This window comes from Erpetoichthys calabaricus, chromosome 12, assembly GCF_900747795.2.
Source record: "Erpetoichthys calabaricus chromosome 12, fErpCal1.3, whole genome shotgun sequence".
NCBI lineage: Eukaryota > Metazoa > Chordata > Cladistia > Polypteriformes > Polypteridae > Erpetoichthys > Erpetoichthys calabaricus.
In genome coordinates this window covers 73,055,843-73,120,132 of record NC_041405.2, presented here as the reverse complement: position 1 = coordinate 73,120,132, position 64,290 = coordinate 73,055,843, and the positions used below count along the sequence as shown (strand labels likewise).

Here is a 64,290-nt window from a genome sequence, read left to right as displayed (position 1 = left end):
ACATGAAAAGAAAAAATGGTAAAATAATAATGAATAAGTAACAAAGAAAACAAAAAAACAAATCCATGAAATCTTATAAAGTATAGACATATAATTGTTAGAAAACTAGCATCTTTATATACAATAAGAAATAAGCATATTCAATATTGCTACTTGTAGTGGATATGGAAGAGCAACCTGATTTTAAATTCAATTTTTGACAGTTTGCTAAGTCAAATGATTCTGTGCTGTATCAAAATTTGCCAATGGAATGGGGTTCCTGACATACCCCCCGCATACAAAAAAATGCGTAACAGTACACTACTCTCCTTTGGTTCATATGTGAAAGGGAGCAATCGTGTTACCAATTGTGTATGCCAGCAGTTATCCAAACCAGTTTAAATTTATGTGCAGTAGCATGGCTTATGCACATACTCAACGACTGAAGCTAACAGTTTCCACAGGAAAGACCTGAGAGAGAAATGGAATTCAGTTGTCTGCATGCTGTCTAAAGGAGTAGAGCAGTTGAGTATAAATCAGGTTTGAACAAGGTGGCTCAGTTGGGGGCTTTAAAGAAAGCACTTATTTGGAAGCACTTTAAAGGATCTTCTCCACTGCGAAGGTCAATTGGCATGACTATGATGACAGCAGCAAGCCTTGGGAAAGATTCTGTCTTGGATCAGCTCATAGAACTGGGGAAAATGTAATACATAGTGTTGACACTGATCCTAGGTGAGTCAAGTGAGGTATGACTGTGATTCCTTAGTGTGAATGTGCAGGCAAAGGAAGAGCAGATTGAGCACATGAAGCTGCAGAAGATCAGGAGCAGCACTGGAGAACAGCAGTCTCTGAATAACCAACAGTCCTTTCAAGGCTTTTCCTACCATCAGTGTTGTCAAAAGTGCACAATCCATTCCTTCGTTTCTTGTCCACTCCCAGGTTGTTAAAGTTTAAAAAAGTTAGTGCATACTTGACGACACTTTTTTAACATAGTTATTCTAATAATTAAGTAATATTTTACAAATGAAACAAACTGCATGCAATTATAGCCTGAACAGTAATCTTGTGAGGTCCAGTTAAATTTATTTTCATCTTCACTATTAAAAGACAGCATCAGTCAGGCTGAAATAAATACATACTGTGTGATTATGAACAAAACTGAATGTGACTGAAGTTCATATTATGTATAATCAGTGCATTATGTTATTTTTCTTACGTAATTTGTATGTCTGCACATTACAAGTAATGTAACAAGCTGCTCAGCCATTCAGCCTTTTTCATATTCTACTCACAGCAGCCTGTCCCCATAGCACCGAATACAACACAGCATTTACCCCTGGATGGGATTGCCAGTCAGTCACAGGGTGCGTGTAGGAGATGTGGTGACTGTTAGTAATTAGTATTTTCAAAACAAGAACCGCCTGGCATTACAGTCAGCTGAATTTGCTGACACACTCAGAAAGACGTCCCCATTGTGTGCTCTGTGTGTCAGTTCAGTGACAGGTCATGAGTTGAGCTCAGATTTTCAATGTTATTCTGCAGACAGATGAGCTCCTGAGTCGGACAGACTGCTGACAGGACAGGATCTTCAGTCCTATTGTTCTCTCAGTTCATTTTGAACAATACGAATGCCATGTCAATGGAGTCAGAATCATTGAACAATAACACTTAAAGGAAAAGAAAGTGTGAAAGATTCTAAATACTTAACAGGAAAAAAAATTGAAGATTTTTTTATTAAATCACTCAGGTAAGCAAATGCAATTCACATTTATGTGTCCCCATTACTTGAGGCACCTATGTTGGAGAAGTCTGGTGACTTTGAAATGTTTTAGTTAGCATCATACTTGATGCAGTCAGACTACAAGAATTTTACAAATACCTTTGTAAATGCTATGAAGCTGAACAGAAAACCAGATTTCATATATCATTTAAATGAAAAGAAACAAAAGAAAACAAAATTATGTTGTAGAATTGGAACTTGTAGATACCTCGGTTAATTAAAAATCTGAAAGTCATTTATAAATGGCATACATTGAGTTCCCACATTAAGAAATAAGAACTTCAATTTAAAAATGATTTATGTTAGAATGTTGAATTCGCTTCTGATTGAACCCTCTAGTCCATGATGGTTTGGAAAGGCATTATACATAAAAGGAGATAAATAAAATTAGCATTGACCATCTAATATCCCAAACATCCAACACAACAGAAGATCAATGAGCCAATAATAACAGACAGCACACCCAGCTTGACCGGTTCAGGCTAAGGTTTCAGATGGTAACAATTACCTGAAGATTTCCTCCCAGAAAAGTCAAGAGAAATTAGGTCAGTAGGATGGAGAGACCCATTTATCTGTCTTCCAAATTTAGCCTGACCTACATCTAGGACAGCACATAACCCCATTACTCAAGACTAAGGCTGCCAGGGCAGCTCATCTTATGTAGACTTCTTTATAAACCACTGAAGAGTTAAATCAGTGCCGGTGTGCTATTAGTGAGCTATAAAAAATACTTTAATCTTTCTTAGAGGAAAAAGACATAATCCGAGTTCAATACCAAGACTCCTTTGAATCTTCCATACTCATTTATTAACGTTAAAGGCTTTAGAAGATTGACACCCAATTAGGCGATTCCCCTTGAGTTGGATATGAATCCAACGTTAAACTATATTAGAATTCAAAAATGCATGTTCTGTACATTTCCAAACAGAGAGTATAAACAAAATGAGGAGTAGGCCTAAAGAGTTATATTATCCCAAATGTCACACTATGCATGAGCTAATTTCTTTTAAAAACATTAGCCTCTACTAGAGATACTAGAGGTTCTATCACATGATGTCTATTTATGTGGCCTATATTAATAAGATTAGCTTTATTTACTCATATGATATATTCACCTTTGGTCTATTGATGAAACTGAATCCACAGGTGATTTGAGGTGAACACAGAATAAATTAAACAATAAAGTCCAGATTACAACTTAAGTGAGGAATGTACACAGAGTGTCAGCATGGTGGTACAGAGCTTACAGGAATTATCTGCAAAAAAATTATATTTTTTATATGTTACTTACCCTAAGTAGTTTGTTGTGATGGCTGAGACAAACTGTCATTCCCATGAAGAATAATAATAATGTTTCAGCCTATGGTGACCTGTGCTGCAGAACAGCAAAAACATGTAAAACATCCATAAAAAATCTCCTGTTACTCGTGTTTCATAACCCACATGTGAAGTCATCCAGTTGTATGCTCACAATGTGTAAAGCACATGCATTTTTTGCTAAAATATTGTTAAATAAATACCTGTGGAAAATGAAAGCAGTCCACAAACAGGATGCCCATTCACACGGGGTTGTGTTTTTGAATTGACAATTGAATTCTGGGCCAGTGAATGAGGGGTGGAGGTGTGTCTTCAATTTAAAGGCAAAACCCTGCATGAAGAGGCCACCTCTTTGTTCATTTTCTGGAATTATTTTACTCAACAATATTTTAGTAAAAAATGCATGCGTTTTGCACATTGTGAGCCTACAACTGGATGACTTGACATGTGAGTTAAACAACACGAGTAACAAGAGATTTTTTCCATGAACATTTATGATATTGTTTGCTGTTGTTCAGCACTAGACATCAAAGACTCCCATTTTACTTGAAACATGATCTCTTTTTTCCAGAAAAACATGAGATTATTTTTTTTGGCCATCACTATATAATATGTGGGATAAGTAACATATTAAAAAAATATTTTTTGATGGAGTATTCCTTTAATGTTGCTGCATTACAGCTGCAGGAGATTGGGATTACTCTCCTTGTTTCTGCTTGGGTTTTTTTCTGTGAATTCTGTATTTTACAGCCAAATCCTAAATACATGCAGGCACATTTAATTGGCAACAGTAAATTAGGCTGGTGTGAGTGAATCTGCACAGAAATGCATTGTCAACCCATTTAAGACTGGTTCCAGACTATTGCCCAGTGCTGTCAGGAAAGACTCTGGGCCCCTGTGAACCAGAAAATAATTAAGATGGCTTAACAGTGAATTATATATGTTCTTTTGATGCTATTCTAAGAAACAGTCCCAAAGGTATTTCTCGACAATCTCAACATTCGACACTTCGACATTTGGTTTTAACCCTGTCCAATGAAAATGTCACGTGTATGCCAGTATATGCCAGTGCCCAATGACCATCTAAAGTAGCTGGTGATTGTAGTGCCACCTTGATGCCCAAAGTCTGAACAGGTTAGAAAATAAAGTCATATATGAAAGACTGCTGAAAAGCTGCATAAAAAAAGTCACCAAATAACAATTGGCAAAATGATTTTATTTAAGTGTTGACATATTTTATGAATCACTGTAATTTTAAAAACTCTTTAGTAGTGTAAGCCGTCCTAATTCAGAGGTATTCGTAAGAAATATAATGATTTTCTTCATGAGACAGAAGTACATAATAAACAAGAATAGTTGCATCTAATATGTGAAATATTAAAATACTGTACAGATAGAGGTCCATCGAGGGCTAGCTCCCTAGATAAGGATCAAAATTCAAAAATACCATCATATTCATAATTGCTGACCTTGAAATTGTCTAAAACGATACGTCTTATGTTTATGTTTGAAATCTGTCGGTTTTAACCTTCTATGAGTGGCTTGTAGAGGGCTAGGACCACTAGTAAAGAATCAAATAAAAACAAATCATGTTTGTGATCATCAACCTCAAAATAGCATAAAATTACACTACACATGCTTATCTTAACAATCCCCATTTTTTCAAAGTTTTGTGAAAAGAATTAACTTTGACCAGTCATATCCTATTAGAGCTCGGGTGCCCAACTCCAGTCCTAGAGGGCCACAATGAGCACAGGTTTTCATTCTACCCATTTTCTTAATTAGTGGTCAGTTTTTCCTGCTAATTAACTTAATTTAATTGATTTGCTATTTAAGAGTACACTTTAAATCAGGTGTGAGCATTGTCGGTCCTGGTGGGCTGCAGTGGCTGCAGGATTTTGTTCCAACACAATTGAGAAGTCATTCATCTCTGACTAGCTGTCCCCTGCAACTCCGCCCATGTAGTAGTGAAAAAGGACAAACTTTAAAAATAAAAAAATTTCAAATAATTTGTATTGGGAAGAATTCATATTGATAGCTTTCATATATGAGGGCCTCTTGATAAACAGTATTTTTGCTTTTGCTATCAGGGGCGAGGACATATAAGTTTCTTGGTGAACTAACCCGGGAGAAAGCGAGGTAAAGCTGGCCATGCGAGAAGCATGGTGAGCTAAGATCAACCCCTGCCAACTTGAATGTCTCTCCTGGGCCTTGTTAATTGATTTTGCAAAGTAAAGCTTCACCAGGAACTGAAGTCACTTGAATTGAAAGGGCATGTCCATCATGACTAGAGGAAAGCGAGGGATTAAAACCTCTCATCAATGCTACATCAGATCGACTCGAATGGAGACTAGCGTGTTAGTGAAGAAGGCCCCAAACCCACAGCCTCTCTCTCGGATTCGCGCAAATCAATCGGTACTGCAAGTGAACTATGATACTGAGTGAGATGAGAGAAGTCACAAAATCAACTGATAATGTTCAGGCAAATTATAGAAAAAACATGATCTAAATCCGTTAAGCAGTTCTCTCATGAAACATGGACAGACATACATACTGTACAGACAGACGTTGGATTTTATATATATATATACAGATGAAACACTTATTGCTCAAGTGGCATTTTTCTGCTTCATTTCAGATTTCCAGATTATTAAGATTTTGAACCCTTAATTGCTTATTTTAGTCTTAAACAACTACATTTGCTGTTTTTAATTGGTCCTTATTAACATTAAGATGTAAATGACAAAGGAACCAGCAGTTCTCTGTCTAGCTTTTTACTATTTCACCTTTGTGTATTTATTGTACACTAAAGTACTCAGAAGGAAACTGAAGAGAAAGTGAAGGATTGAGAATTAATTATTCATCTGTTTTAGAGTTCAAATCATTTGGATGATATCATTAGGAAGGAAAAATAATCTACAATATAAGAATGACCTAACATTGCTGAGCTAAAACAATAACAAGTAATGATATTAACTAGGATCTGTTATTGACAAGCATTGTTTTCTAATAAGGCAACTGGGTTGGAAGAAAAACTGCAGGCATCCAGGACTGACGTTGATTACCCCTTACTTTAGAGCACAGGCGTCGAACTCCGGTCCTTGAGGGCCGCAGTGGCGGCATGTTTTCATTCTAACCATCTTCTTCATTAGTGAGCCGTTTTTACTACTAATTAACTTCTTTTGCTTTAGTTTTAATTAACTTGACTCAGGCCCCTTAATCGTCTCTTTTTCCTTAATTAGTAGCCAAACAATAATGAGACATCAAACAAGCCACCATATGACAGAAAAAACAGAAAAATCAATAGATTTGGAAATGTCTGCTGTGGCAGAATGAGAGCAGCAACAAGCCATTGAATTAAATAACGGGCTTAATTAACAGCAAGAATCAGCTTCTCATTAAGAGACTGGTTGGAGTGAAATTGGTTGGAGTTTGAAATCCCAGTTTAGCTGGTCATCTGTTGGCTCGTTTCACGTCTCATTTCTGTTTGGCTGCCATTTAATGAAGAAACAAATCAATTCAGAGGACTGAATCCTTAAAAACAGGGCTAATGAAATGAAGGGAAAAGGAGTTAATTAGCAGTGAAAACTACTCACTGATTAGGGAAAGGGTTAGAATGAAAACCTGTAGCCACTGTGGCCCTCCTGGCCTGGAGTTCGACACCCCTGCTTTAGAGGGTGAACCATTTGGGTCAGTTGATGTGGCATGCACAACTTTAAGTCCTTCTGGTCATTTTTTCCAAGAAGACATCTTTTGGTTTACTCTTCATCATAAAAGTATAATTTTTTTGTAATAAATGTGGTCCAAACTGGTCTAAAATTAGGGTTTTTGGGTCTAGAAAGCCAAAAATAATGTAACCACAAAACACTCAACATCTTCAATAACTAGAAATTAAGACAAGTCAAACTGTATATTTATATATGATATACAAGGGTTTTGGTCATACAGGTGAGTCAGGAGGCACTGGACAAAAAAAAAACTGAAATGATTCATTCAAGCCCTTTTGTAGCAACAATTTTATTCAAGATATTTGATGAAAGAACATTACATTTTCAAACATGATTAATCCAACAGAGGGTTGTAAGTCTCAACCCAATCTCAGCCAATCACACAGCCAACTTACACGGAAGCAGTTTTGAGGGGGCAGTTCACCTAACTATAAGTCTTAGGCATGTGAGACAACACTTGAGACTCTGAAGAAAAGCCCACTCACACACGGGGGAGAATGTGCAAACACTGTACAGTTTAAGAACTGAATCAAAAATCCTTATAGCATCTTTTTCCCTTTGAACTGCTTTTTAATCACTGAAACCAGCTGACATTGCTTAACATTAGCCCTGCACTTTAAATATAGAGACAGTATCACAAAGTTGAATTTACTTATTTATTTTTTAGATCACATTTTAGAAATTCTGTCTGCTTTTTCTCCCAGAAGATACTAGAGGAACATGACATATCATTATTTAGTATCCACAGTAGGAGGCCCTTCCATCCTAAATTCCAAAGTGAAAATGCCAACAGTATGTCCAAGACTTTGGCATAACTTCACTCTGGTATGCATGTCCTGGTGCTGTCTTTACAGGAGTTTGGTTTGGGACATGCTTTTTCAAGACAAGACTTTTTCACCAAACCTTCATCATCGAATGGCTAGAGCTGCTGTTTTAAACTTATTTTCATATTGGAGTCACAGGCTATGCATACTTCAGTTAACTAATATTTTCTGTCCTGAAACAGACGTTCAGCCACAATACTGGTGCTTCAGTTTGCAAGCCAATTCAGTACATTTTTGCTTTTTGTCATTTATTTATTTTTTTAGAACTTGCTGTATTCCTCTTGGGCGGCACGGTGGCGCAGTGGTAGCGCTGCTGCCTCGCAGTTAGGAGACCCGGGTTTGCTTCCCGGGTCCTCCCTGCGTGGAGTTTGCATGTTCTCCCCGTGTCTGCGTGGGTTTCCTTCAGGCGCTCCGGTTTCCTCCCACAGTCCAAAGACATGCAGGTTAGGTGGATTGGCGATTCCAAATTGGCCCTAGTGTGTGCCTGGTGTGTGGGTGTGTTTGTGTGTGTCCTGCGGTGGGTTGGCACCCTGCCCGGGATTGGTTCCTGCCTTGTGCCCTGTGTTGGCTGGGATTGGCTCAGCAGACCCCGTGACCCTGTGTACGGATTCAGCGGGTTGGAAAATGGATGGATGGATGGTTTTATTCCTCTTCTTAGGCAGTGCATTTAGCAGCTACTCTTGACTGGTTTGCATTTGCTATGTGGGAGCTATATGCATCCCCAACCTCAATCCCATCTATTTGCATATTTTACTCAGCCTGATGTAATATACCATTTATGTATATGCATTCAGTACACATACTGTATATTCAGAGGTTTTTATTACTTCTTAACTTGAGTTAGACTGTTAGGGCTCAGAAGTTGAATTGATAATTAAGGTATTGACAACAAAAGCTCAGGAAAGAAGTCAGTTTTCCTGGCCCATTACACAGACCAAGATACAATACTTGCCCAATCCCAAATTAGTGCATTGCAGGTAAGGCCGGCACCACCATTAAGGCAAATTAGGCATTTGCCTAGGACGCAGATCATAATGGGAGGGGGAGACCCAGTCACACAAGGTTAGCTACCGAACAATCAGTTGGCACACTAATAAGCTTGGCCTAGGGAGCAAAAAAACTTACCACCGGCACTGATTGCAGGCAAGTGTGTGATACATATCACAATGGTTTAACTCAAGGAGACTATTGGTGATGCTATTTGTGCCATCCACAGAGTGGTCAGTCAGGGCCAAAAATTACACATCAGAGTAGCAGTAACACCAAACACCACAATAAGGCAGTAAGAAATGATTGGCTTTCTTCAAGGTGATTATTTATAGGCATATTTTATTATTTTCCTTAGTCACTTCTACGTTCCTCACATAAGATGTCTCTCTTCTCTCTCTTGTCTAACGGCATTTTTAAATTATATTGTGATTGATGGAAAAATCAAAGACGTTCTTTTGAGTGTATGGTCAATTTGATGTATAATTTCAAGTACTTGTGCTAAGGCAATCCTGGTGCATGTTTGCTTTAAGATGACAAGTTATTAAATTGAGCTTAGAGAAACATGAATTACAAAAACATATAAACAGTTATGTGTTCTGTATATACAGTATAATATATATATATATATATATATATATATATATATATATATATATATATATAATATATTATACATATATATATATCCACTCTATATACAGTGCATCCGGAAAGTATTCACAGCGCATCACTTTTTCCACATTTTGTTATGTTACAGCCTTATTCCAAAATGGATTAAATTAATTTTTTTCCTCAGAATTCTACACACAACACCCCATAATGACAACGTGAAAAAAGTTTACTTGAGATTTTTGCCAATTTATTAAAAATAAAAAATTGAGAAAGCACATATACATAAGTATTCACAGCCTTTGCCGTGAAGCTCGAAATTGAGTTGAGGTGCATCCTGTTTCCCCTGATCATCCTTGAGATGTTTCTGCAGCTTAATTGGAGTCCACCTGTGGTAAATTCAGTTGATTGGACATGATTTGGAAAGGCACACACCTGTCTATATAAGGTCCCACAGTTGACAGTTCATGTCACAGCACAAATCAAGCATGAAGTCAAAGGAATTGTTTGTAGACCTCCGAGACAGGATTGTCTCAAGGCACAAATCTGGGGAAGGTTACAGAAAAATTTCTGCTGCTTTGAAGGTCCCAATGAGCACAGTGGCCTCCATCATCCGTAAATGGAAGAAGTTCGAAACCACCAAGACTCTTCCTAGAGCTGGCCAGCCATCTAAACTGAGCGATTGGGGGAGAAGGGCCTTAGTCAGGGAGGTGACCAAGAACCCGATGGTCACTCTGTCAGAGCTCCAGAGGTCCTCTGTGGAGAGAGGAGAACCTCCCAGAAGGACAACCATCTCTGCAGCAATCCACCAATCAGGCCTGTATGGTAGAGTGGCCAGACGGAAGCCACTCCTTAGTAAAAGGCACATGGCAGCCCGCCTGGAGTTTGCCAAAAGGCACCTGAACGACTCTCAGACCATGAGACGGAAAATTCTCTGGTCTGATGATACAAAGATTGAACTCGTTGGTGTGAATGCCAGGCATCACGATTGGAGGAAACCTGGCACCATCCCTACAGTGAAGCATGGTGGTGGCAGCATCATGCTAAGGGGATGTTTTTCAGTGGCAGGAACTGGGAGACTAGTCAGGATAAAGGGAATGATGACTACAGCAATGTACAGAGACATCCTGGATGAAAACCTGCTCCAGAGCGCTCTTGACCTCAGACTGGGGCGACGGTTCATCTTTCAGCAGGACAATGACCCTAAGCACACAGCCAAGATATCAAAGGAGTGGCTTCAGGACAACTCTGTGAATGTCCTTGAGTGGCCCAGCCAGAGCCCAGACTTGAATCTGATTGAACATCTCTGGAGAGATCTTAAAATGGCGGTGCACCGACGCTTCCCATCCAACCTGATGGAGCTTGAGAGGTGCTGCAAAGAGGAATGGGCGAAACTGGCCAAGGATAGGTGTGCCAAGCTTGTGGCATCATATTCAAAAAGACTTGAGGCTGTAATTGCTGCCAAAGGTGCATCGACAAAGTATTGAGCAAAGGCTGTGAATACTTATGTACATGGGATTTCTCAGTTGTTTTTTTTTAATAAATTTGCAAAAACCTCAAGTAAACTTTTTTCACATTGTCATTATGGTGTGTTGTGTGTAGAATTCTGAGGAAAAAAATTAATTTAATCCATTTTGGAATAAGGCTGTAACATAACAAAATGTGGAAAAAGTGATGCGCTGTGAATGCTTTCCGGATGCACTGTATATAAAATCCTAAGCCTAAAAGTGCAACAATTTTGTTCAACGATTTTATGTGACGTTTTTATGTCACGCTTTAAATCGGGCTTATTTTAAAACCTACATATACAGTATATGTTTGGTATCATTCTTTTCAGAATTTATTGAACTTTGTGATGTTGTTAGATTTTCAGATTCTTATTCCATTTTTAAATTCTAAACTAAATAATATCAAGAACTCACGTGCCGTGAGACAAGACTTTGTACCAAGAGACTTAGCCGGAAATAAAAGACAAAGAGTAGGACAGCTGCTGTACAGGCATTTAAATGTTCGAAGCACTACACAAGATGCAGATCACGTGGCATGGCAGCAGAAGCAACCCAGCTGCTGATCGAGCAAGGAGGAGGTAAAAAAAGCTGTATTTGTTTTCCATTGTATTAGAGGGGGCTTTGGAGGAGCGACTGTATCTCCTTGGGGTGCGTTCAACCCCCCTCTTCGCAATGCGAGTGGCAGAGACACGAAATGGCTGGCGCGTAGTGCAGGCCAGGGGAGTTGGTGAGCAAAGTGAGCAGGGGGTGAACCCCCTAGTATATATATATATATATATATATGTGTGTGTGTGTGTGTGTGTGTGTGTAAGTATGTGTGTGTACTCTATGTATAAACTGCATATATAAAAATGCTAGATGATAAATGCAACATATAAAATGGCAAAAACTGTTATTTGGTATTCTGTTCCAAATGGCACTAAAACGTTTACTCTTTGTGTAACTAAACTAAAGAGTTTGTTTTCCTATTAGCCTCTAGAAACACAGCACTTTTTGCAACAGCATGGTTTATTTGTTGTTAGTATGTAAGCTAAGAGGTTTGCTAAGAGGTTTCATCACAGTAAGAAGAGCAGAGTTCACATCCATGTTCTCTCCATGTTTGTGTGGGTTTCTTCCGGGTTCTCCATTTTCCACCCACAGTCAAAAAACATTCAGAGTAGGTGGATTGGCGATTTTAAACTGGCACTAGTGTGTGTGTATGTGTGTGCATGTGTCTTCACCCTGTGATGGACTGACATCCAGTCCAATGATTGTTCCTGACTTGCACTGATAGCAATAGCAACCCTGGATAAAGTGGGTTCACAAAATGGATGGATGGACATTTCTACAGCAATCATGACTGAAAATTGGACTTGTCTTCTCAGCAAATCATTGCATAATAGACAGTGAATTAGGAAATAGAAGCAGATTAAACTAGAATTTTAAATATTGTTTCCCTAACATTCTTCTTATCTAGTTATTTTGGAAAACGTTAAATTATTTCAATACTTAAATTTATGCTACACCTTATTTCTCAGGTTAATAACTTATATAGACATTTCACTTCTTTACTTGTAGCTCCATGGCACAGTATGTTCATCAGTTCAGAGTGTTTAATCATGAAGTACATTCAAAACAGACCAGATTTGACACATCAGAAGCCCTGTGATTGTGACAATCACCAAAGTTCTAAGTTGACGTCCAGCCATCTTGTTTATGGTTGCTATGGTCATTGCTGGTCATGTGAGGCAGAGATCACGTGATGCAGTTTGCCACCGAATTTGAATTATATAAGATGGCAGGACACAGTAGCATGTTATCCCCCCAATTGGATCTCTTTAAAAAAAAGAAGAAAGTAAAAGTACAATCTTCTTTAATATGAGTTAGGGACAAAAGAACAGTTAGTGTATGGACTTTTTTTGCTACATCTTTTCTGGTTTTGAATTTGGTTTTATACTTTTGTTTTGACAGTTTTCCTTTGTTCTTTTGGTTTTCAGCTTGTAGTATTTCACCTCAATGGTGCTCACAACACCCTAAACAAATCAAAGTTCTGATTCATGGAGTCAGCATGATCTGTGTAAGCAAACATACCTGCTGAAGGACTGGCATATGATCCAGGATTGGATTTTGCCTTAGTTTGTGTCCATTATTCTCATAATGGAATAAATGAGCAGCTTGTTTGAAAAATGGGATTGATTTGATGGATGGAAAATAAAACATTCAATTCTAACACATGGGTTACGCAATTTTCTTTGTGATGGCCTACCTATTCTAATACTGATGTGTTCTCAGCTGTCAACATTTTTGCATTATAAATTACATGCATGCTTTTAATCTTTTTCATTTTTATTTACATATCAATAGACTATTGACTACAATCATTTGAGAATGTTAACAAAATTACGCTTAAGTTAGATTTATTTATTTCCACAAATGTGAGCTTTCTCATAATGATTCTGCTTCACTACACTGAATGTTTATGCATAAGTCTTGTGTCTTTAAATGTCTGTGCAGGTATAGTACTTTCCTTATTTACATGCTTGTTATTTCTGTTAGTCTCACACTTTGACAAGCATCGAGCCCCTGCATTCACTTCTGCTTTAGACAGACACGGCTCTTTGAGGAAGTTTTTCAGGTGTAGTTTTGTTACACCTCTTGGTCTTTATTCATAAGGTTTCAAGAAACAAGTGAAGCACCTCAGTGAGAAAGTAGCACACCTTGCACTTTATGAAATCCGACTAAAGGTCTTTGAAGCCATGTAGTTTTAGCTTAATGTCATACTGCTGGCTTATGAGACTAGCTAAAAAAAATAGCAATTGAAACCCAAATTATTTTATATTTTTTATTTATGTTTTTTTTATTCATCCAGCAATACTTCCACAAGCTTTTTTCTCACTTTAATTAGGTAATATGATTTTTTTAACTTTAATTATTTTTTGTTTCACAGCTTTAACAGATAGTAAATTTGGAATAACTTTCCTTTTTGGTTCTCATTAAGGTGTCAGAATAGGGCAAGTTCAAACAGCACAAATTCATTATGATATGCTAAAAAGTGCTGCTAATCAGTTAGTCATTCTATTATCCTTTCAATTTTTGTCCAGATTTGTTGAAGCACGGCCATTGCTCAGATGCCTTTAGGTCAAATCCACTTTAAATAAGAAATGATATATAATAACAAATGTACTTGAGAACATTTTCATTTAATATACAAAAAGGTTGTGTACTTAACAAAATATATTGCTTCAAGAGAAATAACAAAAGGTGCTTTTACAATATTACAAAAAAAATAAAAATAATAATAAAGATTGGTTTATCATAGATGGTAGTACTTCCAGCTAAAACATAGCACAGAACTACAACTTTGGGATGAATGGACTTGTAAAGTGGCATCAAGTGACCGACCAACCTCAGAAACATGTAAACAAACAAAAAAAATATGGTTATTCATTTAAAACCTTTTAAATCAAACTTAATGGCCATAATATTATTAAGCCAAATTTGTATATAATACTTCTATTGAGTTACTGAAGTGGAGCTACTGTGAAATGATGTTTTTCTTTTCTCCTTTTAGTAAAATTTTTTATCCATACAGACTGTGTACTTAAAGCTAAGGGATGATGAGGTCATTAACTTGGCTAACATCACGCGTAACAGACAGGAAAAAAAAATGTTTAATCTTGCAGAGGTTAAATGAATGTCCTTTCATAGAAAAAGTATCCAAAATAGAATAGCAGCAAATGAAATTATACATTCATGTCTCTTAACAAATACTCTTGCTTTGGTAGCACATATTTTACATTGCACTGAGGTAAACACAGAGCCAAGCTTCAGTCTGCATGGAGGAGGGTGCTGGCATGCAATGCGGTGTACAAACGTGAAGCAACGGTGTTATCACTGGATCAGTGTTTGACCAGGAAACTCTCTACCTCATGACCCATTTATTTAACAATTACCTCTTTTAAAGTATAATAATCAATTGAAGGTACACAGTAACAGTAATTTCATCTTTTGAGAGGTCCATCTTAAACAATAGTCTAGCCTTCTTGTACATGCCTTTATTTTTGAACCATTATGTATGCTTTACTGAAGTGCACAGACACACTATTACTATACAATGTACTGCAGATGCCCACAATGAGCAACACTTGTTCAGAGAAGTTTGACTTCTTTAATTTTATTATTATTTATTGCTTTAAACATACAAATAAGGTTTGTGCAGAAAACATCTAGAGATATAAATGCAATCCTCATGCGGGCACGTAAAGATGTAAGCCTGTCTGTACATCATCCATAAACCATGAATGTGTTCTAGCCATATTCATATCTGTAAGGAATATGTCCCATCAAAGTATTTAAATGTTAATAAACCAAAACACTACTCTGCTATATCCACCCAATGTTCAATAGGTATAACGGCACCAACTAACTGATCCTCTTTTCCACTGCCCAACAACACCTACCACAGTTCTGCGTTGAAACATTTTGTTACAACTCAAGGCTTGAAATTCCTCAGTGATTTCATGCAATAGAGTACCTCTTTTTAAGTATGATAGATGGTGACTGGAATAAAAATGTGTCTCATTTCTGTTGTTTTGAATGGTCTCTAATCATACCATGCAGCCCTTGTGGCCACCCTCACCAACAATGAATTCAATTAAGTTGGATAGAAAACATTGTGTTGAAGTCCTTCCCCATAAATATAGCAGGATTTTCTAATCATGACTAATAATAATAATAGTTCTTCGCATTTATATAGTGCTTTTCTCACTTCTTAAAGTGCTTTTACATAGTGAGTGGGGGAGCTGCTTCAACCACCACTAATGTGTAGCATTCACCTGGATTATGCAACGGCAGTCATTTTGGTGCCAGTACACTTTCCACACATTAGCTATTAGGTGGTGAAGAGGTGAGGTAGTCAACTAATTAGAGACAGGGATTATGGGGCCAGAATGACCAGGTCATGGTGGGCAATTTAGCCAGGACTTTGGGATACACCCTACTTTTTACGATGGATGCCCAGGGATCTGTTATGGCCACAGACAGTCAGGACCTCGGTTTTATGTTTATGTTTTTACAGCACATTGTAACCATCACTGCACTGGAGCATTGGTATCCACATTCAGACTACAGGGTAATCACCAACTTCTGGCCTCACCAAAACCTCTTCCAGCAGCAACTTAAGCTTTTTCCTAGATGGTCTCCAATCCAAGTACTGGCTGGGCCTGAACATGCTTAGTGTCTGGTGGGTGACTTCTTCTGAAATGCATGTGGTATGGCATGAAGGAAAAGTATAGTAAAAAAGCTTATGGAATTAAAAATATTATATTAGGTAAAGGAGGCTTGAAAATGTGTCTTGAGGGGTAGCTAAGCATGATAGGGGAGTGTATTGTGTGCAAGTCCAATGTAGTTTGCATTCTTTGACTTCACTTTTAGGGCAAAAACAACAAAAGATTAACCCTCTCTCCCGAATTAGCATGAAACCCTAACCCTAACCCTAACCCTTATATTTATTTACTGGGAATTTAGATGACAGCACATGGTAATCTGGGCACGCTACCTACTAGGGTGCTAAAAATTTAATATGTGAGTAATACATACAAACACTATGGATATGCATTGTCAATGCATTCTCTTTGATTTTTTTATTTGAGATTATTTTGCTTAAAAACATCTATTGGTTTATGTGATTTTTACTTAAATGTTGTTTACAAGATCTTATGAAAAGGTGTATACAGTCTTGACATAATTTGACTAGATATCAAGTTTTACATTAGCAAAGGCTAAAATTTTCATGTTTCTTCCGATTGTACAGCTAAACCATAAACTATGCAGAATCTTACAGTCACCCCAGTTTTCAGATTAGCAACCTCTGTATTTACCTCATTTAAAGTGACCCAGCCTTGAAAAGATCCAACTTACAGACTTACAAAGAAAAGGGATTCCTGGTAGGGTTAAGACGATAATCCAGTGCTTAACAAAGATGAGCACATTTTGTAGTGCCCGAGTCATTTGCTGTGTCTATTTTTTTTAGCTGGAAGCACCCTTAGGCATTTTTCAGGAAGCAGAGCTGTGTGATAACGTATAAACATACCTAATGGTTGTTATTACTGAAGGAAGCCCAGTTGGTGACAGCCAATAAGAGCAAAGCACAAATGTCACCTTCTTTTGCATATGAGGTGCTGAGCTGTTTTTATAAGAGTCACTGCATTCATATGAAGTTCACTTCAAAGATTATCTTAGCCCACTATTGTGGGAGGAGGGCGATAACCTAAAAGACACATTATTTATACTGTACTTTAAATTTTTTGTTTTGAACTTCGTTCAACTACAAGGGAAGTCAATGTAGTGTAAAAACACAGTCCTGGTGTTTCAATTATACACATAGAAAAGCTGTTCAGGCCTTGTGTCATCGAAGGCGATTGCGTGACATGAACATTAACACTCGACGAATACCAAGGAGTCGATCCTTCAGTGCTGTTAAAGCCAAGAAAGGCAGCTGAGCTCGGCCTTCCAGAGGCAGGACGGCAAGCAACCACCAGCACCAGGATGGACCATTGGGACTCATCTGAAAAGAAAAGAGAGAAGATTTGAATAAGCACATGTGCACCTTGGCTCATCTACAGGAGCAAAAATATCTAAGATTAGCTCCTACACTTTACATGTGCAGTTCTGAAAGACAGATGAGGAAAGAGAATACTCTATGTGTACCTTATGACAAACTGAAAAATGGGAGTAGAAAATGGACAAAATGAGGATGGGCAGGAGGAACTAAAATTCTCACACAGAGAGGGGAATTGGGTGTACATTAGAGTGCAGTTTGGAAAGCAAAACATATTTAGGTAAAGCCTGCTGGGCTTTGGCCACCTGCACTGAAGCCCAAGCTGTTACATATGATGCAACCAGACAGTTAAATCTGCATATGACAGATTTGGGGTAAAATAAGTCAAGTTACATACAACAGTCCAAGAAGGTCATCTTAATCTGTTGATGTACAATATATACATGTACAATATGTACATTAGTTAGGGTAAGGGGGTAAACACACTGAAGTGGACTTTGGTAAAAAGCAGGACGGTTCAAAATCTAGAAGGAAATAATAAGCAATGGTAAAACACAATGGAATATACAGCCACTTTTCTACTGAAATGTAAATAAACAAAATGAATCCTTATGTGACCCCTAAATAATACCTGGGAAAGATCTTTAAACAAAATTTTGGGTAACCTCTGAGTGTCCAACCACAATGGTCAATTAATTCTGAAAGACTAAAAAAAGAAAAAAGGGTTCATACCTGAGGTTCTGGCTCCTTCTCAGGCATGGGCCCAAAGTGGCTTACTATTCTCTCTTTCTGTTCTGACTTCAGGGAATTAATCCACATAATAGCTTGATCATAAACTGTGTCATGAAGCGTCAGCAGCATGGCCAGTTCTTCACCCTCCACCTAATAAACAAATAACACTCACTGTAGGTTTTAATTGGTAATGTTGACTCTGTTGGTTGAAGACCAGTAAAAAGAAAATACTTGCTAAACCCCCCATATCTTGCATAAATCCACTATGAAAAACACTCTATACTTTATAGTTTATAAGTAGTGTGTGATCCAAAGACTGTGGTTCAGATCTTACCTACTTACCTACTGACTGTGTCATTCTATGTAACTCAACAAAAGTTCCCACTTTTGAGCAAAATCATAGATCTGTGGGCTACAGCATGAAAATTTCAGCTTTAAGTTCAACCTAAAGCCTCTGGATTCTGACTTTACCAAATGGTACTTTTACAAACAAATCCAGAACTAAAAGCTATTTTAATTAATACAATCTGAACCACCAGGGAATGAAAATACTCTCAGGGAGATCATACAGAGGAACAGTTCATTACAGAAAGCAAAATTAACTTTCACGTTGTTCAGACAAGAACAAGCAAAACCTTACTCACACAGTGTATTTGCATGATATACTGACATGACCTGGGGAATGATGTCTACCTGTGTGTGCCTAGCTTGATCTTTTAGGTGGACTCTGCTTTTTTAGCTTAGATCTTTGAAGTGCATCTGGAAATTGCAGAGATTCTGAAGCAAGCAGCTTTCCCTAGAAGAGAAGGAGAAGCTGCTTCTCATCTGCTGCTTCCCAATCAATATTTAGGTCAGTGAAAAACAGTTTTGTACCTATTTTTGGAAAAATAAATAATGAACAGTGATCATCTTTGGATATCTACTGTTTTGTTGTTGAGTTGCTGTTTTTTAATTTCACATTAATTACATTTTTTACTTCCATGTAAATGGAAGTTTGGTGATGGGGTCAAATATATGCTATCAAGTTAAGTTCAGATTCTTATTCTGTGATGTTCAAAACATTAAGAAAAGTTTATTTTAGCATGGTGTCTGTATGTGTGTGTGTTTGTGGAAAATTGAAATCAACTTTCTCGTCTTAAAATTACAATTTTCTTAGGAAAATTATAGATTTTTTTGTGTTGTATAGGGATGAGTACATCACGGCAAAGATACAACACAGTTTCTGTGACATCCGCCCTGAACACAGAGGCCTATGTACAACAATAACTTCTGAAACAATTGACCTATCTTCTTCCCTCACATTGTTTTGTATTTGTCTTGTTACAGGCCCTGGGCCTACTGTTTTTGGTCCAATTTCATCCAGTACTTCTTCAAAAACTATCTGGCCTATGTCCAACGACAACTGCCAAAGAATGTGTTCAATTTCGAAATGTTTGAATTTTGCTCCACATGGGATCAGATCTACTGACTGCAAAATTTTTGCACAAGTAGTTTTTGAGATACACAATTTATTTAAATGGACTTGTAGTGTATGCACACATGGAGGCAATGCATGCAGGCACACACTCAAAGAAATTCATAAGTGAAGATAATTAACAGCTTGTTTGAAATGAACACACACAAAAAACACACACACTACAACATGGACAGAGGAATTAAGCCATCCCTATACCAATCTGTCTGTGCAGCTTGTTTTCTTTGTATGACCTAAAGTTTTAGTATAAAATTAAATATTGTTTAAGTTGTTCACTTCATTCCATTTGCTGTTCATTTTACTCTACATTTATTTGTGCGCATAGTACGTTAATGTACTTGATTGTATATTATTGTAAAGTACAATCATTTGCATTGCATAATCTTCTGTTGAGCAATTTGCTACAGTGGACCATCCCACACTGATTTTTATGTTATTTAACATGTGCTTGTAATTCAAGTATATTGTGCAAATAAATATATAAATAAACAGAAGAATTACATTACATTACCATTGTTCAATTTCTATTTTCTTTTCCTTTAGACAAAAATGCCTATGATATTAGTGATCAGGAATATTTTCTGCTTAACAGGCCCAGGGTGGGTGGAAGGTAAAGTTGTTACTGTATAGACAAATTGTAACAGGTCGTAATGTCCTACACATTAATCAGAGTCTCAACACAGTATGAGGAGGGCTGGGAGCTTGAGTTAACTAATTAAGGTTTTGGTTTCATTAATAAAAGCATTTCCTTTATTATTCTCTTCACTGCCTGAAAAATAGAAGTCCGTTTGCCAAACCCGTTAATTCAGACCTGGAGAGCTGCCAATGAATTCAGGTGTGTGAGGTGCTCTTTCAAAAATTATGTAACCAGCTAGCAGTATATCAAGCTGTTTTGTCAGTAAATTACCTTTAATCAACGACATAAAGAAGATTAAAAAAATATGTCTTGGATATTTTTGGAATAATAATAATAATAATAATTCATTACATTTATATAGCGGTCAAGTATACATGCATTATTCAGAACGACTGTGTAAAAAACCCTTAGTTAGGGGAGCAGACAAGGATCCCTAAAGTTCCTGCAGGCGATCACATTGCACAGCTTTTGAGGAAGCAAATCCTTCTGTCTATGCTGGCAGTGGCTGTGATGGAAATTGAGCAGCAAAAGGTGTAGGCCCATTAGAACATACAGCCATCCACTTTCCAATCTGCTGGTTATGGAAGTTCAGTGTCTAATCTGGCAGTATCGGGCACAGCAACCAGCTTTGAACAGGATGACAGTCTACTGCATGGTGTACACATATATATCTTGCCTATTTAGAGGTGCCAGTCAATGTCCAACCAATTATATCCTAACACAGGGTCACAGGGGTCTGCTGGAGTCAATCCCAGCCAGCACAGGACGCAAGGCAGGAACAAATTCCGGACAGGGCTCCAGCCCACTGCAGGACACACACACCCACACACCAAGCACACACTAGGGACAATTTAGGATCGCCAATGCACCTAACCTGCATGTCTTTGGACTGTAGGAGGAAACCCAGAGCATCCGGAAGAAAACCACGCAGACATGGGGAGAACATACAAACTCCATGCAGGGAGGACCCGAGAAGCAAACCCAGGTCTCCTTACTGCGAGGCAGCAGCGCTACCACTGAGCTACCGTGCCGCCCTTAGAGGTGCCAATTAAATTAAATCACACTTTTTTGAGAAGCGGGGAACTGGGCTACATGAAGAACCTTCCACATTGACATAAGGAGAATGTTCAGGCTCCACTCAAGTACCATAAAGACCAGGTTATAAAGCTGGAACTCTGGGAATCTGCCCATATTAAAACATTAATTTCACAACAGACAATGTGCTAATCTGATCCTGCCAATGCTGTATTTAGATTTGTAATACAGGTGCCAATTCCTCATCAGCATGTTTTTAATTCAGTTTAATTAACATAGTTTTTATGATGAAGAGGTAAAGTAGACACAGCAACGCCATCACCATTTTTAAATTTGTCTCCAAAGCAATGGTTGCTTCATGAGATTCAAATTTCCATACGCACCTTCCTGTCCTCTAGGTATTCAATATCAGCTGTATTGTAGCCATCTCTCTGGCTGTGCTCAATTACTTTAAAACGCCTCTTTCCAATGGTGTCAACCACAGAGCGCCCATCAGCAAAAAACTCCACATTCCGTATTTCCAAGATACAGCCATAATCTGCAAATCTAAGGAAAAGAAAAACCAAAATGACTGAGCGAGTGTGAAATTTTAAAGAGAGAATGCAAAGCATCATGCAGGGCAGACACATTTATTCTTAAACTTGTGCATGACAAAAATATTTATATACAGTACACTTGTTGACCAAGTCAAACTGATACAGTAACAAAGGGTAGTCAAAAAGAGATTCTGCAAAGTAGTACAGCCTTTGTAGACTGGATTCACATTCTGACTTAACCTTCAAATTATTCAATAGGGCACAACGGTTAACACGGCTTCCTCATCCTTCCATAGTCCCATACTGTATATGAAGTGTTGAGTGAAACAGGTATGTTTATTTTTGTATATAGTTCAGCCAAACCAACTTTCAAATTTGTGACATGCTGCATATTTTCCACATGGCAAGTGACCAAAAATACACGATCATGCGCAATATTGTGCTTTCTCTATAGGAAGCTCTCTACATGCAAAACCACCCCATAAACATTGATTGTTACTGAATCGTTTTTTCTCATTCTTGACTCTTGCAGATGAGGTTCAGGATATGCACAACTCAATAAACTCATTGTTTCTTTGTTTTCGATGCATCTTTAGGGTTGCAATTGCCAAGCTCGTCATCATAATTTGTAAAGTACGCATCATTGTACATATAAGTACAACCACAACACATCGCTGATAGCTCAACCAAATGTCTTCAACGTGACAGGAAATGAGCCTGGTGGTGTTTTTGTTTTTCATATAAATCTTGATTTAAATACTATAGACAGACGCAAGCAAAATTAATGAATGAAAACACTTCCAGGAAGGAAGTAAATGCCTTTCTTTTATCAATGGCACCAGTTTCAATGGAAGCAAAATGCTTTTTATTTTGCAATTTTTTTTTCCAAAGCAAAACACTCAGTTTTGCTGCAAATTCAAATCAGCCCAAATCATTTCACTCAACACCAGCCCCATTCTTGCATGGCTGGATCTAGCCGCTACAATGCTGAACTTCATTAAGCAGGTTTGAAGACAGATACCCAGGGTATCAATTTTTCACATGTATGAGGGTTAATCATAAAATTCCGTGCTTAGACCTGAAAGGGTTTTCTGTGGTGCTGATTTTCTAAGGAACCAAAGATGAAGTCCTGCGCACTGAAATATGTTAATTATAAATTTCAATATTTTTGTTTTATGCTGTATGTTTCAGAAAGGGGCGGAGTGGTGGCTCTGAGGCTAAGGATCTGCACTGGTATCCCGAAGGTTGCCGGTTCGAATCCCCGTCACTGCCAAGAGATCCTACTCTGCTGGGCCCTTGAGCAAGGCCCTTAACCTGTAATTGCTCCAGGGTGCTGTACAATGGCTGACCCTGCACTCTGACCCCAAGGGGTATGCAAAAACTACCAAATTCCTAATACAAGAAATTGTATAAGGCAAAATAAAGAACAAAAAAAAAAGTCAATGCTGAAAAACACAAAATCAAGTGTTATGCTGTCACTGATTTTCTAACTCTACACGTCAGTATGAATTTGGAGATTCACTTTCACCTCGTCAACATGTACCATCATCAGTCTCTTTCATGTGCCACACTCAAGAGGTGGAGTTCGGAATCCCAACGGGGCAGGATGCCTCTCAAAGATGAACCAAGCTCTGGCTGGCATTCAACATCAGCAACAGAACAAAGTATTACCAATATGGAGTGAATTGTAATAGAAAATCAAGGGGTGATAGTGTGTGAGACAGCAGACATTTTAGGGATTAATTGAAGATCAGCTGAATCCATTCTTCATGAAATATTAAATATGAGTAAGGTCTCTGCATTGGGTACACAGGATTTTGACTGAGCTTCACTGTTTCCAGTGTTCCAATGAAAATCTAAAGCTGATAAACCAAGACTAGAGATGAAACCTGGAGAAATCACAAACAGCAATCAAAGCTGATGGCAGCACAGCAATTCTCAAACACCAATGAAATTCAAGGTTTAAGCCAGTGCCGATGAGATCATCTTCACAACTTATTATAATGTTGAAGGTGTTGACCATACTGATTACATGCTTCAAAATGCCCCCATAACTTGGCAATATTAAGCTATTTGTTTAGCAGTTTGTATCAGTTAATCAGGGAAAAGCAACAAGGAAAGCAGTCGACCATCCTCCTGTTGCTTCACAATAATGCCCCCACTCACAAAGCACAGGCTGCTACGGTGTGCAGTGGAATTATGGATTTGCGGAGATGCCACACCCACCCTGTTCTACAGGCCTGGACCAGTGTGACTAAAACGTGTTCCCCAATCTGAAGGACTGTTATCCTACTTCTGAAGGATGAAAATGACAAGTCAGTTACAGTAAAGTAATTTATAAAAGAAAAGGAAAACAATTGATATTTATTAATATCCACAGAATTATGTTGAAAAATATAACATGTTTAATTTTAATGGTATTTCTCATAATAGGTAGTAAGCTCTGACTTTTTATAAATCCCAGTATCCCTCACAATCAGAGCACCAGTTTTTTTTTCTGAGTCACATAGTGAGCTGGATGCAGAAACTGAACTGGTTGCTCAAAGCTTTAACCACTAGACCATACTCTATTAAAGATTTTAAAATCAATGGCGCCATACGTATACATCACTCCATTCGGTTGTATTGCTGGAACTTACAATTTCTCCTAGTCTGCCAAATCCAATGTTAGCTTCTGCTTTATATGATTTCTTCATTGCGAACTTGTTTTTGCATTCACTAGTGCTGACGTGTGGCTTGTTGTTACATTACAAGTTAAGTCAACTCAGCACCTTGGGGAGATTTCACACTTGCGTTTGAGCCAGTCGTTTCCAGTCTTGAGCAGCATTCACATGCTGGTGAAAATTTAGGTTAACTCAGTGCCTCTGGTATCTCTCACACTTGTGAAAAAAGTATCCCTGGCCTGGCCCTGAAGAAACTAAATTGCAAGTATAAAAAAGGTCTTGGAGATGTGTGAGAGAGGTACATTTCAGTGTTCTGAGCAATAATTCAGAGGATGATACTGTGGATCAGGATTTGTGAACAATTCTTAACAAGTCCCAAATGGTAAAAACATTGAGCTAGTATGTGAGTGGTGAATGACTAGGGACTTGTGAGAAGATACTGCCAGGAGCAGTTTTAGTTCAGGGAGAGACAATCCCACCCAAGAGTTCCACTTTTTATATACCCGTAAACAGATGCTTCCCTTAATCCGATTAGCTCTGGTCTACTGTGGCAAACAGCTGCGACAACAGCACAGAAATGCCTACCCTTCTGTTAGTTTGTGCAGTTTTCCAGAAGGATCTAGCAAACAAAACGTCACTAAGAAATATGGGCAATCGCCAGTCTTTGTTGGTAAATGAGACCTTTGGGAGCTCTATACTTCCATCATTGAATTAATTAAGGACAAACTTAACAAATGGAAAAACACATTTCTTACCCCTTGACTGGGTCGCTGAGGCACATCCCAAACTGTTTTGTGCCAGTCTCCATACACCTCCGAATCATCAGTCGATAACAGGGTTCAAAAATGTGCAGTGGGCAGGGTACTGTGGGGAAGGCCATAGTGCAAACAAAAATAGGCACGTTCTTGTTCAGACTGAGAAGAGAAATGAAGCAAACAAAGAGAAAAGATACTAGGTCAAAGCAGGGAAGAATACGGAGGCTGCTGCCACACTCTCCACTTTGTCAGTTCTCAGAACTGAGTGCCCCAGTTGCTGTCAATGGTGAAAGTATGGTTGGATATTTGCAAACTTCTTTACAGTCAACAAAGGGGGACCTGTTGGACAATTACCGTTTCGACTAAACAATACTTGTGTTACGTCTAAATCCTGTATAAATGTCCTCTCAGATGGTCACTTGAATGATCTGCATACTTTGCAGACATCTGGATGATTAAAGTGTTAGGATTTGTCTGATTACTTGAATGCTTAAAAAACCATAAGCAATTGTTTTAGAAGGAAATCCAAATATGGGCACTTACATTCCAGATGGTAACCTTCTTTTGGCACTCCTGATTTTTATCCAGGTCAGCATTATCATACTTGCTTTTAGTAATGTCCCCACAATACATTTTGTAATAAATGAATAAATGTATCATGGAGACATTTCTTTTTTCTGAAAGATCTCTGAACTTTTGAGAGTGATTTAACTCAGGGTCCAACATTAGGGATCCTAACTTTCCTAAATTTAGCTTTTTATATATTTTGTATATTGAGTATTTATGCCCCAAGAAAATTTAACAACTGGACACTAGGAAGAGGTGAATGCGCGTACACCTATATCATCACTGGATTTGTGCCTTTAAATCAATACATACATAAAGGTTGATATAATCTTCTGTTTATAATGGAGGAGTATAAACTGTGATACACCTCACTAAAGGAATCAAGTATGAAAAATCCAGAAAAATAAAGTATTTTACATAGCAATAATCCAATGAGACTTTCATTTACGTAATGCTTGATACTTCAAGCACTAGCTAAAGTTATTTATAAACCAGAACATGGATTACGCAATCAACTACATTTCATGGTGAACAATATAATGATGCATTTTACTAAAAAAGAAAAAAAACTAATGGAAAAGTTCCTTTCATTGTCAGAACAATTATATAAGGCTCCAGATAGAAATAGTGTTTATGTTATATAGCACATTTCAGTGAATTACAAAATTATAAAACATCTGTCTTGTCTTATATAGCACATATACAGTTGGGATTATCTCTCTTCAAATCAGTTAACCAAATCTTAGTTTAAATACGTCCAATGTAAATGTTAAATTCACATAAAAACACTACCAGAAGACTACTTACAAAGCAATTAATCATTTTTTATTTTATATAGTGCCTTTCATATATGAGATCTGTCACAATATTTTATACTAGTGGCATGGCCAGGGTTGTTTCCTGTTTCGTGTCTGGTGCTACCAGGTCACATTGTGGCTAAAAGACCCTGAATTGGATTAAATGGGTTAGATAATGAATAGAAGCTTAGATGAATGGACACTTTTTAAAAAGCAGAGAGTCAATCAGTATTTAATACATTGTTTATGGCATAAACCTAATACAAAATAATTTTATAAACATAAAATATGGTGGACAGCAGGTTGGCACAGTCTGTAGCGATACTGCCTCATTAATCCAACGTGGCTGTGAAACTGAGCGGGACCTGTGATGGACTAGTGCTCTGTCCAGGGTTGTCTCCTGCCTTGCCCCCCAGTGCTCTTCTGAAAGCCATATTTTGTATTAGGCAGGTTTAAGAATATTAAGTTATGTTAATCTATGGATGCCCTAAGTGGATAAGCAGGTTGGAAAAACATGGATGTTTATAAGCTCTACAGTGCAATTAATTAACAGTACAACATGTTATGACCTACTTTAAAAAAGTAGTCTTTCTTTGTATTGTGAATTTTACAAGACGTCCCGTGCAAACAGTCCATTAGAACTTTTCTCCCAATGATTCAATCAATGAAGTGTTATATAGCAAACTTCCTAACCAACATGTTCGTTTTTGCAAAACAACAATACTACCCTACAAAGGATAAATACCATTCCATCAAAATATGCAGAAAGGAATTCAAACAGGAGGTGCATTAAAGCAAACAGAAGCAGTGCCGGATTAACCAATAGGCACATGTAGCATATGCTACGGGCCCCACAATTTCGGGGGCCCCCAAATGGTGGACCCAATATTTAATGAAAAAGTGTAGCATTGAAAAACTGGTCTTTAAAAATATTATCTTTACGTTTTTAAACTGTAAATTTCTTACACAACAAAACTTTAGGGGCCCAACACAAAAAATTCACATAAATATTATAAAACTCTTATTATAATCGAGAGTAAAATAATTATTTAGTCCGGTTTGAACTGTTCAGAATCTAAACTTCAGATGATGCAGACCAAAAGGGCCCCCAAATTTGAAATGTGCTACGAGCCCCCAAAGCTCTTAATCCGGCCCTGAACAGAAGTGTACAACAAGTGAGAAAGGCAAATATAAATAGTGGTAATATTGAATGCAACTGAAATGTTACGACATATGTCAGTGTTTAGGAGGTCTAGAATGTGTCAATAACAAAATAGCCAACAGTTACAACCAATTGGTGTCACTTGCATCTGAGAATGTTTATCAAAAGATAGCAATTTAAAATGTAAAATTTACAAAAACATGAGACAAAAAAATTAAGAGAACACTTCAAATCTAGAATGTCTTGCCGATTTTCATAAAAATGTAAAACGTGTATTAGGTACAGGAACAAGGGCCACAAGAACAGGACTCTTAGGTTGTGGGTTCAAATCTTGCTACTGACAATGTGTGACCCTGAGCAAGTCACTTGACCTGCCTTTGCTCCAATTGGAAAAACAAACAAAAGAGTCATTATTTATTAAAAGCTTAAATAACTAGAACACCTAGTTAAAAAAGAATGAAAATTGAAATGAAGATGAAGATACTCCCCATGCTCTTCCTTTCATTTCACGTGTGTCTTTGTTCTCAGGGTTTTTCAGGCGGGCAGTGATGTGTAGTGGTTAAGGCATTGAACTTCAAACTGTGAGGTTGCAGCTTAAGACTCCACTACTGACACTGTTTGACCATGAGCAAGTCACTTCAACAAAGCTTTTGTTCCAATTGGAAAAAAGAAAAGAAAAGAAAAGTAACTAATTGTACCATAAATTTTATAAGTGTCCATGGATAAAAGCATCAGCCAAATAAGTAAAAAACAATGTGGCTGTAGTGCATTTTCTCTCATTGTGTACTTATGATAAAATTTTAACTGTGAAACTGGGCTCAGGATGAAAGGAACTGCATAAGGTGTGAGCTGGGGGGGCTGATCGCACCCCTACAGGTTAAAAAAAAAAAAAAGACGCTGAAAGACTACCTTCACATTGCTCCCTTGCTGCTGGGCTTACTTGCGGCTGATCTATCGTGTGATCCGCGCGGTACTTCACAGACTTAAAAGTCCAAACAGCACCTCTCAGATTCGGATTGTTTGTTTGCTTTTCTCTCTCTCAGACCTTTCCTGCTCCTGGCGCACACTTCTTTGAAGAGGAAGATATGTTTGCATTCTTTAATTGTGAGACAGATTTGTCATCTCCGTCTTGTCAAGGAGCACGTTTAAACTTTTGAAAAAGAGACATGTTTGTTTGCAGTATTTGAATAAAGTTCCTATCTCTACCATCTTCTGTGTTTCTGTGAAAATCTGTGACCCAAGTGTGACAAGTGGTACCAGGAGTGGGAATGAGTGACTGACAGTGTTGTTGTTCTTACAATATTCAACAAAAAAACTATAAAAGTGCTCTTACTTGGACAGCTCTGCCATCTCCTCCTCATAAACCTTTCGTCGCTCCACCAGTTCTTCCGGTAGATATTTAGCAATGAGGTCCTCCATTAAAAAGGTTTTGCTATACTTCCTCTGTGCCAGGTACTGCAGGAAACATACAAATTAGATTTGAAAATTCCTTTCTCTGTTGCTTTAAAGTTTCATTACAATGCCCATATTACAGATTAGTAAATATATTTTACTCTAATGATATCAGCTATTCCAACCCTTTTTCCTGCCCACTTACAGAGATCAAAAAGGGAGTGGAGAAGACTTACTGTGAAGTAATCACTCAATAATACTGACATTGCCAAAAGGCTAGTAACAGTTTAGCGCCTTTAATCAGCCGAGGCTTTGCCAGAAATGAAAAAAAAAAACTTCTTTCCTCATTAAGTTATTTATTTATTTTTTTAATAAGCAATCATTTTCCTGTCGTAGGTGGGTCTGGATTCTTGGATTCTACCAAAAGAGAATAGGACAGCCTATTTAATCTGAGTACATTGCACATTTCTTCAGTAGGACAGCAACGCTTCTTGCTGTTATTCACTTCAGCAATGTTCTCCCTGGGGTGAGTCTGCTCAGCTTCTCTGCAGCTACCTCTCTATGGTTCTTTTATCAAGACAATGTCACACTCTTCTTTTCCCATGCAGTTTTTTTCAATGACATTTACCTTACTCTGTTCTATTATGTTTGTTCCCTAGTGTCTCTTGGGCTTTTTTCCTCTGTGTATCTCTCTACTTATTGATGGTGTCTGCTTGATATTCTGAAACATTAAATCAACGAAGCTGTAGCACATAAAATGTATGTGTTGATTTTCTGCCTGCTGCCGGAGTCTTTTGAAAGGTGCAATTTTGTGTGTTCAGCCCAATATGCCCCCTGAAACCAATAATTCTCATTCTTTCAACACAAACAAATTTTACACTAGGACCTGCTATTCAGTTTATTTTTTACTGATTGTGGACTTTGTTAAAAATCAAGAACAAAATTGAGGTCCAAAAATTACTTATAATTTAATAATAATAATAATAATTCAATACAATAATAGAGTGCTTTCAAGATACTCAAAGCACTTTACGCAGTGAGTTGGGAGACATTTCAACCACCACTAAAGTACAACATTCACCTGGATGATGCGACGGCAGCCATTTTGTGCCTTGCATGCTCACCACACAGTCAGAGACAGGGGATGATTAGGGGGCCAGAATGACCAGGCCGTAGTGGACAATTTAGCCAGGACATTGTGATACGCCCTTCTCTTTACGAAGGATGATCACAGATCTTTATTGACATTCAGGGCCTCAATTTTACAGCACAGTGTCCCCGTCACTGCACTGGGGCATTGAGATCCATGTTCAGACAACAGGGGGGGGTGCCACCTGCTGGCCTCACCAACACCTCTTCCAGAAGCAACCCAACCTTTTTCCTGGTTGGTCTCCCATCCAAGTACTGGCTAGGATGACCTGTTCAGAAGTGTATGTGGTATGGCTGCTGGCACGCCTTTGTCATCTCCTCTACTCCTCTTCCAAATATACTTCATCTCTAGCACTCTATGCTACTTTCCCTATTCTTCATAACCCCTCTGGCCGTAACTCACACTACCATCTTTCCTTCATAGCCACACAATCTGTTGATTTCCCTACCTTGCTGTTCTGTAGTTCAAACAATCTTTTCACTGGCTATTTAGTCAAGCCATGTTTATTGTTATGTGTACATAGTATTGTTATATCTCTTTTCTGTTTCTCTTTATGTCTCTTTTTCTGAATTTCTGCATGCTTGTACTTGACCTCCACACTTTCCTTTCGACAACAAGTCCCTATCTTTAAACACTTTAAAAATGTTGTATAAAACTTACTAATGGACCTTTTATAGGCCATACGGTCAATTTTAACCCACAATTTCTTATTCTGCTATACAATGTTTTTTAAAATTACACATTGTGTTGCAATGTAATTTTTCACAATGGGGCTCATTTGGCTAAATGTTTTATCATGTAACAATTTCACTTTGATCAAGAAACCTCCATCCATCCATTATCCAACCCGCTATATCCTAACTACAGGGTCACGGGGGTCTGCTGGAGCCAATCCCAGCAAACACAGGGCGCAAGGCAGAAAACAAATCCTGGGCAGGGCGCCAGCCCACCGCAGTCAAGACACCTCATTCAAAGAAATATCAACACAAGAAAAGGGGACTCGTTTATATGCAACTCGAATCTAATCTGAATTCCATAAGATGAGAATTACGTAGTGTTAAACTACATACCAGTATTTAAGACAATTTTGCAATTATGCAGTTTGTAAACAGTTTACAGACAAGAGACACTGAAAAAGAGAGATCCAAACTCACTGCAAATACATACCTCGGAGAAGCCCTCTTTGCACAGAGGACACTGGGCATTGTGATCCAGACATCTTTCTAGGCATTTCAGACAGAACGTATGACCACAGGGTGTTGTAACAGGTTCGTAGAAAAGCCTAAAGCATATCAAGGAGAGAAAGTAACAATATATTGCAGCAGATAACAGCAGGGTCATTGAACATCTGAACTAAAGGACTTGGGCAATATAATTGTCACTGAGAAGATTTTAAGTTGAGAACTGACAATTGCTGCATGTATGAGATTGGTGTTCAGGGATGAAAGCAAGTCTTGGATACCCCTCCTAGTCACAAAAAGCTGTGTTTCCAAGTCTGACCTTTGTATTACAGAATTTTAGCTTTTAGAATGTAGTAGTAGGGTGTTGTACCGTGTTCCACTATACAATGAGAAGTCAAGCAGAATGACACCTTTTATTGGCTAACTATTGCCTGAAGATGGGGCCTGAGCTACCTATCTACCTAGAAAGCTTGCATATTGCAATCTTTTTAGTTAGCCAATAAAATGTGTCATTCTGCTTGACTTCGCATTAGTTTTTAGAACCAAACAGTTGTTCAGAAAGTAAAAGTATAATGCTGGTCTGCTTTAAAATTCTGATATATTAGTAAACCACGTCAGTGATTCAAACCGTATCTTACTCAGGTTCTTGTATAATACAGGGAGATTCACTCGAAAGAGGCCCCAAATATTCTGTTGTAACTCCCGTTAGGATGAAGCAATCTGAACCAAAAAAATACACTATATACCTTGACGTATGTGTAATCGATTACATTACATGTGATGCTGGAAGTGGTTTCCACTTTCTGGCAGATGTGGTACTCCATGTTCCTCAATGTATCAGCAAGTGTCTCGGAGGTGGGGGAATAGCAGCAATTTCACGTTGGATGTTTTGCTCCTATAGACTTTTCCTTTGAGCATACCCCAAAGGAAGATGTCTGGTGGTTTCAGATCTGCTGACCATGGTGGCCAAAGTCCCTTTGAAATTACCCTTTTACTGATGAAGGACTCAATTTCTGTCATGCTTCTTGTTGATGTGTAACACGTTGCTCCATCTTGCTGAAAGTAACCTTCCGTTAACTCACGATTATCCAGTTGATTCTGGCATCACTTAAATGAATTGGTGACCCAATAGGTTTGCACCATGAAGATGCGCTGCTCAATACTGTACACCACCATCCTGATGAGAAGTCAAGTGACTGAGTCAAGGGGTATGGGCAGTATGCACCCAGAAGTTGCAAACAGAGGTTGAACATCGCGATGCCTGTCTGGTGCCTACCTCATCGCTCTGGCACAGGGGCATCCTGGCTTGTTTGAAGCTCCATATACTTAGGAGTACATTGCACGTTGTTTCGTTCAGATTGCTTCGTCCTAGCAAGAGTTATTATAGAATATTCAGGGCCTCTTTAGAGTGAATCTCAGTGTATGTTCAAAATAATTTTGCTGCTACAAAACTCTGATTTCACACTGTTTTCTGACCACTTTTCCACGGCATCAAGCTGATTAGATCATGTCAGATGTCGCCAAACCCATCAATAGTCTCCAAATTTTTGTGGAAAATTCCCAGGTGTTTCCAGGCCAAATGGGGACATATCACATCTGCGGTGCATCTTGGATATGCCCATAGGGCCTCTCAAATTGTATCAAGCCGGATAGAAAGAAGGCATTCAAGGATGGCCTCATTACAAAGCTTCTCCTCTCAATCTGTAGGTCCTTCTGTTTGCTGTGTTTCTATTCATTTCACAGACAGTGAAGCTCCATTTGCTGTGTTCCTATCCCTGTCATACAGAGTGAACCCAGCAACCCTGTGCAGAAACTAATGGATATAAACTCCTGACTTGCCAAGATGTTTTTTAAATATTGACACAATCTTATTCTCTGGCTCCTCCTCATAATGGACTTCATTTATGAGAGGTACACAGGAACATACTGCTTCATGCTGCTTCTAGACCTGAACTGTAAACCAGATTGTTAGAGATTTTTTATGCAAAGATCAATATCAGGCTCAATATAAGAAAAAGTCATTCTGATTTAAGTTCTCAGTGGGAGAAAAGGAGAGTAGAAACTCCACCAGCTGGAGCACAGAACTAAGAGAAACAAGAAGAGAAGAAGGGTAGACCACTGACCTGGGTGTAACCTAATGGCATAGTTAGTATAAGAGATATCTCAACAGAATGAAATACATTTGTGCATGAGCCTGTCCTAGAAGCATCTTCGATGGGGTGCTAACCCATCAGAACAGAGCAATAGAGTAAGCAATTAATCTAACATGTATGTTTTAGATATCAAGGGGTGAACTAATGCGAACACAGAGAGGAGATGCAAAGTCCAAGCAGACACTGTCTACGTTCAGATTCCAACTTGTTCCAACAGCACTAAAACTCCATAGTACTAAGTTGTACATTTATAGCAACTTGTAGGGTAGCAAGGTAGCATAGTGTTCCTTACTGGTTTTCACATCTCCAAGGACCTACATATTGTCTGTGTGGTTTGCACGTTCTCCCAAGAACACACCAGGTTTACTGGTTACACTAAAACAGGCCAGGTGTGTATAGATGTGCGTGTGTGTTTGAGTGTGTCCTGCAATGGACTGGCATGCCATCCAGGGTTGATTTGTATTTTGCATCCAACGCTGATTATGTGGACTGTGGTTCCCAATAACCTGTATGGGATAAGTAAAAGAATGAAAAAAGAATACATGACTACTACGGAAACTAATCATTAAAACATTACCCTTCAGTGATTTCAAGCAACACAAAGGTAAATCAGGTATCTTTGTTCATCTTTTGAATTTTAAAAAGTGGCTTAAACCACCAAATAGTTCATAATTGTAGTATTATTTGCATGTGTTCTTCTACACTGTTAAACTCTTTTACAGATTTCACAGTATGCTTAGAATTGGAAATCCATACACTTCCTGCTGTTTCAAATGCTATAAGCTTAAGCCTACTGATAAACACAATAAGTAGCACTGCTGCAGCTTTAGAGCTAATGAATCTCTGGAGGAGGAAATGGAAATTTATGACAATAAGTGGATACCTCATGCACAGGGGGCACTCCAGGTCACTGGCATCTATCACAGGGCTGCACCGGGAGGGCACTTCGTTCAGCGCTGACTCTGTGAATGAAATGATTGAATTATATGGCACATTCATTGATTCATTTCAAGAACCCTACTTTCAAAGGCCTCTCATCTCTACACCCAACCAAGCAATTTTCAGTGCTTGGCTAAAGATTATTTTAATAAAAGTACATTAGGACAATGGATTTTACAAGTTTAAGTGGCTATGGATTTAAAATACTTTGAGATGAAGAAAAATTGTATTATTGGAAAGGCCATAGAAAAGTAATTTTACAACAAGATCGGGAACTCCTTTGATTTGCATCCTAAGAATATCTAACAATTTACAAGCTCTGTTATTTAGATTGCTGAGGGAAAGGGATCATCCAATTTCAAAGGATTTTCAGCAGAGTCTTATCCAGACATCAAGAAGCAGTCTAATTCATTAACAAGTGAGACCAATGCAAACATACACTGGCAGACAGTGTGGGGTAATGATGAAGGCCTGGACTTTAAACATCAAGAATCAAGGTTCAGTTTGTGCCTTTTGTTCAGCGTTTAATCCCAAGTAAGTCAGCTTGTGATACATTTGTAAAAAATGTATATACTGTATCCTGAGTTTGTAAGTCATCCTGGATGAAGGCGTCAGATAAATATACAATAAAAGAAAAGGTGAAGCTTTGATGTAAAGAATGTATATAATGGCATGCCAACTGCCCAATGCTATGTTTTTATCTTTTCTAAAAACAAAAAAACAAAAGACAAAAATATTCACACATAGTCCATTGCTACTCTTGCTTCCCGCAAATAAATAGTTCGCAATCTGAGGTACAGCAGGAATGTTGAGCAAAGCTGTGATATGTATGATATAATACTGGCCTGTTCTCTTCTAGATTGTTCTAGAAGACAAAACCTTTCAGGCACATGATCTGCCCTAGCCTTAGAAAACTCTGCAGTGGCCAGAAACATGCAAAAGCAGACTATTCTAGATGTTATAAAAGAGTGCCCCATGTATTATAGGATGTTGACAATGATTAGTGCCAGAGAGGCCATAGCTTTGCTGGTTTGCTACCAGATGAAATTCCCAACTTGATATAAAAATGCCCTTTGCAGCAGCTCTGATTAAATGGCACACTAGAGATCCAGCATGTTAATGGACTTCATGGAGAACCAAGCTGAAGAATTAGGTAAACACCACGTCTCAGACCTCCATGCTGCGTTGAGCTGGTTTTTAAAGAGCTTTGTGCCATTATGCCCATAATATATCTCGTACAATGGGAGAAGCTCATGACTTTGATGTTCTCTGCAAATAGAACAAATGCCTCCATAACATTCAAGTAAATAACATGTCTTGCTTGTTTAGCTTTTATTGTGTTCACATCCCACTCTGCTGACAGCTTAAACATTCAAATACTTATTCTACATACAAGAAACAAATGAGGAAACTACACAAGAGAATCAAGCTCATCATTTTACCAAGTTTTGCATGTTTACTAAGCACTCCTAAGCCATATGCAGTCTCTTCATCTTCCACATTGTGCTTCCTTTTTCTGCTAAATTCACGTGGACGAAGATCTTCCTCTGTTCCTACTGCTTGGCTTTGGTCTTCTGAAGATATGGTGCTGGTTACCTCAGATGCCTTTTCCAGACTGACTGATAGGAGTTTTCCTTGAGATGACAGGAGGCATCGTTTTCTGAAATGTTCCTGTTAAAAAGTAAACCTGATCAATCCACCTAATGTTTAAATAGCTCACAACACAAAGACACTTTACAAAGTAAACAAATGTAAAATCCATGTGACAAATCACTCTGCTGCTTACATTATAAAAACCTGAAGGTGTGCTGCTCTCCCAAGTTAGGGTGTGCTGTGTGCCTTCCTTCAATCTTGCTCGAGGTGAAAGGAGGCGCACGCAGTCTGGAATTCTTTCCTGAACGTCCTCTGGGACTGGAGCAAAGAGATTACTCAGAAGCTGAAAGCAAATGAGAAAACTGTATAACTGCCCAGAGCTATGAAAATTCTTTTAAGTCAACTGACATTAGAGTTATAAAGCCGACATTTTAAGGTGACTACCCCTCTCAGAGTAGAGACAAACATGGCAGTTGATTTGTATAGCATGTCATTGCAACTAGCAAAATGTAGGAAATGAAACAAAAGAATCCACAACTGACATACAATCCTACTGCTGTTGAATAGAATGACATTGCATTCTAAGAATCATGCCATTTTTACTGAATTGTTTATATCTGAAAAAATTTAACATTTTTACTCACAAAGAAATTTACCAAGAAAATGTTAAACTGTTTAACATTTAGATACTATACGTAAGTAGCCACAGCCTTTCTAAAGAGACATCAAGCCATTTTCTGCTTGGCTGAATGTGAGAGGCACATGATATTGAAGTGGTTTCAACAAATAATCCAAATGACTGTAAGTGACATAAAGTAGGCCAATATTGGCTGCCTTTTTTGTGTACCTTCTGAGCTTCCAATTTTGCAATCTTGTTTTCAGGGTCCAAGGCTATACAGAACAGGTATTCGGTTAAAGCTTCTTCACTTTTACGAAGAAAAGTCAGTGCCTGTGCTTTTCTTAAGTGTCCCTTTAAAACATAAAATACACATTGTTAAACAAGAGAGACAGTTGCAAAATGTGAGACATAAAAGATATCTCTAACAAACACCCATATACAGTATGTACTAGATATATTAGTGCGGTGAAACTAATGGCCTTACTTGGTCATATCCTAAGCTATCTGAACAATTAGGCTTTTTGGTAACACAAGACAGGAATGGTAGCTTTCGAGAAAAAATCCTCAGAATACAAACTAGACCCTTTTGTGGACACAAAAGCCTCCCAGGTTATTAGAAGAAACTAAAGAGGCTTAATCCTTACATTGAGAGTGCACACATACTTAAGGGAACACTAAAAGGAAGTCTTCAGTCTAATCGGGTTTACTCCAGGTCATTTGACAGTTGCCACAAATGTTTCTGTGCTAAGAGCTGCTAATGCATAGAGCTACTGTAATTATCACTATCAGGTACAATTGTGGCCACTGAAGTCTTTTTTAGTTCAAACTAATGAAGTTCAGGGTATTATACTCTGAAAGGAAATGCAATTAGTATTGTAAGTAATTTCACTAATATTGGCTCTGAATTATTTAATTTATTAACCCATCTTTCAAATGTCAGTTTATCAGGTTCAATGCAAAATATAAATATATACATTTAAAAAGCAGCAAAAAAACATAAAAGTATCACATAATATAAACATGTGTAGTAGTATGAAAAAGTAAGCACACTTCATGAGATGATTTGTCTTTTGTAGATTTCTGAACAAAACGCTTTTTGATTGTCATATCACTAACACTAATAGGTAAAGGTGACCTAATGTTAAAAATAACATTGAAAAATAACACACTGTGCACTTATTTTTATTCCTAAATTAATAGAAATGCAGTTTCCTTCTGTAAAAAAAACAGTACAACCCCTACCTTTATCATTGTATCAAATACCTAAAACTAGAATTATGTGCAAATGATTAGAACATCATTACGGAGTAATTTGGAGGGTCTTATTTTTAAATCAGAAACCTAGAGTGAGGTTTGGCCTAAGCAACTGAGGTATGTGGCTTCATTATACTAAGATCAAAAGAGCTTTCCGATGCTCTAAGAAGAAACGCAATTGATGCCTGTATGTCGGAAGAGAGGTTTAAAAGATATTTGCAGCAATTTGGAACTCCATTGTCAAAATGGGGATAATTTCAAACTACTAACAGTGTATCATGGCCAGGTCATTCTAGCAGATACAGTTCAAGAGCTGATCGAACAATGATTTTTAAAGTTTCCAAGAACCCTAGGACAAAATCAAGAGAGTTACAGACAAGTCATGCCTCATTTAATGTCAATATGCATGAGGCGACCTCCCAAAACAGACAGCACAACTTTGCCCTACATACTGTCACAAAAGAATTGAGATGCATGGCTGCAGCTTGCCAGATAAGACCTATATGAACAGGACTAATGAAACTATTTGCTATGTGCAAATGAGACAACACCAAAAGTTATCTTTGGCAAGAGTCCAAACTCTCTTTGACCAAAAGTACCTCATATCCATTGGAAAGTATGCTGGTGGAAGCAGTGCCTGAAGTGGAACCAAATTACTGGCAGTGCTCTGTTTATGGAGATACAGTGACATTTGATCAAATAGTTTTTCACTGTCAAGACTCCTGAAGAGGTGCCAGTACTCCCTGGTATGCTAACAAAAGGTGCCAGTACAGTGAAGCTTAGATTGTTGTGTCATTGTGATACAATGATAGTCGATTGAAGGACTGGGGTTGAGGGGTTCCTTCTTGAAAATTAGCACAGACGTTCCAGTGGTCACCACTACCCTACGAAAAAGTTCAAGTATTCTATGTTGAAATTGGAAGAGGTCCTGTTACTGCGTACTGGTGCACACTGGCCCACTTCAAGCACTATGTGGAAGCATTATGGTCTGGATCAGCTTTTATGCATCAGGACCTGGTCGGAGTCAACCATAAATTCCACATTGTAACAGTAAGTACTTGAGGAGGATGTGTATCCATCAGTCAAAAAGCTGAAGTTGAACCATCAGTGAAGCTTATAAAAAGACAATGACCCAAAACATTCAAGAAAATTCAACAAAGAATTTCTCAAAAGAAAGACATGGGGGACTGTGAAGTTATTATTGGGCCGCTTTCTTAATAATTTTTTCATCAATCAAGGTTAATGTCATTCAGTGTTTTGATTCTCATAGTGAGTTTGTGTAGCCTCTATGTATTTGACAAAGCAAACCACAAAGTGTACACTTGCCCAGATTGATGATATCATCTTGAATGCATGAAGCAGCCTTTACCTTTTCAACATCAGTGTTAGCTACCAGGAAGTAACAACAAAGCTACAGTGTACACAATTTAAGAGATATTTGTATTTAAAAAAAGACACTTTCAATCGACCATCAATTTAGTTTTAGTCTGACCCAAACACAAACACTTATACATGGTGGCATACTTTACTTTAGGATTCCATTATAAAAAAAATGTAACAACAGTCTAAAAACAATTTATGAGCTATATTACTAACATTAATACATTATCATTAAAAATAATACTCTTGAAATATGATACTGCCATTTTCCATTGTCTGATATCCTATTAAAACGACATATTTCATTTTATAAAATGCAGACTGTTAAAAGCTGCTTATTTTAGATAAAGTATTACCTTGGATTTTTACATTAACCATATATTAAAAAAAAAGTTAGGTTAGACGTTGATATCACTTCATTGCATGGAACACAAGATCAAGGCAGACTTAGGAAGATTATATTGTGAATCTGCATGGCTACGTGTCTTAATGCAGCAAAACAACAACAAAGTCCCTAATAAACAGCAGAGAGTGTACCTCAGCCTGAGCCAAACATGGCGCCAAGAGCTCTGAGACAGTAGAAGCACTTCCATCTTACTTTTTATTGTGGCAATATTAAAACTATTTATTGTACTTTGATGCATACATAGTACAACTGCATAATATTGTAGATTAATAGACAGGATGAAAAATGTAGCATGAATTAAACATTTCAGCTATAAAGGATCTGCATCATAAAATTAATATGGCTATAATTTAAGTGCTGGCCAGTTTCCCAGATTTAAACAATGCACACAAAATAGTAAAGATGTATGCAGAGAGCAGACCCTGTTGGATATTAATAAGATTGTTTCCTGTGTGCATTTGTTTCATCTGTTCATTTTCTAAACTTGTTATTTCCAAGCATTCAACAGCAAGAACCAACCCTGGATTGTGCACCAGTCCATCACAAGACTTATTTGAAAACACCAACTAACTTGACATGGATATCTTGGAAATGTGGAGGAGGTGAAATGCTATACAGACATTAAAGGGCTAAAAACTCAGTCCACTTTATTGGAGCAATGAGACAGATTCATTAACTATTTACCATGAGTCTATGCTGCCAGAAAAAAAAAGCTTATGGGATGAAAAGGAGTACCAGCACCTCCAATAAACATACACATGTATCCACACTAGAAGCAGTTCCCCAAGTTGCATAGGTAAGTGGACAAGTGGTCTAATTGCTACTCTGGCTTCTGTGTCTTCCAGATTGTCACTTGTTCTGAGCCACCAGGTGGCACTATCATGCAAACTATAGTAGAAAGGGAAATAAAACCCTACTGTACCCCCCAGGGTCAACATTTTGAGATTGGGACAAAAACTATGGTCTTCACCTGATTAAATAAGGCAGGTCAGCAAATTTGGCAGAGATTAGTCCAGCACTGTGAATATATATACATACACACATACAGAGATGTTGAGCTTTATATATTAGGTATACAAGACCAAATATATATATGTATGTATATACAATACATACTGTATATTCCTATGTATATGCACTGCATAGTAAAATCATTGTGTGGTGTAAAGCATGTACATGCATCTCCATTTCTGCATTAACCAAAATAAAAAACACTCACCTTCAGTGAAAGTGGCTGCAGAAAACATGCAATCTCAGCATCATTTAGTGCATTTTCATATTTTTTCAAATTACAATTTATTTGTGACCGGTTGCTAAACAGTACATGGTCTCTGGAAGCTGAAAGAAAACATAAAAAAACATTAAGGCATATAAACAGAAATGGCAATTGAGTGAATAAGTATGCCCTCAGTAAGAGACTTCTCTATGAATTTGAGGAAATATAAAAGTACAGTAAATTCTCAAACAAAGCAGCAAATTTGATTTGCAGTAACACATCCACATTTTCTCTTGCTGAGGCATGATGACGAGCTTTAGGTCTCATGACAGCATTAGCCCTCTTTGCTGTCACAATCATTTAGACATAAACTGCTAAAACACTTTTGAAAAGCCTATTAGATCTCATTTCATTTCTGGATTTGTTAGAATGAAACCTCCACTCATTCCGGTAGGAATTTACTCATGATAGGGAGAAACAAGAAGTCTTTGATTAGGGTTTATCTGCCATGCACACATTTTTAGACACTGTAACATATGGCAATGACATCTTGCACAGCACTCATGAGTTTTCTGTAAGAACACTATAGAGCTGGTTAACTACAACCATTCAATAAATACTGGCATATATCTCACAAAATTCAAGCAGTTTGAAGAGTACACATCAAACATACTATAAATACAACAATATTAAACTCATTCAAGACTGAGAATAAAATAAGCATCAAATAGAAAACTGCAAGCCTTAAACAAAGATACAAAATTAGTGTAAGTTTTAATTTCATGTTTTCGTAGACCAAGGCTGGAGAACAGCAAACAATATCAAAGACATCCAAGAAAAAGTCTCTACTCGTGTTGCATAAATGACTAATGAAGGTGGAGAGACAGGTCTTCGATTCAAAAGCATGTTAAGAGGCTTCCTGTTTGTGGAGTATTTATTTACTAATATTTTAGCAAAAAATGGATGTGTTTTGCAAGTTGGGAGCACACAACTGGACAACTTCATGTGTGGATTATGCAACATGAGTAATATGAGATTTTTTTTTCTTGAACGTTTTTGACATTGTTTGCTGTTGTTCAGCATTGGTCACAATTGGGTATCACTGTATCAGAAACTTTGTTACGTACTTTTTTCATTAAAACATGAAATGACATTTTTTTATTGGCCACCACTACAAACTAGATGGAGTAACTAACATATAAACACAATATAATTTTTGGGTGGAGTATTCCTTTAATATAGGTGTCAACAGAAAAATTACCTTTTATTATGGACAATCAGAAAAGATTCAATACATGAATCACATACATCAAGATGATGAACAGAATGTCCTGATAGCAGAAACTTGCTGACAATAAAACTGACCTCTGACTTCTCGCCTTTTAATTTCAAACAGTTTCCAATGCATGCTTTCACATATTCTAGAGGAATCTTGTAGTATATGGACCATAAGAGGCCAAAATATAGTATACTAGCTGTCCCCGTGGCACCCCCTGAGAAGCAGCGAAAAAGGACAAACTTTAAAAATCAACGAACAAACAGGTATCGCTAGCTAGTGGGGGGAAGGTACGCTTCAACACATGGTGAGAGGTACAGCGACTCGAACGTAGGCTGGCATGTGAGTGAGGAGGGCCCCATCCGGCCCCACCCGGCTCCCCACTCCTGACGTCATGCTTCCCCCTCCCCTTGGCCCGCAGCCTCTGTCTCGAATTAGCATGAATAAAAGTGAACTATGATAATTAGTGCGATGAGAGATGTTGCAAAATCAACTGGAATGTTCAAACAAATTATAGAAAAAAAACTAAATCTGTTAAGTAGTTCTCTTGTGAAAAGCGGACAGACATACAGACAGACAGAGGTTGGATTTTATATATAGAGAGATGTGGCACCAGCCTAACTAAGCTCCTTCCAGTAACCTTTGAACCCATTTGATCCAGTTCAGGGAGCCAGAGCATACCCCAGGAAGCATACACCCATTCCTGGAACTCATTTATAAAGCTTGCTTATGCACAAAAAGATGCTCAAAATGTGCATACACAACCTCCGTGCAAATGTCAGGATTTAAAAAAATGAAAAAAAAAAAAAAAAAAAAAAACAACCATGGAACATGCATATATTTACAGCAACCCTGACCCTACATGTATGAAACATTTCTGAAAAACTGGGGAAATGACGACACTCTTGAACAACCAGAGAAATACAGTCAAACCAGCTAAATGACAACTCACACACATAATAATCCATATCAACGTTATTATAATGTGCGTGGATGTGACAAACATATTATACCTCAAAACAAAGAATATTATGTACAAACTGATTTTATTTCCCTTTAAGAGGGCAAATGTAATTATTTGCACTGAAGAACATTTTTGGTTTTGTTATCTGTAAGTTATTGCATTTCATTAATGCACAAGTCATCCAGGCCGAGACTGACAAACGTCATAGCTCAGTGGCCTGGGTCAACCCGTGATTCATTTATTAAGAGGTAAAGTAGCTCTGATATGCATTATGGTGCTGTATATGGTGGCTGGCTTGTTAGTAAGGTAACTGGCTGAACCCTCAAGTGTTTCATGTAGCCTATACTATTCATTCTTACAGCAATGACGTCATTACACGTGCCAGTTGATGGTGGCTACCCACTCAGACAATGGTGCATTGCACCTTTCCCTGACCCACAGAACAACGAGAAGCGGTGCTATAATGCAGCACATGATCTTTCGCTCTCAGTTACAGAGCTCAGCCGGATACTCTTGAATGCATGTGGTTGGATCTTGCTGTGTCAAGAGAAAAGGGCTGCTCTGCCAGACAGTGAAGTGCAGCATTGTGATTACATATGTATGAGGTTGATTGGTGGTGGTGGTTAGGAGCATGCACTGATACTGTGTGTTTTCACGCGCCCCACACATCGAACCATCTCAGGATCGCAATTAGCACCTGAGTGCAGCCATGTAATGGGTGTCAACTCAGCACCACACTAGTTGGGTGGAATGGAACAGTGTGTGTTTTTTTTTACAGTGGCTGGAGTGCCAATCCTGCCACCAACCCCCAAATGTTTCTTTGCAAGTTAGAGGACCTGCCTGCAGAGCTGGATGCAGGCTAATGTCATACCCAGATCTGAGCAATTGCAAGTTAAGGGCCTTGCTCAAGGGACCAACGGAATGGAATCACTTCTGGCATTTATGGGATTCAAACTGGCAACCTTCTGGTTGATTATATACAGATGTTTTAGGACGACGTTCGCAGTGTGCTCACATATGTATATATACAGGGTGATTGTGATTTGTAATCTGTAAAACTGAGTAGAAATGTGCATACCCCAGTTTTTAAAAATTTAATTTCTGCATATATTTTCACACTCAAATTCAGGCAGTTTTATAAACGAAGGCCCAGACCAGTTTAGATTCACCTTTTATACTAGGACACATACGTTTGGGATATAAAACTATGAAAACTATGAGTACTAGATAGAAACCTCATGCAGACAAAGAGAAACTGTGTGCAAACCACATTGACAATTACCTATGTGGGACTGTAGCCTAGAACTCTGGAACTCCTGTGCCATTCACATTACATTAACCCATTGAAAATTAAATTAAAAAATACAAGGTATATCTTCTAAAGTATGCATGTGTACACAAAACAAAATCCAAAATGAATGATGAGAACATGTAGCTTAATTGTGTTTGGCAGGACGCTAATTTAAAAGGAATAACCTGGCTCTAGAAGTTTGGTGTAGAGATGGTGGTGTTGTGGGTTACATTAAAAATATACTGGGGAGGAGAGAATCCGATGGTTTGAAATATTTCCTACTGAAACAATGAAATGGGTTAAACTTGATTCTTTCCATAGATAGAGGCATACTTATAGGCATACATACAATATCTATAAACTAATGACATGCAAACCAAATGAAACACAACTTGTACAATGTCCGAATAAATAAAGATGCAAATTTTTTTTGGGTGAAGTTATTTAACTAAAGATTGATTTTGTGTAGTTTTTGTCTCTTTTTCGCACAAAGCTCTTCTAAGAATGAAGCAGCTTTCAAAAAAAATGATCCTTTTGCCTTATTATTTTCATTCTATGTATACATTTTTTTATAGAATAGCACTCCTAGGCCAGCTCATTCTGATGTGTTTCTATTTTGAGGATCTGGCTCAGGATACGGCAGTTTATGTAATCAAGTGGGTCATCCAATAAGGTTAACAGATGCTGTTATATCACCAGTAGCTAATAAGAAAGTTTGAAAAATAATGCAGTCAATCAAGTGAGTATAATTTATTTCCTTATAGAAGAAAATTAAACTTATTCATTATATCTGTGCAGCATGTTTTTAAACGTTCTTATTTTCTTTGTGTGCCTTTTGCTGAAAATGAGTAGTACTTCCAAACAAGCCAGATGGCTGAGGTCTGGCAGGGTTATAGACAGCCTGCTTAAACCAACAACAAAAATCCCCCATCCCCTTATTTACTGTAACAAGACTCAAAACGTTTCTAGTTTTTTGTTTTGAACTGAAATTTAATATCCATCCACTCACTTATTTTCAAACTACCATATGCATGATGCCAATCCATTGCATAGCATGCTCACGTCAGGTCAATTTACAATTGCCAGTTTGCCTTATTTGCAGAACTTGTAGAAAACATAATCTTGAGAGCAATCCCCAGGTAGACATGTACACAAACACCATGCAATATGAAGGCCAGGATTTGAACCTAGGATATAGGATAGCAGCACTATCCACAGCCACAGTGTGTCTATCAATTATTGTATGTAATATTTGCCAGAGGTCAACAAAACTACTGGACAAGGAAACTAAACGCAAATCTGATATTATTTTTCCCAGAGATGAATCTAACTACGATGGTAACATACTACATTTTCTTTTCTTATGAGAGGTATTAGATTCCAGCATCCAGTGCCTGTGGCCTGAGGGCTTCTGCTCTTTAGGGTGATATTTCTTCCAAAATCAATAACAAGCATCAGTGGTTTTACAGGGATATACTGAGCCTGAGGATGTCAAAAGAAAAATGTCTTAGAAAAAGAGAGTTGGATTCATTAGGCAGCATGCTGGTGTGGAGGAAAAGAACTGTTGTGTCACATAGCTCCGACCCTAGATGAGGGGTCTTCAGTATACGCTCTCTGACCACTTATCAACCACAGCCCAAAGACATGCGGAGAGGTTATTTAGCAACTCTAGATGCATTTCGGGTTGTTTTCTGCCTTGTATTTGCTACCGCCAGGACAGAATCAATCTTCCCCAGCTCATTACTACAATAAGTGGTTTCAGAAAACAGATGGGATGTAATGTCAGACTGATGATGTGTAACAGAAGTCACGTAGAACCATCCTGCTGAGAGGAAAAGGCACCCTTTCAGACAAACATCCACATGATCACTTGAGCTAAAAGCTCAGCTGGAACTCTTCACATGGAGAGAAGACCTGAGTTTGTGCCCTGGTGCCCAGTGGTGATGGCACTTGTGCAAAGACAACCCAGTTATAAATGTAAGACATTGGATACACTCACATTTAACATTTTTGTCATTATAGCTTAAGAAATAAGACAGTTTGAGAATTTTTCAGCCTACAAGTCAAATATAAATACTGCAATGAAACACTATGCCAGACAAAGACAAGCTTAATTACTAGTTTTTAACAAAAAGCCCTTTCATTTGTGTGATATTTTATTATCTACCACCAACAGTGCTATGAAGTGTCAGCACAGTCGGATGAGATGATTACAGATAAAATTCAAAACCCTATATTCTATGCCTCTGATCTTTCCATCCATCCATTTCTGACCCATTTAATCAATTCAGGCTTTTACAGATGTGGCGTTTAACCAGGCAGCAGTAGGAGCAAAGCAGGAATCACGCCAAGACTGCAGAGTTGGATATTACAGGGCTCGATGAAATGCTTCGAAGTAGAGACAAACGAACAACAAAAAAACCTAACAGCATGCATGCCTTTGGATTGTCGAATAAAACAGAGGTCATCAAATGATCACCAAAAAGGGGACCAGGCATTGTAAGGAAACATTGCTATGTACCTGCTGCCTGTGTACTGCTACGTAAAAGCATTTGTTGATATGCTGAACTGCAAAAGTTGCTGTCTACTGCATATACACACTGGTGTGACATGGACCAATTACCCACCAGGCTAGGGGGTGGCAGGGGACTCTAAACCTATTTCTGTTATCTCTGCAGGCCAAACACAGGAAAACCTGTCACTTCCGGTGCCCAGACTGACGTGACTTCTGGTTCCGGTGCCCAGACTGACATCTTTTCCGGTTCATGGCATATAAAACCTCTATCTTTCTAAACCAAATCAGTTCAGTCCTGGAACTCAACCTATCAACAACTCCTTGTTCTTTCATTAACCTTTTGCAGAAAGGGACAATATATGGGTGGCTGCCCTAAACTTTTCTAGTTTGTTGAGACTCATTCTTTCACAACCTATGCAATCACAGAGAGCACATTGCATGTCTTAAAATTAAACATAGTGCCCCCCCCCCACACACACACACACACACCATTACAACACCACCACCCACTTGATCCTTTGATATAAGGCAGGATGGATCCATGTTTTCATGCTGTTGATGCCAAATTCTGACCCCACCATCTGAATGTCACAGTAGAAATTGAGACTAAACAGACCAGGCAATGTTTTTCTAGTCTTCTATTGTCTAACTTTGGTGAGCCCATAATGATTGTCAGTTTCTATCCTAGTCAGGGTGGACAAATAATGGATGGAAGGGGGAATGACTGGATATTATAAATAGTTTGTCCCGCAGGGCAAGAAGTGGCAGTACGGACTGGATCCCAGTTTGGAAACCCTCAGAGATGCCTTGTTGCGCAAAAGGGTGACTCTGTAGGGGTCCCTGGGTACTCCAGGAAGGGCACAAGGAAGGGTCCTCCATATTCTGGGGAACTTCCATGTGACCCAGAAGGGCTTCCATCATGCAATGCCATGGCATCGGATGTACTTTTGGGTCCACCATAAAAGGGGGCTGTCTCACCTAGACAGCAAGTCAGAGTCAGGAGGTACAGGGAAATGCTTGCCAAGGAGGAGTGGAAGGTGACATAAGATACATATGTTTATTTATACTGTGATAGACTAAGTTAAGCCTGTCAATGTATTGTTATGGTCTGCCATTCGGTGCCCTCTTTCAGTTGCAAGAAGCAGATCGTGGAATGTTGCATAGTTTACTGTCAAATAAAGAAAACAGTATGTGACACATGTTTCACCCTCATTTGGCGTACACACTCTACTGCTCCCGACATCCGAGGTTCGATTCCTGATGAGCCCAAATGAGGGCAAAACAAGTGTCGCATACTCTTTGCTTTATTTAACAGTAAACTATGCTATATATATATATATATATATATATATATATATATATATATATATATATATATATATATATACACTGTCAAATAATGCAAAGAGTATGCGATACGTGTTTTGCCCTAATTCTCATGAATGTATATATATATATATATATATATATATATATATATATATATATATATATATATATATATATATATATCGGTATATTACATTCTTAGTTCTGAATCGCAATTTGATTATTTAGGTGGTAGCCTATCAGGTAATGTTTGTGATGGGTCAGCGAGTCAGCAAACATTTGCCACATCCTCTCAGTTGCGAGAAGCAGCTCATAGACATTGTGGGATATGGCCAGCCGTTCATCCCGGCCAATACCCCCAGGCCGCCAGATGGAGCCCTCCCTGCAACATGGAGGTGCCCCGAATTCCAGCAGGGCCTCATGGACATTGGAGTTTTAATGCACAGCCCTACTGGATATCATGGGGGCTGCCAGAAGTCGCTGCAGGGAGGCCCAGGGATTTATATTTTCCGTATAGCTCGGAAGTATTTCCAAGTCACGGGAATGGAAGAAATGATATTATTTCTGGGCTGAAGAAAAAAGAGAAGTTTTTACCTGACCCGGAAGTGCTGGATAATCACATGGACTGAGGGCTCAGAAGCACTTCCAGGTCGAGGACTATAAAGGACTGTGGGAAATCCCAGACTTCGAGCTGAGTTGGGAGGCAGGGTGGCTAAGCGTCTGGGAGAGTAGAGGATTATTTGATTATTGTTTATTGGAGTATTGTGGAGTGGAGGGTGCTTTGTGCACATTTATTATTATAATAAATAACATTTTGGACTTTTATCTGGTGTTTGACTTCTGGTCTGAGGGTTCAAGGGAGCGAGAGCGTCCTAATCTGTCACAGTTGGCATAGTCGGCAGGATTCTCAACTCAGCCAAAGATGGTGGCCCGGTCCTCGTCCGAAAAGAACTCCAATTCCCAGAAGCCTGTGCGTAACCCAACCGAACACGTGCCAGGAGCGGGTGTGCTCATTGGCTCCCGGCCGGGAGGTAGGGCTAGTGATGGCTCGATCCTGCCACCAGCCGATTTAAATAATAATATGGACGTGTGGGAGCTGGAAAAGCTACTCCAGCCCATACATGCTTTCTTACAGGTTATGGCGACAATTAAAAAAGATCGTCGGAGAGCTGGGAGCAGCGGCCGAAGCGCCTTTTAAAAGGCTGGATGAATACCTACGGCGATTTGGTCAGTAGCCTCCCGTCATGATAAATGCGATGGTACATTTGAGTTCAACCGGGACCGTATATAATTAAATAGGGACGCAGTGTGAACCAGGCCCGCGATTACTTAGTATCGGGTGCCAAGTCACCGCGAGCCCTACAAGAGAGGTGGAAACGTGGACCGGGTGCTTGGTAGAAGGGTTGATCGAGCCAGAGCAGCTAAATAGTGCTGTCTGCCAGAGCGATGCGATCCTGAAGACGCCGACACCGGTCATATATAAATCAAAGGGGATTCAGACAGTAAAAAGGCTTTCTCATACATATAGAGAGACCCAAACTGTGGATAAGCCCCAGATTAAACAGGAGATCCCAAAAATAAACAGGGGGTCTCCTGACAAAATAAAAAAGGGAGCTGAAAGCTCAAGTGCTGCTGTGGAACCCTCCTCAGTGGACAAAGGGGCGGAGCAGAAGTTTCCAGACTCGCAGAGGGATACAGACAGGAGGATGGCGGCTGTGCTACAGATGCCGTCGGCCGGGCCACCTATGGCGAAGTTGTGCTCGGAGGACAGGGGATAAGACGCCTTTTTTATATAATATCCCCCCAAGGTTCTCCAGGAAATTTTCTGGACATCGCCAAGGCCCGACCAATAGCTCCTCCTGGAGGACGACGTCCCTCGCGGGGCTGGCCGCTCCAAATCATATTTCTTTGCTGGGGGGGAGTACTGTGGGATATGGCCAGCCGTTCATCCCAGCCAATACCCCCAGACCGCCAGATGGAGCCCTCCCTGCAACATGGAGGTGCCCCGAATTCTAGCAGGGCCTCATGGACATTGGAGTTTTAATGCACATCCCTGCTGGATACCATGGGGGCTGCCAGGAGTCGCTGCAAGGAGGCCCAGGGATTTATATTTTCCGTACAGCCCGGAAGTATTTCCAAGTCATGGGAATGGAAGAAATGATATACTTCCGGGCTGAAGAAAAAAAGAGAATTGTGGAGTGGAGGGTGCTTTGTGCATATTTACTACTATAATAAATAACATTTTGGACTTTTATCTGGTGTCTGATGTCTGGTCTGAGGGTTCAAGGGAGTGACAGCATCCTAATCTGTCACAACATGTTATACATTATCTGCCAAACAATACAAAAAGTATACAAAACGTGTTTTGCCCTTATTGGGGCTTGTCAGATGTATGCACTTTGGCATCCCCTTACGGAGATCGAACCTCAGACATCAGCGCCTGAGGCAAAGCCTCTGACAGTGCACCACGCTGGCTGGTTCACTTATTTGTCAGGGTGAAGACTGGAGCACAGTATTACATTCTTAGTGTTGAATCTCAATGCAAAAGTGCATGCACTTGACAAGTCCCAATAAGGGCAAAACACGTAGATGTATACACAGTACATATGTTTAAATATACATGTTAATAAAAGGACAAGTTTTGATTCTGTGTATCATCCAATTCTTATGTTTCTGTAATATGCCGTTTGGTATGGGATCCATAAAAGCAGTGCCAATGTTTGTGATGTGCCACCTGATGGAATGAAAAATGCAATGCATTTTATTACTACATGCATCCTGCCTATTTATCTGAATTGTGTGCTTTACACCAGCCATCTAGAGTGCTTAGATCTTCTGGTCAGTTGTCTCTTGTTGTCCCTCGTACCAGGTGTAAAACCAATGGGGTCAGGGCTTTTGCAGCTTCTGCTCCTCGCCTGCGGAACTCATTACCTCATTACATAAAGGAGTCATCGACAATTGAACTGTTCAAAACAAGATTAAAGACTCATTTCTATTCACTTGCTTTCCGTGACCTTCAGTAATACTGATGGTTTCCTCGTTGTGATTATGTAATCTTACTTCTATTTATTATTTATTTTATTTATGTTCATTTATTTCATTTCTATTTATGTCAATTGTATGTTTTTTTTCTTTTATTGTAAAGCACTTTGGCCACAGTATTCCTATGTTGTTTTAAATGTGCTATATAAATAAGTTGACATTGACATTACAAATACATTTTAATAGATGGTGCACTGCAAACAATAATGCTTAATTAAGATGAGGTCTACGTTGATTACTTAAGATTTCAACTCATCTTAGAAGGTGAGCACAACTACTATATATTGTATATAAAATGCTAAGGAACGTCCATCTGTCACACAATTACTCACAACATACTCAGGCTAGAACCTTGACCTTGGTCTTAATTGAAAGCTTATGACCTGATGCATGCAGCTAAATCAACAACTTTGATAGTGCCAATCTCAGCAAATTGAGATGGGTTCACATGTTTCTTACAGCAAACTGATTAAAAAAGTGACATGGCAGAAATACAAAGAAAAGCAGCAACATCTGCTCAGCATGAAGCAAATTACTGAGACCAATTACATGGTAGGAAGAAGAAGAATGACCACCATGGCATCCACTGACCATCAAGCACATATAGTATGGCAATCTGCTGATACTCGTGAACTATGGGGGTTAGAACCTTGATCTTGGTCTTAATCAAAAGCTTATGACCTTATAGTGTATGACCTTATTCTTAAAGAAGAACTGCAACACGCTTGCTATATATGAACCAGCTTTATTTGTGGATCAGAGATCTGCGTGTTTCCTATTTGACAAATCAATGCTTTTTTATTGAACCTTTTTCATCTCTTTTAAGTGAAAATGTTCCTGATAGAATAAACCTCTACCAAATCTTCTTCTTCTTCTTCTTTTGGCTGCTCCCATTAGGGGTCACCACAGCAGATCATATTTTTCCATATCTTCCTGCACTCTGCATTTTGCTGCATTACATACACCACATGCATGTCCTCTCTCACCACATCCATAAACCTTCTCTTAGGCCTTCCTCTTTTCTTCTTACCTGGCAGCTCTATTCTTAGCATTCTTCTCCCAATATACCCAGCATCTCTCCTCTCCACATGTCCAAATCAATGCAATCTCGCCTCTCTGATTTTGTCTCCCAACCGTTCAACCTGAGCTGACCCTCTAATGTACTCGTTTCTAATCCTGTCCATCCTCATCACACCCAATGCAAATCTAAACATCTTTATCTCTGCCACCTCCAGCTCTGTCTCCTGCTTTCTGGTCAGTGCCACCATCTCCAGTCCATATTACATACAGTAGCTGGTCTCACTACCATCCTGTAGACCTTCCCTTTGACTCTTGCTGATAACCGTCTGTCACAAATTACTCTTGACATTCTTCTCCACCCATTTCTACCTGCCTGCACTCTCTTCTTCACCTCTCTTCCACAATCCCCTTTACTCTTTACTATTGATCCCAACTATTTCAACTCATCCACCATCGCCAATTCTACTCCCTGCATCCTCACCATTCCACTGGCCTCCCTCTCATTCACACACATGTATTCTGTCTTGTTCCTACTGACCTTGATTCTTCTCCTCTCTAGAGCAAACCTCCAACTCTCCTAGGTCTCCTCGACCTGCTCCCTACTCTCGCTACAGATCACAATGTCATCAGCAAATAAACCCTCTAAATCCACTAACTCAAGACGTTTTTAAAAAATATGTTCGACCTAAGGTGGGCAGGGTGTAAAAAATTAATTTCAAGCCTTAATTACAGGATTTCTAAAATAAGACTGAAGAAAATTAATTGCAGTAAGAAAAAAATTAAGGGCACACCTGATAAAAAATCCTTACAATGACTACAGCGATAAATAAAGGCATTGTTTTCAGTAACATTTATGGCCTGCTAATGGAGGAATTGTAAGAGAAACCACAGCAAAATACATGCAATTCCAGCAATAACTGACTAGGTTAGAAACTGTATTTTATATTGGGTCTGTCTTACAGTAGGAAGTTAATTCTAAAACCAATGAGCTGAACTGCAGTGAATCAAATAAATCATGTTCCTGAAATAAGTTATCATGTTCTTTAAAAAAATGTTTTTTAAATTCTTTTTTTACCCAGTTGCATTTTTACCCCTTTCTTATATTTGTGAATTTGATTTCACTTTAAGTAATCAAGCATGGTATGTTGAGGCTATTGAAGAAATCCCACATCCATGCATACATTCATTTCCTGAATCAAGTTCACTGTTTCAGGCAGCTGGAGAAATCCAAGCAGCACCAGGTCAAAGTTGAAAAAGCAGCTGCAGAGAGAGTTTCAGTTCATTGCAGGGCACGCTTACTAGGCTTTAAACCTAACCTGTATACAGTGTCTATAAAAGAGTATTCACTCTTTAAAGAACTTGTGGCCGGACTTAAAAAGGCCTGATGAGCCATAATTTTCATGCAACCTGACACGGCTTCAGCAGTTTTGTGAAGAAGAAGAATGAGATGAAACAGCAGTGTCCAGATGTGCAAACCTGACCGAGACCTGTGCACACTGACTCGAGACTGTCATGGTTGCCAAAGGTGCATCTACTAAATACGGATTCTTATACAATCAAATACTGTATGTTGCATTTGTTTTTGTAATGAATATAGTAATACTACATTATGATGTATTAAATTATTAAATGTATATAATAATTACTGATGTGGTTTGGTTGTGTTGTGGAAACCACTGCCCAACAGCTCAGTGGTTCTGGGTTCAGCGTGCAGTTTTCCTTCACTGTGTAGAGTTTGCATGTTCTCTCTGTGTTCACCATGACAGTTTTCAGAGGTTACTCTGGTTTGCTCTCATATTCCAAATACATGCATATTGGCTTACTCAGTGTCTAAGTTTGAATTCGAGGGGATGTTGTTATGAACTGGTGCTTCACTCAGAGGTGGTTCTTTTCTTGTGCTATAATAACAGGCTCCACACTCCTAGGCATACAAACTTCTTTCAATTTTGGAAAGCTTCTGCAACAAGCAAGTGAGCACATAGTAAGGTTGCCTCAGTTTGAAGATAGGAATTTAAACAAATGACTTTCATCCACTTAATTCTATCATTTAATTCATTTGCTTTTCCCAATCCTGTCATCTGATGTCTAAACCTAACAAATTATTTTTTCTGTTAAGATTTATAAAAATACACTTATATTGCATTCATCCACCCATTATCAAAACCATTTTATTCAGTGCAGGTTTGAGGATGCCTATGTGTGCAATGTCAGGCACAAGCAGGGACTAGCCCAGGGTGTTCATATTAATATTTTACGTAATTTACATTACAATATTCTTATAGCCAGGGGCAGTTAAGTGTTTCAGGGGACAAGAATGTCACTTGGCCAGAAGGTTAACTATCCCTGAAGTTGTCAGGGTTGCCCTGTGGGAGAGAACTCTTTTTATTACGGCACTGGATTATTCATACATTTCACAGAGAAACTGCCATTCACTCATCATTTAAACAAGATGATTTTCAGCCAATAACAAAACAGTTACTAATCATCCGCAGTATACACACACCATCCATAAAACTACATACTGCATGTTAAAGCTACCCCAGCGTTAGTGCAGCATCGACTAATAAATGAGTCAAATAACACATTCTCATGGTGTAACTCCATCCCAATCCACTCATTTCTAACTGTACAATAAAACATTGTTTCTTAGACTGACAAGAACGTAATGCGAGCAGCGGCTGGCTAAGTATCTTACTGAAGTCTTACTGGTGTAGTGGTTAAGACTTAGGACCTCAAATTCTGAGATTGTGGGTTCAAATCTCATTACTGACACCATGTGACCACGAGAAGTTACTTCACCTGCCTGTACACCAACTGGAAAAAGAAAGAAAGAAACCAATTTTATCTCAAGTGTTGGAAGTCACCTTATAAAAGCATCAAGTCAGGGCCGTCTTAACAGCATCATAGGCCCCCATTTTGAGAGCAAAACAGAAACATACATAAGCATCAAAAACATTGCAGGCCCCTATGCTCCTGGTACCTCTGGCCAGTAGCTATTGTGCCCATATGTTAAGATGGCCCTGGCATCAGCCAAATAATAAATAGTAATAATGAGTCATGCGTGGGACTCAAACTCTGCGAAATTCTAGTTTTCATTGCAGCTCCGTAACAGCTACATCATAGAGTCTAAATTAAACCACCAGCCTTCAAGAGAAACCCAAAAATAAAAACAATACTGATCAAAAAAAGATCTAACACAGCTCTCTGAAATTTAGTAATTGTGTTGTGCTCAAATAAATTTCCCTCATACTAGACAAACATTCTCATAATTTGGGTAACTGAATATTATTACTTCAAAAAAATACAAAACTGACACCTAAAAAAAGAGGTAATTTATCAGGAAGTTGGTACTTCTTTTATATACTGTAATATTTAATGTCCGGTATGTGTACTAACACACATTAGTCAAATGTATCGGTATATTTGTTTTCGGCAGAACTTGGAAATAAACCCAAATGATTTCGCCCTGAAATTCAAGCACGAGCCTACACACCCAATAAGAATCTGCTAACTCCACATAGAGAGTGGCTGGACTCACAGTGAACCCCGTCTGGCCACTCTTAATGAGCACCGTTTAACTCATGTCTATAAATGAGTTCCTCGCCTAATCGGCTTTCCTGTTCAGTTATTTCTGCATTGAGAGTTGCTTGCACTGTGATTTTTTTTCCTCTTTTGAGGTATGTTACTGCAGATTTCTATTGCAGTCCGTGCCGCGTGAATGTGTTGTGGGCAGGAAGGGAAACACTTGTTTCCCGGTGGGAAATTTCACGTGAACCCCCATCACAGTGTCAGCTGCCAGTGGGACAATTCCGAGATATTCGAATAACAAACACTGACAGTTCACCCCATTCAAGATTCTAAAATAATAACCTGGTTATAAAGTAATGGCATTTTTGTCGTGAAATTGTATTTGGGGCGATGCGACATAGCATAAGTTTATCTGTAATTACTTTAGCGCTGATCAAGTAGCAAATCCACAGCGATCTCGCGTTTCTCCCAAAACGCCGACATCTAACGAAGTGGGAAGGTGAGACGTCAAGTGATATCTCTGACAATTCCCTTACCACGTGAATTGAGCATCATTTCTGCCTGAAAATAGATGATGATGTCAACGGTGGGAATGTGTGAATGACAACCTACTCCTCAGAGTTGCAGAAGTTACTCTTGTCATTCTATCCGCCGCGCTAGCTGTACACACTAACCACTCACTGCTGCTTTTAAACAATAATCGGTTAAGTCGAGAATGTATTAACAATACAAAATTGGCCACGTGTTTGTCCAAAACACGTATCCCTACACGTAAAAATACATCAAATAAGGAACTTACTTAAGAGACGAGCAAAACAGAGCTCGACGCAAAAGTTAAGCCACATACACGCAGATGACTCAAGACAGGTGTTTTAATCGATGCGTCACTAACTTTATTTTTCTTTGTCTCCAGATACCATCGTCTTGTAATAACAATTAAGCCTAATTGCTGCCTCCTCAGTTCACGCCGACCCACATTTTCAGGCTCCACTCCACAGCTTGTTACACAACTCCGGGACGGTGAGGGGGTGGGGAGCGCCGCGCCTTATGTAATGTTTGCTCTCTTAACCTATATTCCGCGTTTATCCAGCCTGCACGCCCCTCTCCTCTAGCCTGCGACGAAAACCTGATGGAAACAGTCGTCACCCTCCACCTAGTTCTTATCTGTTACAAAAACGCAGGCATGCACTAAGAAGCAGCTACGCCAGACTTCGGCGGCTGTGTTCACCCTAGATAGCCATGTAGTGCCTGCCCATGTCCAACTCCGGCTCCGGGATGCGCAGCGCTTACCACAGATCTCATTCTAGTCTGTACTGTAACATCTGAAAGTAAACGCAATCTGCCTGAAACCCCTCATAAAATGTTTGTTTTAATTCATATTTGATGCGTTTCTTCCCCGGTTTCATAATCGGTGCGTGGTGAATCGACCTTGTCCTCGCCTGCCCCTTTAGCTATTGTCCTCCTTGCAATCGCTTGTGCATTTGTTTAAATTAAAATGGCATATCTGAGGATAGCCACTTGGCGCGGGGCATCCTATTTACATTTGCTGTCTTTAACTTGTTATTTTAAAACATTCAAGTCAAATTGATCTGTTTATTTATTTATTTATTTTTACTCTCACGTTAGCTTTCCTCTTTCACAGATCGTCCGAAAGGTTTACGCTACGAATGTCACGTTCCTGCCTCTCCGCTCTACGATGCTGACTGTGCATGTTCTCGTCGTGATCTCGTGGACCTCCCCGCATGCACCTGATTTCTCCCACGTCTCCCACGTCGGGGTCCTCAGTACTGACCTGTTGTGTGCTTCTGCGAATGTGCCCGATGACCAACTCCGCACTGTGTGATCCGGAGTTGAAATGAGACAGTTTAGAACATTTACGGACAAAAGTGTATATTTAAAAACATTTCTTATCTGTACATCAGATTTTATCATACAGTGAACATTTTAGTGAATGTTCGTTTGAGACGTTCTATCTGGCGTTGCATCTCCATGACAATTTTACTTTTTTCTAAATAATTTGCACTTGTGCCTTGGTAAAATGTAACATCTCATGATAGAACTTCATTATAAAATACTTAAGCTTTTACCTTCCTATTGTCCCATTTAAAAAAAAATCTAAATTACTTTATTCACGAGAAATACTTAACGGTACCTTGAAATCACTTCAGTTTTTTAACGAGAAAACACTCACATATGATATAGCATTAGACACGTCTAATGTTTAGTTATGCAAGACGTCGATCTGTGTCCACTCCCCCCCCCCCCCCCCCCCCCCAAATTCCAATTTGGCCCTATGGACCCAAACGGCACTACTTTTATGCAATTTTGGACCATATTTTGTTCTGGAAATTCCACCGGTGATAAACGGTAAATAAATAGGTGTAATCAGCAAAAATGATCAGAAGCACTTGTCACATCAACCAACCTCAGGGTGGGGTTCATTCCCTAATGGGATACGAAGAGTCAAAGTTACTCTTTAAAACAAAACTTCGAAAAAATTAGGATCGATAATATAGACATGTGGAGTGTCATTTTTTGCTATGTCCAGGTTGCTAAAAACGAATAGGGCAGCATTTTTTTATTCGTTATTGGTGGACCAAGCCCTCTCTGAGCCACTCCCAGGAGGTTAAAACTGATAAACGTCGAACATAGTGGGGTATCGTTTAGACTATTCAAGGTCAGTGACGAGAATATATTATTTGTGATCCTTTGCTAGGATTCTGGTCCTCAATGGGCTTCTATCAGAGGATAAAAATGACACATTTCTATTACAATCGAGACTTTTTATACTTTAAAAGTTTAAATTGAAGCACAATTTGTCAATTTGGCCAGTTTGTCAAGTAGGACATTTTAGTGGGTAACTTAAATGCGTTTAGATCTAATGAAGTTTGAAGGCAAAATAAAGCCCGCTTAATTCAGGGTTGGGTCGTAGCCAGATCCCATCCCAGCAAGCACACGGCACAAGGCGCTATACACCGCTGGGTCGACAATCCACATAACCTATACATGCCACTGGATGGGGTGCAAATAACTCAATGGCTGGATAAAATGAATGACATAGCTGAGCCTGACCTTGTGTTTCAGTCCCCGTGCCGTTACTGTCTGTGTATGGTTTGAACAACTTGTCAGTTAATGGTGGCTTTTACTGTTAAATCGACTGCTATTTATGTATTATGGCCGAGGGTGTGTGCCCTGCGATGGGCTGGAGTCTCGACAAGGAATTGTGGCGTGGATGATATATAGATATGTTCGTGAAGCTCCCACAATCTTTCTATACTTGCCTCAAATTAGTTTCTCTGGTTCAACTACACTGATTGTTAATCCATCGGATTGTTATCTCTAGGCATTAATCATGCACAATCATGGTTACTTAGATGAACTGTTCATAGCGTCTTGCAAAAGTATACTACATGAAGGGTACTATAAAATAAAGACCACATTAATTAATTGTATGGGAGGGCTTACATTGTTGTGAAAATACACCCTGCGATGGACTGGTGCTCTGCCCTGGGATTGTTTATGACTTGCGCCCGATACATGCTGAGATACTGCTGCTGCTGCCCGGCGACCCTGCTCCGCATAAGCGGGTTTAGAAAATGGATGGGTGGATACAATAATGATTGACTTGTGACATGGCACTGAGTAAACTATTTAAGTATACTCTGATCACAGGTGTAAGAATAGGCTGTGGAGTCTAAATAAAAAAGTACTATAATAAAGTTTTACATACGAATGGTACTATTTAAAATGAAGAGTAATCGATTATTTACAACGGCCTGGAATATCCCCCCTTTTTTGCGCCATATACGTTACACTGATCCTTCTTCAGTACACGCATTTCCCAGTTCTGGACTGCAAGGAGTGGAGCCTATCCCGGCTCCTATACACTCTTAAAAATAAAGTTGTCAATGTGGTTCTTCGGAGTGGTACTATAGAGGAACCGTATTCCCAAAAGAACTATCCACATAAAAGTTCCAGAAAGAACCCTGTACTTATTTAGATTTGTAACAGGTCCCACAAATAACTATAACGGGATGATAAAAGATTTTAAAGGACTGTCTGCTATTACACAATTTCATATGCAAAGAACATAGAATAGTTTTATTTTTCATCTTCTTTTTGGTCAAGCAATGAGTCTACAAAGAAGTACACCACCCAGTAAAATGCCATTATTTTTACGAGTTTAGGGCTGATGAGCCTTTTTTTTTGCAGGGCACACATTCATAGGGCCAGGTGAGATCTGTCCATCAGAATAACCGATATACGTTTGGGCTGTTTAATAAAGTCGATTAGGAGCAATCTCTGTGCCACCACGAATGAAGAAAGAGGAAATTTAAAATATGTACTGTTCAAAATGACCTTTCAGTTTTAAAGTGCCCTTACAGTGTCTTTCATATACATGACAAACCGAATTTCCCTCGAGCGGTAAATGCATTGTCTGGTATGACATTAACTGCCATTGACTACACAACAGTTTTGCGCGAGTTAGCACTAACAGATCCGATGAGCTTGGGAACTGAAAACAAAAGCCACTAAAGAGTACAAGATTCTAAAAGAATTCAGAAATATGCGCGTCACTTTCACACCTGTTCAAATCCAGAGGTGACCACCAGCACAGAAAAGGAAAAAAAAATGTACCTAGGCGTATTGCTTCATTGTACTTCTCCAGTGCCGCGTCAATCCTTTTCTCTGCGTATAGCACATTACCCTGATGTCGGAGCTGCACCGCCAAGACTTGAGCTGGAAACCACTTGGCCAGTAGGCTTCCAAGAAGGACGTTGACCCGGTGGGTTGTCACTTCTGCAGCTTTGCTGGTGTCCTTGCACTCCTTGCAGCCCGCTGCCCAACCCCTTCCCTGATCTCTATCCAGGCACTTTTTACAGTACGTGTGTCCACAAGGCAGTGTGACAGGCTCGTAAAGGAAGCCCTGACAGATTCGGCACGCGAACTCTTCGTAACAAGTCCAACCTTGATGGCTCCTAGGGCTGTCAATCACCCCTCTGCTCCGGATGCTGTGGCTGAGACACTCGGTGAGCCTTTGCAGCTGCTCCGGTCTCAGCCGCTCCAACTTCGAGGCTCTCCTATAGATCTCAAAGGCTTCACTCAGCCTCCCCCCAAACGCTAAGGCATCGGCCCTCCTGAGAAGCAGCTCCCGCTGAGTGGCCGGCTCCCCGAAATCCCGAAGCTGACACTCGTAGATATCCGCGGCCAATTCAAAGTTTCCGGCTAGGAAAGCCTGGTCTGCCAACTCCAGCATGACATTGCTCTGCAGGCTCATGTCTATAGTGCGACAACTTCAAGTGAACAGTTCACGGGGGCACAACGGGATTTCATTCATTATGATTTCCCTTCTCTGACCGCACTGATCAGCGACGCACCAAACAACCATCGTGTAGCATTTAGGATACCAGATCCTTGGAAAAAAAAAGTGTTACATAAAGCATGTCACATGACCCCAGGCGATCGTTTCTATTGGGTAAGACTTTAACACTGTTACAAAACGAATCGGTTTTGTAACATTCTTTATAGTCTGGAGCTATTTCTCGGTCAGTTTATGAAAAAAACGATAGACGATTCGAAATTGTGGGCATTGTTTTAATGTTGCTTAAAATAAGAAAATACATAAATCGGAGCAGGCAAATACGAGTGTATTTAATTAACAACTTCAATAGATTGTACACCAAGCAATATAATCAGCGAAACAACTGAAAACTTGAAATTCAATTATTATTCTGACTGTAAGAATCCTGCTTTCATTTAATTTGTTTACATTGTTTCTACTTTTTTCGGTATGTTTTCCTGTTCATTTGACTTGTCCGGATTTTGTATGTTCGCGGAGCTTGTCCTGGATCAAAGGTGTACAAGCCTGTTTGTCGTTTTTAAGAATATTTGAATTTTAAGTGTTAATGATGACTAAGGCGCTGAGGTGCGGTCTATGCCAGCCAGATCAGTACCAAATACTCACGCCTTTTGTGTTTCTGATCAAGTCACTTAGACTTCCACAGCCCCCACAGTACAATAGAATATTTTAAGTAATTGTTGTAATGTTTTTGCATGAGATTTTGGATAAAAGCGACAGGTGTATTTATGTGATGGCATGTAATGCCCAGTGGTTTGAAAGGTTCTACATTGAAAGTTAGCATGTAGCTTGGTTTCTGATTAGACTTCTTGGAGTACCCTCAGCGTAGAATTTTGATGATCACTTTTGCTGGCGGAGTTTGCTTCTGAACTCGGGCAACTCTAAATTGGCGAATTGAGTGCATGCGGCTGTGCCCAGGGATAAATCGGCGTACACTTCATCCTTGGCTTCTGAATGACTTTTGTAGAAATTGCAGGCGCAATATAAAAGGGTACCGATATATAGTAACTATATCTTTATAAGCTTAGACACCTGTAGTAGAAAAAGCAGGTTCAAAAAGAGTAAAATTAAATGTGTAAGTTTTACCCCACATAAGAGACCTTAAGTTTTATAACGTCTTGACGTGCGTGCAGAGATTGCGCAAGGTGAAGACTAGAATGCTTCATCCTTTCAGTACTGTACATGACGTTTTAGAAGTGCAAGAACATTCAGTATGTATAACATATTTTGCTTTCTTTAACTTATAGAGAGTCGTCAGGTTACGGACATTTGACTCAATTAAGTTACAGAATCGTCATACTTCGAACATTTCACTCAAGGCACAAAGCACGCTGCCAGTTAAAATCGTGAGACTGCTTGTCGGTTTTGAATTTCCTTTATAACGTTCAGATTCTACGTGTGTGTGTGTGGAAAGAGGCGATTAGGAAGTCTCGCTCAGCGATTGGATTTTCCCCTTTGCTTGCACGTCTGATCCCAATTTCGCATTCAGACGTTGTTCCGTAATCGGGTGAGCTCAAGAAGTGGGGCAGCCCGTCTAGACCGCTAATTAGAAGAGCGCGGTGTGTCCTGCCCGAGCCGACTGGACTCCAGATAGACGGCCTGTTCGTCTTAAACATTCGGGTTAGTGCATCACGCGAGGTGCGTTAACCTTAATCGCTTTTTACATCCAGCGTCTATTATAGGTTTTACTTATAACACCGTAAAATACTGTAACGATCTGGGAAAGAAATTGCAATAAGACGATGTGTTCTAAAAAGTAAAAAAAAGGGGGGGCGTGCAGAGACACAACTGCCTCTCTTAATAAGCAGCCACTGGGGTGCTGGGGAGGAGTTACTTCTGAAAAAGGGGGTTCTGGTAAAAGAAGAGTGTGTTTAACTCGTGGTGTGGGATAGTTTTTGAGTTTCAGTGTGCTTATGGTTTGTCCTGACTACGTTGTTTTTCGGCTTGTGAAGTCAGAAGAAAATAAATAAAACCATTGATTAGTTTTTTTGGACAATTACCACCACTTGCTTGCGAGATTTATTTGCTCGCCTGGAAAGGGATATTACACTGGTGTCAGAAAGCGGAATGAGGCATCCCATTGAGACGGCTGTTACAAAAAACTAAATAAGCATCCATATTTGGGATAAAGATACTCTTCCTTCTTTACTGCTTTTAAAGATTCACTTTGGTTGTTGGCTATCCTCTCTTTCCTTGAGTGGGGGTTGAATTTTATACAATACAATACATCCATCCATCCATCCATTTTCCAACCCGCTGAATCCGAACACAGGGTCACGGGGGTCTGCTGGAGCCAATCCCAGCCAACACAGGGCACAAGGCAGGAAACAATCCTGGGCAGGGTGCCAACCCACCGCAGCAATACAATACAATACAAGTTATTTTTATATAGCCCAAAATCACACAAGAAGGGCCGCAATAGACTTTAACAGGCCCTGCCTTTTGACAGCCCCCCAGCCTTGACTCTCTAAGAAGACAAATAAAAACTCCCAAAACAACCCTTGTAGGGAAAAAAATGGAAGAAACCTTGGGAAAGGCAGTTCAAAGACAGACCCCTTTCCAGTAGATTGGGCGTGCAGTGGGGGTCAAAAAGAAGGAGGTAAATACAATACAATACACAGAACAGAACACAAGTAATCCTCAATACAATATAATAATGCAATAGTAATATTACAAGTACAGAGCAGAATTCAACAGTAGATGATATCATATAATACGATTTGAATTTCTTCAGAGTCCTGGAGACCTCGGCCATCAAACTGCCTTCCCCTACTGCCCATTCCACGGCTGAGACAGTGCTGGGCCAGCCAATCATATGAGAACCACTATACCCATTGATTTCTGCGATCCTCCATCAGAGATGATTTTTCCTTATGCAGGCAAAACAATCTGGCAGGTAGTCAGTTGCACCAAGTGCCACATTTGAGTACCAAGAAGAGAAACAGAATAGACTAGGGTTAGTAACAAATTATAACTATCGTGTTACTTATGTTTTAGTGCTAATGACTAACAACAGAGATGCAGTCTGTACAGTTAATCAGCAGCTCTAGTC

At 39.1% G+C, this 64,290-nt stretch overlaps 1 protein-coding gene across 1 annotated transcript; it reads right to left on the bottom strand.

Annotated features, from left to right (window-relative positions):
• Nucleotides 1-13,895: 13,895 nt before the first annotated feature.
• LOC114662310 (LON peptidase N-terminal domain and RING finger protein 3-like) lies at nucleotides 13,896-61,302 on the bottom strand. The gene is made up of 12 exons (XM_028815701.2): nucleotides 60,518-61,302; nucleotides 40,918-41,036; nucleotides 36,887-37,009; nucleotides 36,233-36,382; nucleotides 35,889-36,117; nucleotides 34,391-34,469; nucleotides 31,341-31,455; nucleotides 28,965-29,086; nucleotides 25,106-25,264; nucleotides 21,535-21,697; nucleotides 18,006-18,155; nucleotides 13,896-17,279 (listed from the first exon to the last, which is right to left on the bottom strand). Exons 1-12 carry the CDS (start codon nucleotides 61,155-61,157, stop codon nucleotides 17,121-17,123), a joined length of 2,208 nt encoding a protein of 735 aa, XP_028671534.1. The 5' UTR covers nucleotides 61,158-61,302; the 3' UTR covers nucleotides 13,896-17,120.
• Between the last annotated feature and the right edge of the window lie 2,988 nt (nucleotides 61,303-64,290).

Bases quoted from the DNA above. Each gene is read 5' to 3' on its own strand.
- LOC114662310 (XM_028815701.2), bottom strand. From the start codon at position 61,157: ATGAGCCTGCAGAGCAATGTCATGCTGGAGTTGGCAGACCAGGCTTTC. The intron at 36,118-36,232 runs GTAAGCAGCAGA...ACTTTTTAACAG, and splicing joins CACCTTCAGGTTTTTATAAT to GAACATTTCAGAAAACGATG. The intron at 31,456-34,390 runs GTATCCACTTAT...GATATGCTTTAG, and splicing joins GAGTGCCCCCTGTGCATGAG to GCTTTTCTACGAACCTGTTA.